Source organism: Copadichromis virginalis, linkage group LG12 (assembly GCF_057382275.1).
Source record: "Copadichromis virginalis isolate Kocher_CV1m ecotype Utaka linkage group LG12, C_Virginalis_male_GT1.1, whole genome shotgun sequence".
NCBI lineage: Eukaryota > Metazoa > Chordata > Actinopteri > Cichliformes > Cichlidae > Copadichromis > Copadichromis virginalis.
This window is the reverse complement of record NC_140629.1, coordinates 34,136,277-34,208,365: the sequence shown is the minus strand read 5'-3', so window position 1 is coordinate 34,208,365 and position 72,089 is coordinate 34,136,277. Positions and strand designations below refer to the sequence as shown.

General features: G+C 41.6%; 1 protein-coding gene and 1 pseudogene across 1 annotated transcript; both read right to left on the bottom strand.

Moving 5' to 3' along the window:
- Positions 1–26,132: 26,132 nt before the first annotated feature.
- On the bottom strand, positions 26,133–46,931 carry LOC146697465 (uncharacterized). The gene is made up of 3 exons (XM_085474245.1): positions 46,864–46,931; positions 44,069–44,160; positions 26,133–28,042 (listed from the first exon to the last, which is right to left on the bottom strand). The coding sequence occupies exons 1-3, from the start codon at positions 46,929–46,931 to the stop codon at positions 26,949–26,951; spliced, it is 1,254 nt and encodes a 417-aa protein (XP_085330371.1). The 3' UTR covers positions 26,133–26,948.
- A 10,351-nt stretch (positions 46,932–57,282) lies between these two features.
- LOC146697464 (uncharacterized) lies at positions 57,283–67,936 on the bottom strand (annotated as a pseudogene).
- Positions 67,937–72,089: the final 4,153 nt, after the last annotated feature.

The following is a 72,089-nucleotide window of genomic DNA, read 5'->3' as shown; positions in this document are numbered from 1 at the left end:
CTAAGAATGCTCTGCAATGAAAACAGAAAAATAAATACATTTTACATTTTTGAAATTGCAAAGATTGAAGGTTTGTGCGCTATTGGAATTCTTTTGTCTCTGCCAACTTACTAACCATCAGGTCATCAAATGCAGTGTTAAAAAGAACTCAATTCATATCTTTCAGTTATGTGATCGACTCCTTACGCTAGCGGGCTAAACATTACTCCATCATGACTCAGTAGTGCACAGGTGGTAGTACTGCAGGACAAAACTGTTGTTTTTTCAATCTGTCTCAAGACAAGACTACTTGCATCATCTATCCATGGAGGAAAAATGAAGATATGAAGAGAAACTACAAATTGTTGTGATCCATCTTCTGCTCCAGCAGAATATTTATCCTGTAGCTCTATTTGGGTGACATTTTTGGAGAATCCCTCACATAATTTCAATGCTTTCACAGGATGAAAGCATTGAAATTACGGACAGCTACATGTATTTTAGATCTGGGTGAGTAAATAATGCCGCCGTGTGGGAGGGCAAAGGACTGCAGTACGTGTCCCAGTAGCTTTGGCGTCATTTGAAAACTATGAATTAAGGCCCCTGTCAGACGGGGCTAGAAACTAATCAGCAACTCCCTCGAGTCGCTATGAAAAACTGTATTTCCGACCAGCTCACAAGGTTGCTTGCTGTCGTTAGGTAGAATTGGCTACAAAGAGAGTGCTGCAACAAAGCCCACCTTGTGATTTCTTTGGTCGCTAGCAGATTCAATGTAAATATTCACTCACCTACCACAGAGAAGGAGTGAAACTAGAAAAGGCTGCAACACAAACTAGAAATAAAGAACACTGACTTTCAAAGTAAGACTTATACTAAAACTATGTTTATGAAACACAGCAATGTATGTTTTACCTCATCCGGCCAAAGGACTGATGAGCTTATGCAATGACAAGGCGTCCATTGTATGTCCATCCTTGTGTCCCCTCTGAGTTCACAAGAATCACTACTCCTCCTAAAGTGCTGGTTAGCTTTTATTGAAACTTAAACGTACTCACCTAATGGGTCTTCACACAAATTTTACTCAAGGTTAAGGTCATATTTATCGTTTTACAGCCATCTTTCCATTTTCAAAATCCTTACTCCTGCTATAGTATTAGTCAAATTTCAGAGAAACAAGAAATGTTGTCATGCACATGACTGCTTAAAAGCCTCCTTAACTTCTCAGTGGATTTGCATTCTAATTTTATGTTCTAGTCCCTGTTTTCTCTAACTTTATATGCAGGTGCCTTCATCTATTCAACCCCTGGTAAGTGTCATGACATTGTTTTTTCTAATGATGTTGGTAAGTATTACTCTGTTTTCACCATAATTGACAGAAGCTCTAAAAATTAATCACTCAGCTAAATCATGAGTTGACTCATGCTCAATTTGTTCTTGTGAAGGGCAAATTTGATAGGGCCAGTCAACATTAAAATCAATCTGAGGACAGAAACAGATCGATCGAGTCCCATCCCACTCCAGAAGAAACAGTAACTTATATGGGAGCATAGATCAGCTGTCACCAGTGCAATGTGTGGCCTTCTCATTCTGTCTTTTTTGTTGTCGCCATATTTAGTGAAACCTGGAAGACAGTGTATTTTTTCTAAGAACTGCCAAATGGTGACTGGCTTACTTATAAATCCACTCATATTGACTTTGTTCCATATAACCATTTATTGTTCTTTGGGGTTTTTTTCTGCTTTTTCAGTTTAACACTCAAAGATAATATCACACTGAGGGAATATAAAGAACTAACATGAATTTTCTTTGCCAAAAATTAACAAATAGGCAAATCGCTGTTTTCTGACTCTATAGAATTGACCTTAGACAAACTCGCCACTCTTGTCCAATTATTTTTTTGACTGTGTTCTCCGAGTCCATCAGCTGATCTGTCATGGATCTAATTTCGTCATCTGACCCATATTATCCAGCATTTCATCTCCATCAGCCATCTGCGTACTTTGCTCCACAAATGCCAGTATCTACACTCCAGACTACTTGTGTGGTCAGTCACTTTCTGCTGACCACTTGCAATTCTTTGGTCCCCTATAATCAGGCCAAAAACTGTGTGAATGTTGTATTAGTGTAGTTGAACTCTGGAACTGGATTAAAACAGAACAACAGAACAGAAGAACCACCCCGGTTGAAGGAACCAGTCTGTAATGGCCATGTGATTAATTGCAGGTAAAATGTGCACCTGCATTATAACCTGTAGATGAGAATGAACCTGGTACCCCAGAAATCCGGAAAATGAAGCTTTGGAGCTAACATGTGTTTCATGTTTTTTCTTTTTTTTAACATTATCCACTATCCCAAAATTTGCTTTTGTGCTTGGACCTAATATAAAACTTTAAACTTTGAGATATGACACAATTATAGCACACTTGCCTCCTCACGTGAATTTCAGGTATTAATTTAAGGTATGCCTGCATAACTCATTCCAGACAGTCCCAAAAGGTTGATTGTGTTCATTCGGATGTAGAGTTTTTAGTGTGAAACATTTCGTCACTCATCCAAGTGACTTCTTCAGTCTCAGCTGACTGCAGGCTTCCCCAACCTTATAAACAGTTCGTTGCACAATGACTGAAGCTAGCCCACTGAATGAACACTGGGCTGTGAGGTCAATTTCTTGATCATTAATATGCAAATTGTCATTCTGTGGGCTTTGTTCATTGTTCATTCAGTGGGCTAGGCTCAGTTATTGTGCAAATGTACTATTTATAAGGTTATAGAAACCTGCAGTCAGCTGAGACTGAGAAGTCACTTGGATGAGTGACGAAATGTTTCTCCCACTGTAAACGCTGCGTCCAGATGAACAGAATAGACCTTTTGGGATTTACTTACCTGGATGATTGAGCATGCATCAAGACATTCCAGACAGTAGTAACAAACATTCAGCATCATCCTTCATTTGGATGATTTAAAATAACTGACAGCTTAATCAATACTGGAAGTATAATTATAGCATGTCTTTATCAAAATAGCACACTGTGATGCAATTAACTAATTTGATCTCCCTAAATTATATTGTGGGAGTATAACAACTTCATTTGCATAATTTTTACAACCACAAAGGTACAAGTGTTTAGGAAAACATGAAGTGTTTTTGGCATTTTTTCAAATATCTAATTCTACAGTTTTTCTTGGGGGGAAGCATCTCAACAAGCCCATTTCTAATCAAACAATGTGAAGTTTCTCTTTTTAGGCTTAAGGATTTAAAACTGTCATATCTCTTGAGTCATGGGCACTTCAGGAACTCAACAAAACTTAATTTAAGCAACATACCACACAACAGACATTCTTATGAATGCTCCAGCAGTATATAATCTCTGCTCTTTAATCAGAAAACTCTAGTTAAGATGTGATTAAAATAGGAAATTTCTTCTTTTCATGGAAAAATTCAAATTAGGTTTTAAAAAAACAAAAAAAGCAAACTTGGTTTACCTCTGAAAACAAATACTTAACAAATCAATGTATGTTTTACCAATGAAACACATGTAGTTTGGTAATAAATGTGCTGAAAGTCCCAAACTTTGAAGTTGTTTGTGGCTCCTGTGCTGAGTCACGCTGTCTTTTTCCACTGCATATTCTGTTCATTCAAAGATGTCAGTCATAAACCTCGGGCATTGATTCAGCTGCACTGGAATGAAATAAATGACTTTTTTTTTCACACAGTCTCAGAGTTTTTCCTGTGTGCTTCTACTACCCACTGAGAGCTTAAAGGGGTTTAACAGTGTTTGCCATATATAAGAAGATATCGCAAACAAGGAGAAAATAAGATGACAACTTTTTTCACGTAAAAGAAGCACTCCTGGGCCGCAAAAGGCAACAACTGCTCTTGAAATGACTCAGTGCCCTTGTGTGAGAGCAAGTTAGTCATATCTTCATAGGGAGTTCTTCCGAAGGAGATAAGACATCCTGCGCTTTCCTCCACCTCTTCTCCGACAGGACCTCCATATCACTAGAGGAAAATCTCAATCAGCCCTCCTGGCTGCCTGGAAATACCTGGGGAGAGGAAGAAAATCACTGCCTGGCCCCATTCCTTACACACTTTAAAGGTTTTTCATTTGATCTCTATCACTTCTTATTATCTTCAAAATATGTTTCGGGGACTTAATGCTACAGAGGTGCCATCCTCTGGTGTCTCCGCATTAAATGAAGTTGCTTTCCTTTGGATCTGTTGAGGTTTATCGTACTTTTAAAGCTTTTTGTCTGCTTTTCTGCTCAGTGTGAAATACTTTAACATTCTTGATTAATGATCCAAAGGCTGCTGTTGACATACGCAATATGAGCACAATATCACTCATCTTTGCTTTGCGAGCACATCATAAGCATCAGAGAGATACACAACCGTGGGATGAATTCTTTGGTGAAAAGGGGTCGATGATGCTGAACCACAGCACAGATGTTTTCACAGTGTCATCCAGCTGTAACAAGAATGTAAACATGGCTGTGGTAAAGGAAGTATAAGCAAAATGGTATGTGTGCTGGGACATAAACATATATGCACATACAGTAATCCCTCAGCCCTAACCTGTTACAGCAGAAGGCTGCCTCTCCCTGACCGGGCATAAACCAGCCACTGAAATGAATACTCCACCTGTTTTACTTTCATCCTGAATACATCTATTATAGTTTTATCTTTCCTTATCAAGTCAGTTACTCTGCTGTCATGTATGTAACCATGGTTATGAGTGGTCATATTTTTCATGGGTGTTCCCACGGCTATCTAAGTAAACCCTGGGTTGACTTCAGGAAATAGGACACGGGTGAGAGCAAAATATAGAAGGAAACAACAAACAGCAGGTAAAATAATCAGGAAATCAGGGGAAGGCAAAGGAAATAGCACCACACAAAGAAAAGCAATTACTAAAGTAAACAAGGAAGACAACATAGACAAGACAGAGGGAGGCAAAGGCAGGGAAATGCTGGGAAAATGAAAAAACATGAAGATTAATAATATTAAATAAAAACAGAAATCCTGATCTCAGCTATAATAACACGAATCCAAATCTCAACAACACCAAAACTTGGGTCCACAAAAACCCCCCCAAAAAAACCACTTTCTTCCATGTTTGTATGTTAACATAAACAGAAACAACTTTGATTTAAGTTAGTGAATCATGCATGTCTCATTCATGTCCATTCATCTAATCACATTTAGGTCAAAATTTGAACATGCATCAATATTTTACTTGTATCGACTTGTAATAGTTTTCCTTGGAATATTCTTTTCTTGCCCCTCAAGTTCTGGGATTTCATCCCTCTGTAAAGCTACATGTCTTTCCGCCACCTGCTCCTCCACATCATCCCAGCCTCAGACAGGCTCTTTTGCGACCACTTTACTAGTGAAAAGTGTCAGATATCTTCACAGGGACTGTGACAAAAGTTCTGTGTTAAAGAACAAATAAACATGTTTCTTAAATTCCAGGTGCTGGTGTAACTTGGGACTTTCTGCTAGACTCAGATCTACTTCAGTCCCATTTATTTGTCTAGTTTTCTTCCCAGGCGTGCTATGATTACTTCTGGACTGTTCTAATTTGCCTCAATGCTGCAGACGTATTTGTCACCAGTCAGGATTGTTTCCAGCAAAGCCAAAGGAGTTAAATCAATGTGTGGCAGGGAATGTTAATGTGGCATTTACACTTATATGATACAGGGGGTTTTGTTCTTTTTTTTGTGTGTGTGAGTATGTTTTGTTTGTTTGCTTTTTATGCAAATGGCATGTAAACACATGCTCTGGGATCTAATAAAAGTATTAAAAAAAAGGTCTGACCACGGCAAGTGTTTATTTGTGTGAGCATTTGGGGGATGCTTGCATCCTCAGTCACAGGCAAACACACAAACTACAACACATACAAAGCTGCATTAGACTCTATGGTGAAACTAATCCTGTTACAGTGTCTGGAAATGTGTCTGCCCCTGCACGCTGTAACCTTGATTCAGAGTCGCCACGGTTACAAAATCAGTGTTTTTTTAGTCTCCTCTCTATTTTTTGTCTCCCTTTGTTCTGTTATTTTATCTACAAGTGGCATACGGTTCTTGTCACTGGGCTTCCTTATCAATGGCTGACCAGAGCTCCACCCCCTAACCCTCCGTGGCCACCAGAGCGAGTGCCGTGAATGATGGCACATTCATACACTTTAATACAACACACACACAAACACAGGCAGTATGCTTGGAAGATTTTGTGGTCTGAGGTTTTACCTTAATTCTCACCTCGATTCTTCCCCTCATTTAATAATGCACAGCAGTATGGAGGGCCACAGAAACAGTCACAAAAGCTCATGTTTAAATTATCCTCATGCACTGTGCACATCATCAGAAGGCACCTGTGAAAGAAAAACTGTAAAGTGTCAGACAAAGCCTCCCATCGCAACTTCAAGCCAATAGGCAAAGCTCATGGATATAAAGAAAACATCTCTGCCAATTTGATCACACATTTTTTTTTGGCTTTTGGCTTTCCTGAAGTAAATACAAGGAAATCACAAAGAAATTGGAATGACAGCAAATAAATAGAGTGCGGCAGCAAAGCCAAATGAAAAAACATGAAGAAGCACATGAATTAAAGTGTCCTTATGCGGGCTTTTAGTGCATGTATGAAATAAATGCATTTTTGGAGTTACAATTTCAACATCCTCATGTCTATTATTACTATGTTTTGTTGATGATCTCACACATGTCTCTTATCTTTGTCACCATTGGCACAGACTGCTTTGTGCCCCCAATAACTTTCAGTCCTCTGATGGCTTGTATCCGTGGTGAGAGAGATGACGTAATGCATGCATGAAGTGCAACAAATTAAAGGAAGGATAAGACGGCTTGCAAACGGATAAGGATTTCAGGGAAGTGGACACATAATATGACACGGGTGACAACGATCACACATGTGAAAACAGTGGGTGACAATGGCACTGGGTAAAAGACGCAGGAGAAATATGTGAACAAACCAAAAACACAAACAAGTATTTAATATTTTTAAAAAAGGAAGAGAACAGATCGAAGACCCGGACTACTTTTAGCTGCTCGCTTATTCACAAGGGAACTCTGAATCTCTTGTTTGCTAAATGTCAAATAAATACATTTGTAAACCACTGATACTAAGTGCAGCTGCTTAAACAGAATGATACACGTCACAGATTTTTGCACTTAATTTGTTTTATTTTTTAAGACGCTTAATTTAAAATATGTCATTAATAATAATAAAGTAAAATATATAATGGTTACAGAGCTTTACTCAATTTATTAATTGCATTTTTTTTTTATGAGTTGAATAGTCCATAGCTTACAATTCTATTAATATTATAGTAGTTTTGAGAGGGGGGACTCTCAAAGATGATATGGTCCCTGCCAAAATGAAGAATTATTGCATTTCTTCTGTGGGTGTGTGATTTGAGATGTAGAGTTGCAGGTAAATTAATTGAAATCAGGTATGAAATGCTGTTTGCCCTGATACAGCCAATGCTAAGCAGTGAGAGCAATGACTAAGACATTGTGCTGCATATTTTTGTTCAGTGTTACATAATAATATTTGTGAAGTTTAGTCTCGGGCTCTTGCCTGCTTTCTGTTTGAAACGACCTTTACATGACACCCTTGTTAAAAACACGGGTGCTGAAAGATCAACCGGAAGTTGACCAGTAGTATTTGCGAGCACTGTCACCTTGATGTCAAAAAGGCTTTAATGAGAGTGTTACTCCTTGTTCCTGTCAACAACCATCACCTCCAGCTGAACTCCTGGCTCAGAAGTAATGCCATGAAGAAACTGATCAAGATTACAAAGAGCACAGACCAATGAATTTCAAACTGTAAATAGCACTCTTTACTATGTTTTCCTTAAGCATAATATGGAATATTTCTGCTGCCAACCCTTTTGAAAATCTGCGACTTGAGAAAATGATACCAAAGCATAGCAAGAAATCAGAAAACAACAGCCTAGAAATGTGGTATAGGCTGATACCACACAGCCTACACTTTAAGTAAATGTCAAACCCAAATTCAGCAGCGTAAACATCCTGTGCTGTGTGTTTCAAGCAATTAAAGAGAACCATAAAGCAGCGTTTAATTTATATTTTCACACACATATACACACACAGAGTCAAAACCATTTTGCTAGGTAAACCTTGTGAGTATTGAGTTGGACCCTCTTGTGCCTTGAGAAGTGCCTTCCTCAGAGACTTTGGATTATTTTCATATGATAGCATCACACAGTTGCTGCAGATTTGTCAGCTGAAAATCTATGATGAGAAATTCCCATTCCAGCACATCCCAAAGGGGCTTTATTAAATTGAGATCTGATGGCCGTGGAGGCCATTTGAGTGCAGTGAACTTATTTTCATATTCAGTAAACCAGTTTGAAATGATTTGAGCTTTGTGACATGGTGCTTTATTATCATACTGGAAGCAGCCATCAGAAGATGGGTACACTGTGGTCATAAAGTGATGGACATGATCAGCAATAATACTCAGGTAGGCTGTGGCATTTATATGGTGTTCATTTGGTCCTAAAAAACCCAAAGTGTGTCAGTAAATTTCACCATGCCATTACACCACCAGCAACTACTGATAAAAGGCAAGGTGGGTCTATGCTTTCATGTTATTTACACCAAATTATATCCTTATTAGCCAAATGTTGCAGCAGAAATCAAGAAATACATTGCTGTGTAAAATTCTTGAGCCCACTAACAGCCCTCTAACAGACTAGAAGGTCAATATTTGATATGATCACCTTTATTCTCCACCACAGCCTGAACTCTCTTAGGCAAGCATTCTTTAATTTGTTTTTAGAAATAGTTCTCCAGGCTTCTTGAATTATATTCAAAAATCCTTGGATGTTGGCTACCTTTTGTTCTGTTTGTCTGTCAAAATGATCCCATGCAGCTTCAATAAAGCTGAGGTCCGGACTCTGCGGACGCTGGTCCATGACGGTAGCATTCCACTGTGTGTTTCTATCCAGACATCCCTGGTCTCTCTATCCTGACCTCCTCCAAAGAAATGGACAATTTTTTTTTTTGATTTGGAGACATTACTGAGCAGTTTTTGTGTAATTTGACACATTTCAGCCTTTTCTTCCCAATTCCCTTCCTTAAGAATGCCCTGTTGATGCCCGCCCATGCTGACAATTTCTGATGACACTTCAGCAAACAGTAAATTGCTGCAGATGCCTCTCTCAGGTCCTGTGCAAGATCGCTGGTGTATCTGACATGACTTTCAGATACTGTTCATCTGCTGCAGACAGTTTTTTAGGTCTGTTGCGTTGTTTCTTTCCTTCACTTGTTAATTTTCCTCAGATCCTCTGTAAATGTTTAGGGACAAGGACTGGACTGAAAATGAGTGGGAAAAAAAGACGAAGTATAAAGAACTTTCAAAAGGCTTGAGAACTGAGAACTATTGCTCAGGACCACTTTTTTAAAAATAACAGGAAAGTCAAAATACAAAGATATGAGTGGCTCAAGATATTTGATATTGTAAATCTCAAGAGGTGTGAAAACTTCAAGGAATGAAAGGTTAAATTGCTTATGATGAGTGTTTAGTTTAAGCATCCAGTTTTCAACGTCAAAGGCAGCAACCTGAAGCACACAGTTATAGGTTCTCCAAGGGTGAAACGGTCAGCACAGAGCTCCTGAGGCCTCTGTAGAGGAAATTTAGCAGAAATGACCTGATCTGGTTGACATCAGTGACCCACACAAACATAAATTGCATAAATTGCATAAATTAGTATTTTGACACTGCAGAAGATCCTGTGTGTGTTCCAGAGGTACAAATATGTAAGCTGAAAATGTTCCAGAATTTGAAAAAAGATCAGTCATATTAAAGTGACTTAAGTTTGTCTAAAGTGCTCTGCACCTGTAAGCCGCTTTGGAAGCCATCTCCACCCAAGCATTTCCTTGTTATATTGTGTTTAACAACCTCAGTGCGATATCTATTACCACTGATACCTGCTCTGTTCTGAAGAATACAGGTCCCTTGCTGATATGCTTTTCTCACTTCCAGCTTCCCATGTACAACAAACATTGAAATAATAGGGAGGTATCTTCTTGACCTTTATGTTCATCTTTGGCATGTGGAAGAGTGGCCACATTCCTGAACTGAGCCAAATTTTAACTAAATACAAACCTTCTTTTTGACTCTGGTGATTCTGAATCAAACATGTAAAAATATAATGAAGTGCAGTAAAGGATCTGTGATATTAAAGAAAGAGATGTAAATCTGTCTTTTTCACCAACATATTGTTATGAGCCAAACATAAAAAAAATGTTGTAAAAAAACATGAGCCCATGCAATTCTGACATTTCCAGCAGTAAAGCCTCCAGGTCAATGAGGAGATGCAACTGTTTGCATTTTTTTTATAGCTTTAGAGTGTGTCGAAGAAAAAACACGTACATTTTTCCTGGTTCTCTTAAATAAAATCTCACGCTCACTCAAAATTAGTCAGTGCTGATGAGGCAGGTACCCATCTCCATTAAAGATATCAGTAAACTGCACATGGTAATATCAGCCCAGAAAAGAATGCCTGTTTCCAGTAGATTCCAAATTGAAATCAAGTGAAGCAGACAGGAGGGATGTTAGAGCCATATACCCTCAACCTTCCCTCTCCTTATCTTCCTATCCCAGCGTGACATTGTCAGAGAAAGCTGTGCAGGTGAAAACAAAAACTCAGCTTGCTTAAATATCTGACAGCCGAAAGGGGTCAAGAATCAGTGTGAAAACACTTTCATTCCTGCAGAGATTAAAAGGAGACATTTGCATTGGTTCCGACAATGAAGAGACACTATTTCCTTTCCAGTGTCATTGTGTAGAGGTCCTTGAAAATGATGGAGGAAAACACTGCCATCCAACTAAAGAGCTTTTCAGGTAGAGAGAAGTGCAAAGATAAAATACAAAAACTGAGAAGGCAAAGTGGTATTACATAGATTTATATAATGGCCACTAAGTTGGGAGTTCAACAGTCCTTTTTTATGAATCCAAGCCCCTTTACATTTTAGATTGCATCTATTAAGTGTAGTTTTAAACAAAATTAGACAGTCATAAATGTTTCTACATCCAAGAAATCCACAGTTGGAACAAATAATAAAACTAATATGCCTATCTTATAAAGTAAAAGGTCTTTTTTTTCCCAGTGGAAAGTGATGAGCTGTTTTTGATTTAGTTTCGTTTTTTTTAATAAGACCATATTTGGATAATATGGAAGATCTAAAAAACTAATGGTTGGTTAGTAAGGTGTATCAGCAAGTTATTATTTGCCGTAAGTCCTTAAAAACAGGTTTTAAAAAATTAACTTGGAAAAGTAAATGTAGTCTGCTTTTCTGGGGCCCTAATGTTTAAATTGAATGTCACGCTGCAGTAAGAGAAGCAAGTATATAAGCAGAAGGAGTTTACTGTGGTAATAGATCAGGAGTATGGTTATTTTCATATATACTTTGATACATTTTTTTCAACATGGTATCTTTTTAAAATAAGAAGAGTCAAACCTAGAACCGTAGAACCTGTGTTTTTTGTGGTGTGATGTTTAGAATTTTGTATTTTTCTCATAAAAGTTATTCCCTGCTTGGTTTGAGTTCTCATCCTATTCATGATTATAGCTGTGCTTATATTTATTTGAGGATTTTCTTTGTTTTTTTGTTGTTTACCCCTCCACGAATCGCTGCCTTATTGTGGTGGAGGGGTCTGGAATCCTAAGGATCCCACAGGCTATGCTGTCAGGGGACTTTTGCCTCCTGGTAGAGTCTCCCATGCCAAATTGGTCCTGGGTAAAGGACCAGGAAAAGATTCAGACAACCCTTTTGAGTGCAAGAGCAAGCAAATAGTTACCCTGCTTAGGATAAGGTTACCCAGGCTACACCCTGGAGCCAGGGAGACATGGGCCCGCCCTCCTGTAAGCTCCACTGCCGGCAGGGGTCAGGTGCAGTGTGTGTTGGGTGACAGTCCAGGACAGAGACCCTGGCGGACCAATACCTAATACCTACTAAGACTGACGATTATGACATGGAACGTCACGTCTTTGGTGGGGAAAGAACCTGTTGCTGTGTGCGAGTTTGAGAGATACTGGCTAACTATAGTTGGGGTCATCTCAGCCCACAGGTTAGGCTTTAAAACCAGTCTCCTGGAGAGGGGCTGCACTCTGTTTTTACCCGTGGAAGAGAGGGTTGGTTCCCTATGCCTTTAGGTTGGAGAATGGGTTATCTGTTATGCACCAAACAACAGTTCAGAATACCCAGCCTTCTTAGAGTTTCTGGGTAGGGTGATCAAAATGTGCTCAACCTGAAGACTGGCATCTTATTGGGAGGCTCCAACACTCATGATGCCAATAACAGTGACACCTGAAGAGGTGTAATTGGGAGGAATAGCCTCACTGATCTGAACCCGAGAGGTGTTTTGTTCCTGAACCTTGCGCAAACCACAATTTGTCCCTAACGAACACTTTCAAACATAAGGGTGTTCATAACTGCACATGACAACAAGCAGAAGGCTTGCATCTTCGTGGCCTCAGATTCTGATCTCTGCTTATTCCAGACAGTGTGGCTCTGTTAGCTTCATTAGGCAGTGGCCTCCAGCTCACACTGGAGCAGTTCACAGACAAGTGTGAAATGGCAGGTATGAGAATTAGTACCACGCAGGTTGCTGTACCTGGCCCCAAATAAGCAGAAGAAAATGGATGGATGGATGGACTTTTTGTTTATCCAGCCTCTACTGTGTCCCTGTGTCTTCCTGTTTAGTCTCCATCTATGTGTTATGTCATTTTTCTTATTTTTATTTTGGTAGTCTTTTGTCCCTTGTCTTGCATTTGGTCGTTCTTCTTTATCTTGTTATCCCTTGATTGCTTGCACCTATATGTTTACCCACCTGGTTCCCATTTCCCTAATCTTCCTTTTGTGTATATAAAGCCTCCCTTTGTCCTTGTTATGTTGCACTAATGTTTTCTGTGTGTGCTCTCAATCAGTTCTAATATTTGGATTGCTGCTTTTCTTATAGATTCTGAGATTTGGACTTTGTCTTCAGCTTGAATAAAGGTTTGCTTTTTATTAGCATCTATCTGTCTAGCTGTAGCATCTGCATCTGGATTTTTATGGTTTGGCTAATGGGTCTAAATTGGTAAAACTGACCATCCCACGCAGATTCATTTCAAATCAGCAGACAATATACTATTCCCAGTATATATGTGTGCATGTGTGTAAATCTCTCTCTCTCTCTCTCTCTCTCTCACATATATATATTTCTTTTTCCGGGAGATGGAAAATTGGCTACAAAAAAAGTTCATTTGAAAAACAGCTTGAAAGAACCTAGAAGGAATGCTTTTCATCCTGTTAATGATGCGTGATAAGGAAAAATTGAACTGTAGGTAACCATAACAACAGTGCTTATACTCGTCATGCTATGCAACCATTCCACTGGTAAAACTGATTTACTACACTGACTATTTCAAAATTAGTGTGTGACTTATAAACACACCTTCTCTTGTTCCCTCTGGTTCAGGCCTTGGCATAAGGGCAATACTTCCTTAAATATGACTGCTGTGAAGGTTGTGCATGTCAAAGTAGAAGCATGACCATCAGCACAATAAACAAAAGAAAGTGTTAGTCTCCCAGAAAGTCAGCCTTGTTGTTTATCACCTAGGAAAGTGAACACAAAGACTTCTTCCCTGTGTGTGAAGTGATTGATGTTAGTCCACTATTATTTCTTTTGCATGTGCTTCCGTCAGATGAATTTCGCTCTAGGTAAGTGGAGATGAATGTTGATGAATGTTGGAGGGAATGGTGGATGACAGCCGGAGTGGCCCTTGCGGGAGATGAGTCAGGGAACCTGCCAGTCTCTTCCCAAATGATGACATTTCATTTTGTCTGGTACTTTTTCCTTTCAGTATGGCAGGTGCAGAGGCGACAATCAATAGTACTTTTTTGTTCTCACTTTCTCCCCTCACTATCTCTTCACCCCTGTGTCTCCTCCCAAGCTATGTATGTGTCTGCGCCTTTTCTTTTCAATCTAGCTTGCTCTATTGAACTCTCTTTTCCCACTCTGTTGTGTCTTGCCTAGCTTGTCTCCATCTCACCCCCTCTTGCCTTTTCCTCCTCGGCATCCCCTCCTTCCATCATCCGTGACTCTCAGCAGCACATATCGGTGGATAACTAATGGTAATGGACTTTGCTCCCTGATGTGGGAATTCTGCAATCAGCCACTCTGCATGACACATGCGTTGATGGCCTTAATTTTCTCAGACTTTAATGCCCCTCAACATCATCAGCAGCAAGAAGACAGCACACAAATAAGCACTGCTAACAGCAGAAGAGTGATTAATCCTGTCAGTGAAAGTGTTCTTCATTGATGTGCAGGTAACTCAATCAACATTGGCAAATAGTCTGTATAAAGTATGCCATGACATCCAGCTTATGACCTTACTGTCTTGATTTATCTTTCTTACTTTTGCTGGTGTTAACTAAGAAAAATAAATAAGACTTTATCACCCAGACCTGACTAGATGATGACACATTTCTGTGTGATGTTCTCTGTAAATATCAGCCATTAATGTGTCTAATGCAGATAACGTGTGATTACTCATGCTGTCCTACAGCAAGAGAGAATGAATTTATCAACTACTGATATTTCAGAAGCAGAATTCATCTTCGGTGCTTGTGTAGATGCATTTATTGATCTTCTAAACTAAAGATGACTTAAAAATAAACACAAACTAAATAAATTGGTCAACTTGTCATGTAGAAAGATTTCCCTTTTCTACTAAAAGTGTTCTTAAAAATCAAGGCACACTATGCCCCTGAGGTTTATTAATCAGAATCAGAATCAGAATCAGAATGGGTTTATTGCCAGATGTTGAGGTTTACAACATTAGGAAATTGCTGCGGTGCTTCAGTGCAGACAATAAGAATTAAAGTGCTATGTAGAAAGAAAGATATGTGCATGAGATATACATGAGATATATACATGAGAATAAGAATTATGAGTGCTACGTAGAAAGATATATACATGAGTGCAGGTGGTGATCAGTGCCAAACATATATACATGAGAATAAGAATTAAGAGTGCTACGTTGAAAGATATATACATGAGTGCAGGTGGTGATCAGTGCCAGACATGAAATGATGCAGTGACACAGCGTAGGGTCATGTGTTAGTGGCGGGGACAGTCATGTGGTTATTGTTCATGTGTCCAACAGCAGAGGGGAAGAAACTGTTCTTGTGGCGAGAGGTTCTGGTGCGAATGGACCGGAGCCTCCTGCCTGAGGGGAGCAGGTCAAACAGACTGTGTCCAGGGTGAGAAGGGTCAGCTGAGATCCGAGCTGCACGCCCCAGTGTCCTGGAGGTGTACAGGTCCTGCAGAGATGGGAGTCTGCAGCCAATCACCTTCTCAGCAGAGCGCACAACACGCTGCAGTCTCTGTTTGTCCCTGATAGTGGCTCCAGCGTACCACACGGTGATGGAGGAGGTGAGGATGGACTCGATGATTGCAGTGTAGAATTGCATCATCGTCCGTGTTGGCAGGTTGAATTTCTTCAGCTGCCTCAGGAAGTACATCCTCTGCTGGGCTTTCTTGATGACGGAGGTGATGGTGGGCTCCCACTTCAGGTCCTGGGTGATGGTGGTACCCAGGAAGCGGAATGAGTCCACAGAGGTGATGGGGGTGTCAGTCAGGATGATGGGGGGGAGTGGGGCTGTGTGCTTCCTGAAGTCCACAATAATCTCCACTGTCTTCTGGGCATTCAGCACCAGGTTGTTGTGGCTGCACCAAGACACCAGACGTTCAACCTCCCTCCTGTAGGCAGACTCATCCCCGTCAGAGATGAGCCCAATGACGGTGGTGTCATCTGCGAACTTGATTAGCTTGACAGACTGGTGGGTGGAGGTGCAGCAGTTGGTGTACAGGGAGAAGAGCAGAGGAGAAAGAACACAGCCCTGAGGGGAGCCGGTGCTGATGGTCCGGGAGTCCGAGACATTCTTCCCCAGCCTCACGTGCTGCTTCCTGTCCGTCAGGAAGTCAGTGATCCACCGGCAGATGGGATCAGGCACATTCATCTGGGAAAGCTTGCCTCGGAGATGGTCTGGAAGGATGGTGTTGAAGGCAGAGCTGAAGTCCACAAACAGGATCCTGGCGTAGGTTCCTGGGGAGTCCAGATGCTGCAGGATGAAGTGTAGGGCCATGTTGATGGCGTCGTCTACAGACCTGTTGGCTCTATATGCAAACTGCAGGGGGTCCAGGAGGGGGGCCGTGAGGGTCTTGAGATGGGAGAGAACTAGGCGCTCAAAAGACTTCATGACCACAGATGTCAGAGCCACGGGTCTGTAGTCATTTAGTCCAGTGATCCTAGGTTTCTTGGGGACAGGGATTATGGTAGAGGACTTGAAGCAGGCAGGCACATGACATGCCTGCAGTGAGGAGTTGAAGATGCCAGAAAACACTGGGGCCAGCTCGTTTGCACAGTGTCTGAGGGTGGCAGGAGACACACCGTCTGGGCCGGGAGCTTTCCGAGCATTCAGACTCCTAAACTGCTTCCTCACATCTGCTTCATGAATATGAAGAGTTGTGGTCGGAGGAGGTGGTGTGAAATCCTCTTTTGTGTGGGGTGAGGGGGCGGGTGTTGCAGGTGAACAGTTTGAAGGTGGTGATGGCTCTATGGAGGGGGGAGAGGTGGGGGAATGAGTGTCCAAAGTGCCTCTATTGTTGGGGTCGTTGGAGGTGTGAAGGCTGCCTGATGGCTCGTCAAAACGACAGTAGAAGTCGTTAAGGGTGTTGGCTAAGAGCAAGTCATCAGTGGAGTGGGGGGTTTTAGGCTTGTAGTTTGTGATATTCCTAAAACCTTTCCACACAGAGGCCGAGTCATTCTCTGAGATCTGCTGCTGCATCTTCTCAGAGTGCTGATGTTTGGCAATGTCCACTTCCTTAGTGAACCTGTACTTGGCCTCTCTGTAGCAGTCCCTGTCTCCGCTTCTGAATGCCTTACTCTTTTCCAGCCACAGCTTTTTGAGTTTAGGGGTAAACCAGGGTTTGTCATTGTTATAACTCACCCTGGTGCGTGATGGCACAATGCTGTCCTCACAGAAGTGGATATAGGAGGTGACAGTGTCCGTAAACTCGTCCAAGCTGTTAGAAGCAGCCTTCATTGTGTCCCAGTCTGTAGACTCCAAACACGTGCGAAGCTCCTCCACAGCCTCGTTGCTCCACAGTTTTTTGGTCCTCACGACAGGTTTGGAGAGCTTCAGCCTCTGTCTGTACGCGGGGATTAGGTGGATCATGACGTGATCAGAAAGTCCGAGTGAAGCGCGCGGCACCGCGCGATAGGCCCCGCTGATCGTGCTGTAGCAGTGGTCCAATGTCCTCTCCTCTCTGGTCGGGCATTTAATATACTGCTTGTATTTCGGAAGCTCATGGCTCAGATTGGCTTTGTTAAAGTCCCCAAGAGCAATGATGAGAGAGTCCGGGTATGTCCGCTCCGTGTGGAGAATCTGCTCTGCGAGTGCGCACTGAGCTGCTTGCGCATCCGCGTCTGGCGGGATGTAAACAGCGGCCAGGATGAATGAAGCAAACTCCCGCGGAGAATAAAACGGTTTGCAGTGAATAAAAAGATATTCCAGAGAGGGAGAGCAGTGCTGAGCAATCACTGTTACATCTGTGCACCAGCCACTATTGATGTAGAAGCAGACACCTCCACCTTTGGTTTTACCGGAGAGAGCGGCCTGCCGGTCCGCGCGCAGCAGATGAAAGCCCTCCAGCTTGAGCGCGCAGTCCGGGATGTCCTCACTGAGCCACAACTCCGTAAAACATAAGACACAGGAGGAGGCAAAGTCTCTGTTCATGCTTCTCATCAGGGCCAGTTCGTCTATCTTATTCCAGAGTGAGCGTACATTAGAAAGGAAGATCCCAGGAAGGGCCGTTCTCAGTCCGCGTTTCCTCAAACGCACGAGTACGCCGGCTCGCTTACCTCTCTTTCGACGTCTCACTTTCCTGATCAGAGTCAGCAGTAAATCTGCCGCAGATGCGACAAATATTGGAAATAAATCCACAGGCGTTGTAGTCCTGCAGTTAAGGAGCTCTTCTCTGGTGTAAGAATATCCAGAGGAGTGCCCAGACACAGAAGAAATGCACAAAAACAAGACAAAAGTAACGCACTGAAGCACCAGGGCATCCATACACGGCGCCATCTTGGTAAATGTGGTAAATGTGATAAGATACATTATTTCTGAATCATTTTTAATACAACCATGAAAGCACTTCATTTACAACATGCAGGCACTGGCTCTTAATGTCTGTTTTATTTCTTACATTTATTTTCCATTATAGATGATAGAAAATCACCTGAAGGCTGCTTTCAAAAATTATTTGAAACTTTCAACTTTTCTAAAAAAAAAAAATAATAATAATAATTACTCTGCTGCAGGCAGTTCATTTTGCTATGTAAATATACTTTATCATATCTACACAAGAACAAATTTTATTATTTAAAGTCTTCCTTCTTTGTTAATACATAAGAAGTCAGGGATCAAACCTACAACAACACATTATAGGCTACTGACTTTTCCGTTTGATATATGTGAATTTTTTAGTGAAGAGCACTTTTATTTTCATTATCACTGGGGTGTTTTTTTTTCTACTGTTTTCATCCATCCATCCATTTTATACCACTTATCTGGGTTCAGCTTGCAGAGGGCAGCATAGACAAAGAGGAAAACTAAAACTAGCTGAGAGATAGAATCTCTCTTTTATGTCCTCCTCTGTCCCTGGGGCTCCTCCCAGTCTCACATGCCCAAAACACCTAATCTAAGAGGCATTCTAGTCAGATGCCCCAACAATCTCAAATGTTTCCTTTTAATGTAGAGAAGTACTGACTCTGCTCTGAACCCCTCGTGAATCAACCTAGCTCTTAATCCAATCTCTGGTGGGCATTCAGACACCCTTTTGACCAAAAGAAAGCTTTCTTTTGGTTTATACACACAGCTTTTGGATATAGGTGAGGGTAGGAATGTAGATCAACCAGTAAACAGAAAAGCTTTGTTTTCATAACAGTTATTTCTTTACGACAACAGACAGGTGCTGCAACACTTCCTCTGTCAATCTTTTACTTCCCTCACAGGATACTTTAAGAAATTAAATTTGGGGCAGCAGCTCATTCCCAACACCAACTGGGCACTGGTAGTTCTTTTCCCAGCCACTTCATACTCATCTGCAAACTGTCCAAACTGGAGGTTGTCATTCAGTGAAGGTTGCAGAATCACATCATCCACAAAAATCAGAGACGAAATCTGAAGAAGAAGATTAAAATAAAATAATTATAATATAAATATAAATATAAAAAATATTTTATTTTACTCCTGTTATAATTAAAGCTTTTAAAGGTTCTTAGACGACCATGGGTTTAACATAGTTACATTTTCATTCATTTCATTTATTTATTCATTTTCAGGCACAACAAATACCTATATTGAACATAAAATACACAAAACAAAAAACAAAACTTGCCTGAAAAAGGAGTGGGACGAAGAAAACTTATTAAATCCCACCCCTATACTCACTCATCAACAAAAAAAAACAATAAACTTCCCGCAGCTACGCCCATCATTGCATACAGACCCATCAACAGCCCCGGGCAGATACAAGCATCTAAGCGGCAGCTCGCAACCAACAATTAGAGCCTTCATAACTGAATACAGAATATATAAATTATAAATTGCATTACCACAGGTAACAGGCAGTAATAACTACAAGTAACAGACACACATACATATACATACATATATATCTACACACACAAGTACATATATGTACATACATACGCACACTTTATTTTTTATTTTGGAATCCATACCAGCAATGGTAAGAGGACAGACATTACAGAGCACACTAAAACCCATCATTGAGTATACTGTGACCAGACCAACTGTTTGTAGAGAAATTTAAATCTATGAATATTTTTGCATTGTTTCAATTGTAAACTCAGACTGTTCCAGTTTTTCACACCACATACAGACACACAAAAGCCTTTACGGGTTGTTCGAGTTCTGGGTAATTTGAATTCTCCAAAGCCTCTCACATTATAAACCTTTTCTCGAATTTCAAATCTAGTTTGTAAATTTGCCGGTAAAAGTTTAGTAAAAGCTTTATACAAAATTATGGATGTATTGTAATTAACCAGATCCTGGAATTTAAGTAACTTTGCCTGAAGAAAGAATTTGTGAGTATGATCTAGATAACCAGCCTTGTGAATAATACGCAGTGCTCGTTTCTGTACTGTGACTAATGGATTAGTTGTATTTTTATATGTATTTCCCCACACTTCCACACAATATGTAAGATATGGAAGAACCAGGGTACAGTACAGAGTACGAAGTGCATCTTTATCAAGGAATTGTTTCACTTTGTTCAAAACTGCGAGGCTTCTGGAAATTTTGGTTTTTATGTGTTAATTCAATATCAAACGTTTGCTGTTTTTGCTGTGCCATTCAGACACAGAACAGTGTGGGGAAAATGTATTTTAGTTAACGCAAGTAACACATTTTGCAAAGACTCAGTCTGTCTTTCTTGAAATTGAAAACTGCTAGTTTCAAAGTTTTAGCAGCCTGATTTCCATAGCCTAGACCTCAAATCTATGCAAATGAGTTGCTGGCAACTTGACAACCTGTCCCTCAAAAAGCAATGTGACACCACAAGAATGCACTTGTTGCACACTTGGACAAATGACACTTCCAGGCGTGCATGAGTTCAGAATCGTTCTCTTTACTTGCTCTTTTGCAACTGCAAATACAAAACACAAGCACTTCAGTTCAGCGTAGCTGCGCTCTGCAGGCTATCTGTGCAGTAGAACACACGCGACCATTTTACATATAACTACTGAACACGTGTTAACAAAGTACTCATTTACTCAGTATTTTCCCACCAATGTTCATATTACAATATTCTGCACACTCGTATGCTCCTCCAACTAGTATTGTTGCGCATGGAGACTACCCTCTCGATCCCCTCATTACATCATTTGCGATGTGACATCCCGTTTAACACCAGTTCAGGTACATCATGTAAATCACAAACTCCAACATTAGCGTTGTGTTCCATTAATGACAGTACCATACTCTAATACATTTCTCATACGTCAACATCATTCCGTTTATCAACACATAACTTGTGCTCACCTGCAAATACAAAACACAAGCACTTCAGTTCAGCGTAGCTGCGCTCTGCAGGCTATCTGTGCAGTAGAACACACAGGACCCCAAGGCTGCCCGATTCAGTGCCTGCGTGAGCCCGAAGCTGCCCGTTTCAGTGCCTGCGTGAGCACCACCCGTGGGAATCATCATTGATCAGAGTATCCTAGCTATATTGCCAGTTATCACAGTATGTGTCAGAAATAGTAATACAGAACTGAACGCATAACATAACAATGATAAGAATGCATGAGATTATGGAGGGGGGGGCGATATCTATTACAATACTTCCATCTGTGCCCACCCATTACATGAGTCCCACACTCTCCCCTCCAAAAATGAATGTCATCCTGACATTAGAGATTTTTTCCAGAATGCATGTCTTCAACAGAAGGTTACAGCAGTAGCTTCACTGGGAGTCAGCCTCTCAAGATACGTTCTGTCCGGTAACAGTCTTTGGCATGACATACATCTCCCCCTTCATGTCATGTACCAGCAACAGACACTACTGGCCAGGCAATGTCTGTAAAGTCTCTCCGCCACTCAGGCGTGCTCTGTATCCGGCTGAAGGTGTAGACCTATCACTCTACCATGTAACCTTTTACACAGACACACATTTACTGCTGTATATCTCACATACAAGCCAGTATCTCTCTATGTGTAGCTAGTCTGGTTCTGGTATTCCCTGTTTAACTCATGTGAACTATTAAACAAATACATGCAGTTGTTGCTCTGTCAAATTTGCTCTTTTTAACATTTGCTACTGTGAACACTTCTCTTTCTGTTTAAACTGTCACCACAGTAAACTCAACATGTGACAATGAACTTAGTTTTTTCCTCTTAGCTGTGGACATCACTTGTGTCTGTTTATGACTGATGGCTGACCAAAGGTGTCATACGTGAATGTCTTGGGTGGATTTCTGCATCGGAAAGGATACTTTCTTGTGGGAACTGGCTGTAAGTTGGGCTCTCCCTCGTCTTCTTCATCAGATGACGACACCTGTCCTTGACTTCTTCTGTTCTCCTCCCCAGACAGCTCACTTCACCCTGCCTCTTCCTCCTCTGCACTTGACTCCAGTCCACCTTTTCCACCCTCGTCTAGGCACTCGCTGCTGACACCACCACTTGACAGTTCTCCGTTAGCTTCTTCTGGCTGGAACTCCTCTGCCTCTGCCCTCAGCTGACTCCTGATCTGGGTGGGTGATTCCGCAGCTTGTGTGGTGATAATTCCCCAGTCACCCTCATCCTCTGAACCGCTGTCGTGGTCACTCTCCTGCTGCTTTTCTTGGGTCTTTCCTTTTCTTTGTTGTTTGGCATCCTCCTTCCCATTCTTGTTTTTCTCCAGCTTCTCCTCCTGGACGGGGAGAAAGTCACAGGGCAGTAGGAGGTTCCTGTGCAGAACTCTCACTTTCCCTGGTCCTCTCTCTGGCTGTACGGCATAGACAGGGCTATCTTTGTGCTTTCTTTCTAACACGACATGTACTCGCTCCTCCCAGTAAGACCTTAGCTTTCCGGGCCCACCCCGATCTCTGAAGTTCCGTACTAGCACCCGACATCCCGGTTGCAGTTCCACTCCATGAGCCTTCCGATCATACTGCTTTTTCGCTCTGTTCCTCTCTTTCTGGGCTGTTTCTGATGCCAGTCTGTATGCCTCTTGCATCCTACTTCTCCACTTACGGACGTAATCACTGTGAGAAGTACTCTGGTCACCTGGAACCAGGCCAAACATGATGTCCACTGGTAGGCGGGGGTTTCTGCCATAGAGAAGATAACATGGGGCATATCCTGTTGCTTCACTGCGTGTGCAGTTATACGCATGCACCACTTTGCTCAAGGAGTTTTTCCAGTCCGCCTTGGCTTCCTCTGTCAGGCTCCTCAACATGGAAAGGAGTGTCCGATTAAATCTCTCCACCTGGCCGTTCCCCGCTGCATGGTAAGGTGTTGTGCGTGACCCCTGGATTCCACAGTACTTTTCCAGGGTGGCAAACAGCTGGTTCTCAAACTCCCTTCCCTGATCATGGTGTAACTGGGCAGGGAATCCAAATTTGAGCACAAAATCTCCAAAGATCTTTTCTGCCGCTGTTCTTGCTGACTTGTTGGTGCATGCATATGCCTGTGCAAACCGGGTGAAATGATCCATCACGACTAGGATGTACTCATATCCTCCTTTACAACTCTCCAGATGCAGGAAGTCTATTGAGACCATCTCAAAAGGGTATGTAGTGACAATGTTGACCAGCGGTGCTCTGTCTGGTTTGCCGGGACGTTTCCGTTTCAAGCAACTGCACACCTTAGTCACATAATGTTCCACATGTCTTTGCATATGTGGCCAATAGAATCGATCACGGACCAAGGCGAGTGTCCGCTCCACTCCGAGATGTCCCATTTCCTCATGGAGCTCCTTGTACACCAGCTGATGGAATTTTGTGGGTAACACTAGCTGAGCTCGAGCAGCTGATTTCCTGTACAGGATGTCATCTTTGTCGAGGTACAGCTTACTCTTTTCCCGGCTTAGAACGGAAGTGTCTTCCCCCCTGTCTCTTCCTCTCCAAGGGGGCCATTTTCCTGTCATAACACATTCTCGCACCCTGCCAATGACTGGATCATCCTCCTGTGCTTTCTTTAGTGTCTCTTTGGAGATCTGTGTCACTGGGGCCATTACTCGTTCAAGCTTTAAATCAGCACATGCTGTGGTTATGGTAGCTGGACACATCCATGGCTCATCTTCATGGGCTTTCAACTGAAGCACCTCTGTCGCAGGGGTGATTACCTCTGGTTTCATTTCCTGCGAGCATGTGCGCATGTACTCCTCCATGTCTAGCGGCATTCGTGATAAACCATCAGCATCGCCATTATCCCTTCCCGGCCGATACTTGATTGAGAAGTTAAAATCGGCTAGCTCAGCAACCCACCGGTGTGTTGTAGCATTTAGCTTCGCTGTAGTCAGGACATAGGTCAACGGATTGTTATCTGTATACACTGTGAACGAAGGTGCGTAGTACAGATACTCCCGAAACCTCTCACAGATTGCCCACTTCATTGCTAGAAACTCTAGCTTTCCAGAGTGGAGGTGGTAGTTGGTTTCTGGAGCTGTTAGAGTTCTCGACCCATACCCAATGGCCCTGCTGTCTCTGGTACAGGACTGCACCAAGCCCTTCTTGAGAGGCATCACAGTGCAGCACAAATGGCCTTTCGAAGTCAGGGTATGCCAGGAGTGGTGGACTCAGCAGGTGTTCTATCAGTTGGCATAGCACTGCCTGGTGTTGTTCTGTCCATGTGATTGGCTGGCTTGAGTGGCGTTGGTCTGCTTTTTTCCGCTGTCCTTTGTGCTTTGTTACCGTTGATCTTCTGTCAGTAATCACTTGACTCTTTCCGATCGATAGCAGCTGGTATAGTGGCTTGGCAGTGCGTGAGAAGTTTGGAATGTAGGGGCGGTAGTATGACAGGAAACCTAGCATTTTCCTTAGGTCTCCCACAGTCTCAGGTTTGCGGTTTTTTAGTGCTTGCACTGGTGCCAATTCAGCAGGGTCCATGCAGTAGCCATCTTTGGATACAATTTTTCCCAAGAATTTCACCTTGTCCTTGAACACTTCACACTTTTTGGGGGTTAGCTTCACCCCGTGCTCTTGGTAGCGGCGCAGGACCTCCCTCAGATCACGCAGGTGGTCCTCAAATGATCTGCTGTGGACCAAATTGTCATCCAGATATGGCTGAGATATTTCATCCCTCAAGCCTGCCAGGCACTCTTCCATACTGCGCTGGAACTCTGCTGGAGCCGAGGACAAACCAAAAGGAATCCTTACCCACTCATATAAGCCCCAAGGTGTGATGAAGGCTGTGAGGGGTCTGCTACTCTCCTCCAGGAAACCCTGGTGGTACGCCTTGCCCTGGTCCAACACTGAGAACCATGCACTCCCAGTCAGGCTGTTTAGCATGTCTTGAACACGAGGGATGGGGTGACGGTCAGGAATGGATTTCCGGTTTAACTCACGGTAATCCACGCAGAGACGCAGACTTCCATCCTTCTTGCGCACACAGACGATGGGCGATGAGTAGGGGGAACGGGATTTCTGAATCCATCCTCTATTCAACAGGTCCTCCAAATACTCCTTCACCTCCTTGTGGAGTGGCTTGGGGACTGAGATGTATGTGCGTCTTACTGGGGTTGTGTCATTCAATCTGATCTTTAACTGCAGGGAGGGGATGCATCCCACATCGCTCTCATCTTTTGAAAATGCAGCACACTCATCACGCAGGACTTTTCTCACCTGCTCCTGCTGGTCTGGGGTCAGGTGATCAACTGACACCGGTGGGTCCCATAAATCTTGGCTGCATCTGCCCACCTCTTCATACTCCCCTTTGTGCTGTTCTGGGGCGCTGATGGTGCTCCCTGTGTTTTCACTAGCACACGTCAACTTGCCCATGTTTTCAGCACTTACTGGTCTTACGTCTACTGGGTAAATAGCCTTCACTTGCTGTAGCCGTCCCAACACTGCATGAGGGAGGAGGGTGATGTCATGGCTGCTGCCATTCGTGACTGGAATAACCACCCTGGACCGGGTTCCCCTCTGCAGTCCAATGACAGTTTCATTCAGGTTAACCCCCTCTGGTAGTTTTGAAATGTCCTCTGGTTCGAAAAGAACCTCCTGTTTCAGGCGAAGGGGACCTGTCCTCACACTGCACTTAACCTCCCTGCTTTGTCCCGCTGGAATCACTATCTTTTGCCTCCCAACTTTCACCACACCCTCCTCGTCGCTTTTGTGGCAGCGCTGCACGATGTTAATTAGCACTTCCGCTTTCTTACAATCAATCGAGAAGGCTTCCCTTACCACCGCAGGTGTAACGTCTGGATGCTGCTCCATTCCATCCTTCACAAAATGCTCAATCACATTATAGCCAATGATGGGTGGCTCTGCTACTCCTGGTTCTTTTGAGACAAGCACAGGGACAACTAGCTCTGGCTGTGGATCTCTAGTTGACCCCAGTCTAAATTTTAGCTCAACCCAACCTGCGAAGGGTATGGGTGTTTGGTTCGCTGCTTTGCCCACCAGAGCCTCATCCTCACCTAGGAGTTCACTTGTGCTTCTCAGTTGGATATGTGGAAAGCAGGACTTCCTCCAGTTCTCATTAATGATAGTCACCTGTGAGCCTGTATCCCACAATGCTTGTGTTTCTACACCTTCAAAGAAACAATCCACCATACACTTCTTCCCGATCAGGGCTCTCAGCTTAGCCTGACAGCGTAGTGAGAGATGACTGGCATACGTGGCACCCACAGTCTCTTTAGCCTTGCCACTCTGCTCTAATTCTGCCTCCAACTGTCTTATCCGATTCCAAAGCAGTTCATGCAACTTGTCATCTGCTTCAGCATGGATGGGAATTAATGATTTGGGAGGGGCGATGGTCTGGATTCCCACTTGAGTGCTCTCCGATCTTTCTGTTGCCCCCCTTCGCCCTCTACAGCCTCTGGAGAGGTGTCCTGGCTGGCCACACTTGAAGCAGTGTTCACACCCTTCATTGGTTCCCTGCTCCTGGCATGCCTTACATCCCCTCCTCCCACTGGTTCTTAGTGGGCGAGTGGGGCCTTGAGGGGTGGTGATGCTCCTCCTTAATTCAGCCATCTCCTCTCTCAGCAGCCTGACCGCTTCATGCAGCTCTGACTCTCGGGAAGCAGCTACAACAGGTGTTCTGCGGTTCTTGGATTTCACCACTTCAGCTGATTGCTCTTGAGTCCCCAACCTAGTTTCGGCTACACCCAGACCCAATTGACTGGCTGGCCTTTCCGTCTGGAGTTAATTTACTTTCACAGATTTGCTGCCTGTAGTTTTCTTTTGCTTCAATTGTCTTTCTGATTCAACACTAGCTGCTTCATTCATCTTATCAATGAGGATTTCATCTGTCACCCGAGGGTCATCCAGATAGGGCTTGAGCTGAAACTTGATAGGGTCACTCAGTAGCCCAGTACTGACCGACCTCAAGAATTTCTTCTGGATGAGCTCAGGGCTGTATTGTTCATCGGACCCCGTGTCTTCCGATGCAAGCAGCAGCCTCTCTTTTAACTCAATTGCTCTGAAGAGGAAGTTTTGGGGAGACTCACGGCTGTCTTGTGTGACGTTCACTAGTCTGTGATACAAATCTGTGGCGCTATCTTCTTTAAAATGCCCCTTTAATATGGCCTTCAATTGGGGGAGGGTGAGGTCACGTTTTATCTCAAGCATGTCTCTAAGACTCAAACCTGGGCTGACAGACTTCACCACAGCCTCTATAACCTCCGCTTCACTGTGTCCTTTGTTCAGACCTCTGTCAATCTGATGCATCAGGTTGGTGTATGAGAGTCTGTCCTTTTGGCCCTTCTCCCCAATTTGACCACAGATTTTGAATTCCCTCCTTATCGTCACTTCCGAAAGGCGGTTGGCTGCGACAAGAAACACATTTTGTGGGGTGGTTGGTTGATTTGGTGGTGTCCTCTCCACCCTTCCACTCAGCCTCCTAATTTCTTCCTGCAGTGCTTCGCTGTTTCTCTGGAGCTGTGTGTATCTCTCTGCTAAATCAACTTCTTCCCTTATTTCCTGAGCCCCCTGTGGCGAGCTCGTTGGATTTGATCCACTTTCTGTGCTTCTGGAGCTCCCTATCGCTGGGTCGACACTTTCTAACATTTTCTTTAGATAGCAGAGCGCAACATCCTGCTCTTCATCATTAATAACCTTGTCTATCGATTCTGTAATTAATCTTATTAACGCTCGTCTTGTTGTGACATTTCCACTAGGGATTTTAGCTTCAGCACATACCCCTTTGAGTTGGTCGAGTTGTAGGTTCCAGAGTGTCTGGGACACAGTCTCTGCCAGCTCCTCGAGGTCCATCGTGGTTGCTGTAGCCACGCCCCTTCCTTATTTTCATCACGCTGGACACGGCGTTAATAATCCCAGCGGTGCCTCCAATATTTGTTGCACACTTGGACAAATGACACTTCCAGGCGTGCATGAGTTCAGAATCATTCTCTTTACTTGCTCTTTTGCAACTGCAAATACAAAACACAAGCACTTCAGTTCAGCGTAGCTGCGCTCTGCAGGCTATCTGTGCAGTAGAACACACGCGACCATTTTACATATAACTACTGAACACGTGTTAACAAAGTACTCATTTACTCAGTATTTTCCCACCAATGTTCATATTACAATATTCTGCACACTCGTATGCTCCTCCAACTAGTATTGTTGCGCATGGAGACTACCCTCTCGATCCCCTCATTACATCATTTGCGATGTGACATCCCGTTTAACACCAGTTCAGGTACATCATGTAAATCACAAACTCCGACATTAGCGTTGTGTTCCATTAATGACAGTACCATACTCTAATACATTTCTCATACGTCAACATCATTCCGTTTATCAACACATAACTTGTGCTCACCTGCAAATACAAAACACAAGCACTTCAGTTCAGCGTAGCTGCGCTCTGCAGGCTATCTGTGCAGTAGAACACACAGGACCCCAAGGCTGCCCGATTCAGTGCCTGCGTGAGCCCGAAGCTGCCCGTTTCAGTGCCTGCGTGAGCACCACCCGTGGGAATCATCATTGATCAGAGTATCCTAGCTATATTGCCAGTTATCACAGTATGTGTCAGAAATAGTAATACAGAACTGAACGCATAACATAACAATGATAAGAATGCATGAGATTATGGAGGGGGGGCAATATCTATTACAATACTTCCATCTGTGCCCACCCATTACATGAGTCCCACACACTGCATGCACATAGATATATACCATCAATCCTGAAGGTCCTGATACCACAGCCTTATGTAAAACATGACTGTAAGATGACCCCTGGTTCCGCATCCAAAGCGTGGAAGAGCTATTACTTCTATATCCAGGGATGAGAGGACACTTGAGCACTGGGCAAAACAACAATCCAGCTTAACCATCCGGCTCCACTTCAGTCACCATAGAGCAGAAGAAGCATCAAAGCCAGATGTCTTGCTTTAATCTACTGGACCGGTCTGCCTGACCAGCACAGTCCCATCTAACCTGAATTTTTATTCCTGCGAGTAAGTATAAAACCTTTTTTTTTTTTAGATAAGGTCTCTTCCTCCTGGAACAGAAATCTTTCACTTTTCCCCTGTCATGCATCCTCAATTTCATTGTCCTATTTTGTGTTTAATCTCCCTGTTTATCATTCTCTGTCACACACACTGTGCACATCACTGGCAAAAAAAACAAAAAACATTGGACCTGCAATCACCCATGGGAGGAAGCAGGAATATGTTTGTATGATGTCACAGAGGAGAAATGGCAGCTAATCAAAGGCATCTGTTTCTTCGGAGTGCCAGCATCATCTCAACTCAACACAAGCCAAACTTATGGACAAGTGGAAAAACTAAATGTATTTTCTCATCCCCAGAAAACAACACATGTTCATTTTTGGCTTTTCAACAGCAGTATCTTTAGTCCATTTTGTCCTCAAGTAGAACATGAATCTTCCCTCTCAGCCATCAGATCTTAAAAGAAAACAATAAGCCTTGGAGAGGATGTTATTTTTCTCTGTGACACTGAAAACACATGTCCAGCCACTGACAACTTATGTTTTGTGAATACACTTGTCACTGTGGTGTTTGTGACTTAGCTCCCCTTTGTGAAAGGTACTATCCTCCCACTCAGTTCTCTCCCTGTGAAGAAAAACATATCTGTCATCAAGGTTGAGAAGTGGAAATGTAGGATGAAGGGAAAGGGCACTGGGAAAACAAGTGGTAATTTGGTTGCCTCCCCAAGTCAAATTAGAAAAAGGTGAGATAAATGTTTGCATAAATTTTCTGGAGCAGATGCTTTTTTCAGTTGGAACAAGAGATTCTCAAATGTGTAAACACATTTTGAAACAGCTTACCAAAACCACAGTGAATTAGGATGCAAGTAGACATAAATGAACATTATCAGTCAGCTGAAAGCCACACAAGGCAATAATATAAACAAGAAGTAATATCCTTGTTCTCCAGCACATATTTGTCTTTATTTACCATTTTATTTTTGGATGCCAACACTGTGTGATGCTCCTCCCATTGTCTCCAAAAAAGGTCTGGGCTATTCTGCAGTGATCATTTTGTGGCATTGAAACATCATCAGCTGGTGCAACCTATCTGAGCCTTTTAGGCTATAAAAACTTACCCAGATATACTATTCAGGTCTCTGACTCATATTGTCAAGATCAACATCCATTGGTGTTTTTGTTTTATTAGTTGTTGGGGGTTTTTTTTTTAGCTTATAATAAATCGTGTTATATGGACTACTTGTCATATTCCTTGAGTCACTTTATTATGAACGGAGTCTTATGGTAAGGTAAGAGCTTTCATAACTGTTAATGGTCAAACTAAGTTGCCTTTTAAAGAAGGTTAATGTTAAGGGGCCCAGGGGCCAGTATGCATATGTGGACCCAGATGTGGAAGCAGGTACAAAAAGCAACGATAAAGGTTCAAAACTCTTTATTATATTAACACAAAAGCAAACACAGGGAGGGTCTCGCTAGCAGTCCCTCAGGGCACAGTGGTAAACAGAGTGGTATGGCGCAAGCGGAGGTCTAGAAGGCCGGGTGAGTGTCCAGTGACAGGTCAGTACAGAGAGTCCAACTTGATGAATCCAATGGTCCAGAGAAATGGGTGGCAGGAGGGCAGGCAGGTGAGGGATGGTTAGCCTGTGAGCTTGGAGCAGCGTGAGGAGTTACAGAGGGTGACCAGTGTCCAGGTAGGTATACAACTGTACTTAGAGTTAATGGTGAATCCAAGGTAATTGGTTAGCTGACAAACTGGCGAAGAGATGTGAATGCTGGTTTTAAATACTGGCTGCAGATTTGCCCAGATCTTGCACAGGTGACAGTGGCAGGTGTACTGACTGAATGCTCCTCCCAAGGGAAGGAACAGTTGGTGTAAAAACACTGGTGACTCACCCGGACTGTGACAGCTAAACTGAATTCCATTGCTTCCATTGTGGCCAAGATTTTTTGGAATTCACTACAAGAAAGTATACTGTTCAGATTGCTATAATTACTGTTTTTGTTGATTCTCTGTCATAGCTTGCACTGGTCAGTCTCGTTTCTCGTGATTCCTTACATTTTATGTGGGTCAGACACCTAGTCCAGTGTTTCCCATGCAGCTGAAGAGTATCTACAAAACCAGATTCCCTTACCAGTCTCCATTGAGCTGGTGTGCTTTTTCCTGAAGATTTCGGCCAAATACTTACCTTCCCGACCCACCTGCCTGCTCACGCTCGTTTGGATTCGGTTAGATTCGGTTTCCTCTCATGACGTGGTTCAGTGGCTTCTTTCTGCCCCTATCTACAAATCAGTGACTTTTCCCACAATAGCTGTGCAATGTGGGTTCCTTTTCAAGGCTATGTGTAAACTTACCCAAAAATCAAAATGGAAAACAATGATTTATTACAGTCCTAAAGAAGCAAAATATGTTTATGTTTAATACACAGACCTGCAGCAACATTTAAACAACTTTATAGCTAAGAACCTTTGTTTGCGCATGGTTTGTTCACTAGGTTAGATCTTTCCAATAAAACAATGAATGACTAACAGTTACCTTGAAGGCCAATTTGAAAATCTTGAGATTTCAGTCACTGACACCAGCCCATGATCGTAATGTTGAAAGTTATAGCGATCACACCTTAAGCGTGCCCCTATCCACATATTCAGCAACTAAATATGAATGAAAACAACACCCTTGCCATTTCCTCAGCAGAAGAAAAAATGTCTTGAAGCTTGGATCACTAGCACGTATGCATCATGCAGGGGACTTCTGTCTCTATAACTGAGCAGTGTTTGAAGTGTGCTTTGGGGATCCTGCCAGCCTTTGGCTGTAACTGGGAAACACAGCTGTCCTGTGGCTGATAGCTCGAGAGGAACAGTAACCAGATGATCATTTGTTTGTGTATTATTTACGGGAAATGTGCAGGCAAAAGAGTGACAGGTATCACAGGTCAATTACGGTGCAGAATAGGAAGTGAATGGAGTTAACACATCAAAAGTTAAAAGGTGGTAGATTACGAATTATCTTAATGACCTAATAATTCATTAGGTCTTGGTGCAATGACACATCACAGAGCACAGATGGTGGTGAGCAGGGAACAGTGTCTTCCCTGCAGTTTTATGTTTTAATCTGGTAGGAAACCAATTATGCCTGACGGATTTAATATTATGAGATTGAGTCCAAGTGAGGCACAATATAGCTGCTCCCTGTGAATTCTGATATGCAACATTCATCATTGCATACATACCATTCCTTGCTCAACAATCAACATTTTTCCTACATTCGGAAAACAGGTTTGCATTATGAAACAAGATGAGCTATCACTTGGTTTTAATTATAGAAAGGTTGTTTTTTAAAATTAATCTATGGAATTAAACATACTGAGATTATTTAATGTGTTCTGCTCTCATGAGATTTGTTTTACTGCTCAGACAATTAATTTAGAAAATTACTATCAGGTTAACTGATGAAATGAAAATAATGATTAGCTGCATTCCTCCATGCATTCCTCCATCAAACACAACCTTCACTTCTTTCTAGTTTGCAGGTTTGACTTTCACTTCCTAAACCTGCAGACGCAAGTGCAGAAAAAAGCTAGATCCCGCACCTTGTGAACAGAACATGGATATGCTATACTTTAACTGTGATTCAAAAGGTTCCCAGCTGTAGCATAGCATTTGTTTAACCATAACAAATCTAACAAGCCTGCAATCAATCAGTCTTGATAGGCTGGAAGCCTTGCATGGCAATATCTAAAGTTACAAATGCAAAAGGAGCCAGCAGTTATACAGTTGTGGTAAATGAACCACTTCATGTCATGAGAGGCAAGCTTTGTGTTACAGGAAAGCAGCTGAAGATAAATGATGAATTACATTAAGAACTGCTTACCTGGCTGGAAACAAACCTGAAAGGCACCACGTGGTAACAACAAGATAGGATCTGTGTTCCTCGTCAGAATAGAAGCATCATTTTAGTATATTTAGTTGGCTAATGAAAAAATTAATTCCCACAAAATAACACAATAATGCAGAAAAATGTTGCATCATTTGCACTGTTTTGAGAGCAAATAATAGCTCTTATACATTACATGGTTCCCTACATGGTGTAAGCAATATAGCACCCATGACAGTGTCTAAACTTGTGGCATGCTGTGATTTTTACAGAAAGGCAAACTGAGCTGAATACTTCTTATTCATTTTTTTTGGACAGCATCATATACTGTAATATATTACTAGTGGTTGTCCCGTGTCATTAACCGGACACAGGCATACTTGTGAAATGGAGACAGCTACAGTTTCCCATAAATATGAAACAAGCAGGGCTTTTAGTAACAATACCAACTATGGCCACAAGATGGCAGTGATGAAAATGATGAATGCAAATAGACAATGAGATTTATGATAGCATTGTCTACAATGCAAGGAGAGCGATCGCTTTACTTTGGTACGTTTTCATTTAGTGTAATGTCTTCCAATTTAATTGATAGAAAGAGACCACGACCACTTGCTTTCCAAGGCTAAGAGATTTTCTGAAATTCCAGCATTTGAGGTTTTACTCCCAACTCATAATATCCTTATGCTTAGTCATAACTAAATATTGGCTTCAAATTATAATTATGACAATTTATCATATATTTCCAATATGAGGTGCAGTCCAAAAGAGTTAAAAAGGACTCTGTCAACATCAAAAGTACATGTAGATGCTATGATTGAGCTAAAATTATTTGCTGGCTACATGAGTAACTGTGGTAACCAATGACTCATAAATGTACTAAACATAGGTATGTAGGACAAGTGTGTTGCAGCTGGAAGAAGTTTGTCTTTTAACATACGTCTAACATTATAAAAGGGTTATTTTAAACCAAAGCACCCCTCACCCCATGAACCTATCCACATAATTTTGGTGCTTTAAATCATATACCTTTAATGCTAAAACATAACCAAGCAATTTATTTCCTCAAACCAAACAACCAAATCCAGAAGATGTAAAGGCAAAAATGAGTCCAAGTGTTCTGGCTGTAGGATGTGTGATTGCTGTATTCACTCTGATTCAGATGTTACTGTTTATCCAGTTTTGTCACATAGACTTAGCTGTTAGGCATTGTGGGAAAGCTTCAATTCACATTTACATAGCTTTTAAATTTAGCAGCAGTTTCAAATGTGGGTTAAATGTTCTTTCAGTAATAATTTATGTTACATACTGACCTCCAGAGACCTATTCTTTCTTAAGAATTCTTAAGCCGTTTGCATGCCCAGTTGCTTGATTTTATACACCATGGAATAGCCATGGAAGTGATTGAAACGCCTGAATTTAGTAGTGTGAATGGGGTTTCTGTTTCTGCATGGAATTTCTGCCAATTACCACTTCTACAGATGCTGTAAATTAGTTATGTAATTTGATACCATGAATTGTTGACATAGCTTAACCCTTGAACAAAAGCCCGTTAAACACCCAGGTGACCTGTGGACATTATGACCATAACATAATCTGTCTAAAAAAAAAGTGACTTATCAAAGGATTAAGACAAGCCAGCATCAGTCATTGCTAATAAATTTTAGATCCCAGCAAATTTTTTTTAGATAATAAAATGTAATACAATTATATTTTTCACAGGTGGTTCTCATTTGTATGACGTGCATGAAAATTGGTAAGAACAGACTTGAGTGAAGTAAGAAGCACGCTTTTTGTAATCCATGTTATAGTTTGCATCTAGCGTCACATTATTCATAGTGTTATTGTGGCTCAAGAGTTGGGAGTTCGCCTTGTAATCGGAAGGTTGCCGGTTCGAGCCCCGGCTTGGACAGTCTTGGTCGTTGTGTCCTTGGGCAAGACACTTCACCCGTTGCCTACTGGTGGTGGTCAGAGGGCCCGGTGGCGCCAGTGTCCGGCAGCCTCGCCTCTGTCAGTGCGCCCCAGGGTGGCTGTGGCTACAATGAAGCTGCTATCACCAGTGTGTGAACGTGTGTGTGAATGTGTGGATGACTGGATATGTAAAGCGCTTTGGGGTCCTTAGGGACTAGTAAGGCGCTATATAAATACAGGCCATTTACCATTTATTGCAGTCAGATTCTCTCTGTACCATAGTTCTCCTTTCTTGAGTCCTTATTCTTTCCTTGACCACATTGATTGTTGATTTAAATCAAGGTCAACAAGAAACCATCTATGAAATAAAGGCAGGAATCAAGACTCAACAAATAAGAAAAAAAAATGAATTTCAGACCATAAGAAGATCTTTAGCTTAAATGTAATGGACACAAATAAAAAATACTAAGTTTAAAATGTATTTAAATAAAAACAAATTATTTTTGGAACACTTTTTCCACTTCTGACATTAAACCTCTGCTTTTTGTTTATTTCAAAGTGCATGTTATTTGGAACCACTGTCTGCCACTGACTCGAAAAGTAGCTTTGTTAAACAGCATAGAAGTGATTAGCAACAGTAGTAAATTTCATGGACAGGTAATTAGAGTAATTGCTTAGAAATAATGAGGAGGCAGTTTTCCCCAAAAATAGACTTTAATAAATCCTTATTGATGGATTATGGCCCCATGTGGCCAAGAAATTAACTTAAAATTAAACTAGAAAATGGAATTTGATATACATTTTCATGTAAAACACAAATATTAATTACAGTTTTAACTGTTTAATTTATAGTCTTTTAAAATGTGAGGTCAGACTCAACTGTCATACATTTATTTATAATTTAAGTCTAACAAATTCATCCAAACCATCAAACTCATCTCCGTGGTCACTATCAAGGACAAGTTGGCAGTTATGGTCTTGCCGCCCCTTCACCTCCTCCTCACCACCACTGCTCCTTCGCACCGTGCAGAAGATCATTAATCTGAGTGTGTGCACTTTTGACTGAGCTGCAAATAGGCCCTAACTGCCTCCCTGCAGTTCCTGCCACAGATGATTATCGTTGCGACGATTAAAACACTGACTAATGCATCCCCTCAGGGTACGCCGCTGCCCATCTCCTTCATCACTGCCACTGACCCACTGAATGGCTTGTTAGCCGAAGTCTGCCCAGTGGATAGAGGGATGAGAAGTTACCGCCAGTGCTCTCCTTGCCAAAAGCTCACTGACTCTCGTGCAAGTGTATTAACAAGCCTAAGGTATTTGTTTTGCCTTTGTCAGCTTCAGTGGATGTTTTAGTTTGGCCTCAAATTCGATTACAAATGTTTTTTCTCACTTAATTTAAATAGTGTCATGCATAGGTCAGGGGGAAAATGTACTACACTAAGTAATCAAGTCCTTTATTACTTCTCAAAAGCTTACCCAAAATGTTTTCACAAGCTTCATTCACTGACTAACTTCTCAAACTGTCTCATTAACAGGATACTTGAGAAGTGCATCATTACTCAGCAACACACTTAATCATTTATTTTCCTCCAAATATGCAAGTGTGTTTTTTGGAGTGTGAAATCGCTCAAATGAATTCTCTTTTTTTCTGCAACGTAATCGTTGGATAATGGGCTCAGAGCTGAAGGCGTGTTCACATCAATTAATGCTATTCAGGGAGAACCCAGTAATTGATTGCTGCTACACTAACACAGCCCAACCATACTGCTTTCATTTTCAGTGCAATTAAGGGCTTGCGATTGTAGATCTCATCATAAATCTTAATCAGGATTCTTGCATTTGTAAGTGGAAAATGAAATCCTTAATGTATTTATATACCCCTTTAATTCAGCTTCCTAGAAATAGAGGATGACAGAGCAGGAAAACTAAAAAGGATTGCACTTGAGACCAGACAGGGTGGAACTACAATATTAAAATAGGAGGTGAGCAAGACCTTTTTGTAGATGAAGAAGAGAAAAAAGTTTGAGGGATATTGCAGTTCAATGTGTTTTGTATATCATAGACTTATTGGGAGTCTACATCTTGTATACATTACAGAGTCAGGGGGTGGGTCTATCAGCCAGCATTTTGAGTATTTTTGTATTTTTGATTTCTTATGTTATGCGGTAAAGATGTTAAGTTTTAGTATTATTATTAGTTTGGCTTGAGTTTTAGTCTAGCTTATGGTTTTCTATGTCTCCTTAGTTATGAGTCCTCAGTGTTTTACTTTCAGTTATGCCTGTACGTTTGTCTCTCCGCATGTTCTGTGTTCTAATCATCTAGCTTGTGTTGTCATGGCTACATCTCTCAGTGTTTCATGTTTTATTTTGAAGACTGAGGTGTCTCCATGTTCTCTGTGTTTTGTTTTACCTTCTGTGGCATCATCATTTTCATTTGTGTCAGCTGTGTCTCTGCAGGTGTTTCCACTTCCCTCATTACCCTCCTGTGTATTTAAGTCCTCTATCTCTTGCTGTCTGTTTGGTTTCATGTCTAGCCATGTCACGTCTCAGCGGTCTTCTTACTGGTCAGGTTCATATTCAGTTTATTTCATAGTCCCATGGTCACATGTACCTGTTCAGTTCCATGTCTCTCGTCACAGTTTTAGTTAGCTTATTTAGTCATTTCCCAATTTAGGTTTCTGGTTAGTTTTCATCCTGTTTGCTTTTTGCCTTCTTTTGCATTCATGTTTAATCAGTCATAATAAACGGCTTGCCTTTTGTGAAACCATAGTTCGTTTCTCCAGTGTCTGCCTTTGGGTCCTCTTTTTCCTTCCCACATTTGCGACTTTTTTTTTTTTTTTTTTTTAAATCAGGCACTTAATTTTGGAATTTTGGAACAACATTTAAACTATAACTACTACAAACTACTAGTTTGTTTATTTAGAACCAAATAAGAACATAAAATCATCAAAAAATGTACACTTAAGTACAGTATTCGAATGTACTACAGTAGCACCAGATGGAAGTAGCTGTGGTTACAAAAAGACTTCTATAGAAGTGTCGGAAATTACCTTTTTATCTTTACCTCTTTATACAGTTTTCTGTATAAAGAAAAATGACTGTATTCAGTCAATTTTGTAAATCTTGGCCAAAACCAGTCACTGACATTATAGTAGTTTTTATACTGTCTATTTCGGTCTATTCATACTGCTAAAAAAAAAAAAAAAAAAAAACCTCTTCTTGTGTTTCTTATTGTGAAAATGCTTTACAAACTACCCAAACTTTTAAACTTCTAAATATTTTTACTGTATACATATCACATCCAGACTGATGTGTCACACTGAGTCACAGCTTCTATAAGCAAATAATGAATAACAGTTGAAATGCCAATGCCGAGATTTCTACCTCCTTGAATAAATGATACAGTTCTTAAAGCTCCCAACAGGCTGCAGTCACCCACATGACTTCCATAAGTGTCCTGTTGTCATTCTTATTTGTTAGCATCAACCACTTAAACTAGGAAAATGGTCCTCTTTCACGGTCATGTATGAAGTGCTTGTCATTGAAAACTGGCATTGAATGTGAAACTGTGCAATATGCAAGTTTCACACAGTCATCAACAAAAGGAATTGGTTAAACCGTCCAGACCAAATGCCTTGGACACACAATTGAAATGAAGTGTGCTTTTACTGAGCCTGATAGAGTTGCAATGAATGGAAAACGTGGGTGAGTTGCATTCATCAACAAATGTCTAAGTTTAAAATATATTGAAGAACCTTGGCTGTTTCACTGCATTCATGACATTGATTGATTGATTGATTGATTGATTGATTGGTAATTTATTTCAACATGTGAACAATATACAAGTACATTTAGAAAAGAAATGAGAGAAAAAAAATATATACTATACAAATTACATACAAAAAAACATTCTGATTAATTTACATGTTGAAAGGGAGTGGGAAGAAGTATACACTTATTTAATCCCACCCCTTTGCCATAAATTATCAGTGAATATTTTGTCAGCTTCCTTACTGATATAATTTGTAATAAAAATAGTGAACAGATTTCTGATATACTATATACTATAATATCACATCATGAATTTTTTGTTTGTTTTTAAATAGAGACATTCACTTAATTTAAATATTTTCCTTTTCTTTATAGATCGAGAAGATCATATTTTTATAACTCTTTTTGAACAGTTTTATGTTTGGACATTGCTTTAATTCCATATTGTTGAAAACACGCAGTTCTTTGAATCTTTGGGCTGAAGGAAGGACAATACTCGGTGTATCAATGCTCAATCAACAATCATTTATTTCCATACAAATCAACAATAAGAGCATTACAACGTCCGGACGGGAGAGATGCTACCAGAGGGTCAGGCACATGTCTCAAAATGGTGACGGGTTGCTCAGCTTTTTATAGTCTCTAGTGGCCCCCAGCTAGTCGTAAAAGCCAAAACATCACATTTTTTCTCTGTTACAGCGCCTAAGTTATGACCTCGGCAGTTGTTTCTCTGCTTTCTGTAAGGTGGGGGTGTGGAATGTGGTCTGTCTATCTCCCCTGTCTTTAGACACAGAGTCTCCTGCTTACAACCTTCTCTTCATGATTCAACAATTAAGCATGTCAAGAAAACAGTGTAACACATTCCCAGCAGATGAGAACTAAACTACATACAGATCACACACTCTATTTTAAAGGGTATAATATGATCTACAGCAGTATTCTAATTCAACTACTTTGATTACATATATAAGGTAACATATAATAACAGAATAATATCACAATATTCAGTTTGTTCCATAGTTTCACTCCATGAACAGAAACACAAAAGCCTTTTCTTGTAGTATGTACCTTCATTGTTTTGAAGTTACAAAAACCCCTTAAATTATAACTTCCTTCTTTCAAAAAAAACATACTCTGAATATTACCTGGCAGTTCTTTATTTTTTGCTTTGAATAGAATTTGTGCTGTTTGGAATTTCACTATATCGTCAATTTTCAATATTTCAGACTGCAAAAATAGTGAGTTTGTATGTTCCCTATAACCTGCATTGTGGATGATTCGAATTGCTTTCTTTTGAAGAGTAAAAAGTGAATGTAATGTGGTTTTATAGTTATTGCCCCAGACCTCTGCACAATAGCTTAAGTATGGTGAAACCAGTGAACAGTAGAGAATATGAAGTGATGTTCTGTCGAATACCTGTTTTGCCTTGTTTAGTACTGCAATGCTTCGTGATACTTTGGAATGAATATATCTTACGTGAGCTCTCCAGTTAAGTTTTTCATCTATTATTACCCCCAGAAATTTATTTTCACTGACTCTTTCAATATCAACACCATTTATTTGAATCTTTGCATTTGTATTTAAACTACTATTTCCAAATAACATAAGTTTAGATTTATTCAAATTTAATGATAATTTGTTTTTATCAAGCCAGAACTTCACTTTACTTATTTCATTAGTCATATCCTCCAATAAATTCTGCAGATCATCACCAGAGCAAAAAATGTTTGTATCGTCAGCAAAGAGAACCATTTTTAATACTTTGGACACTTTACAGATGTCGTTAATGTACAAGTTGAAGAATTTTGGACCCAAAACTGACCCTTGGGGTACACCACAAGCAATGTCCATACATAAGGAGCAACCACCATTTATTTTCACAAACTGCTTTCTGTCACTTAAATAACTCCGGACCCAATCTAAAACTACCCCTCTGACACCATAACGTTCCAGTTTTCTTATTAATATATCATGATCTATAGTGTCAAATGCCTTTGTCAAGTCTATGAATAACCCAGCTACATATTGCTTTTTGTCTATGGAATTTGTGATGTATTCTATTGAATCTAATAGTGCCGATGATGTTGATCTGCTTGATCTGAATCCGTACTGACTCTCAGTGAGTAGTTTATGTTTATCTATAAATTTTTCCAGTCTGTTTTTAAACAGTTTTTCAAGAACTTTTGAGAATTGCGGTAGTAAAGAGACAGGCCTGTAGTTTGTGAAATGGTGTTTGTTTCCAGATTTGTATAGAGGTATAACTTTTGCTATTTTCATTCTGTCTGGAAATCGACCAGTTTGAAATGATAAATTACAGATGTATGTAAATGGTTTTATAATAGCCTCAATGACTCTTTTAACCACTATCATATCAATATCATTACAATCCAAAGATTTGTGATTTTTACATTTTTTGACAATTTCAAGAACTTCATTTTCATCAACGGCTGTGAGAAACATAGAATATGGATTTCTGTCAATCAGTGTATCGGGTTTTTCCTGTGCTTTCCCAGGATGAGTGATCGTTCTTGCTAAATTTGGTCCAGCAGTTACAAAGAATTCATTGAGACTATTTGCCACAACATCCATATTGTATTCTTCATGGTCATTACAAATGAAATACTTGGGATAGTTCTTTTGTCCAGTCCCACATTTTATAACACTGTTCAGGATTTCCCATAATCTTTTATTATTATTTCTATTTATATCTAATTGCTTCTTATAGTATTCCTTTTTACTAAATCTAAGTATATTAGTTAACCTATTTTTATATCTTTTGTATCTGATTTCAGCATCTTTAGTTCTCGTTCTTAAGAACTCTCTGTATAGAGCATTTTTCTTTATACATGCATTTTGCAGACCTTTTGTTATCCATGGACAGTCCATATATTTCTGTTTCCTACTATATTGCTTTATTGGACAGTTGGTATTGTACAGTAATGTAAATATTCTAAGGAATTTATTATAAGCACTATTAACGTCCTGTTCCTGATATACTTCACCCCAGTTTTCCTTCAATAAATCTTTTTTAAATGCATTCATTCTTTCTTCTGTTCTTACTCGTCTGTACTCTTTTTTACTGTCCATTTTATTGATCTTGTAATTCCTATCATAGATTGTAAAAATTGGAAGATGGTCACTTATGTCGTTAATCAGGAGTCCACTTACAGTCTTATTTTCAATGTCATTTGCAAAAATGTTGTCTATGAGAGTCGCACATTCATTTTGTTTAAAAAGTAAAACTCTTGAGTGACCAAGCTGAGCACAAAACGGAAGAAAATTTCTTTGTCTGAGGATCTCTGCTCTTCACCAGGGCCTAATGAATGCACAAAGCACTGTACGGAGAATTTTAGTGATAGTTCAGTTGCAGTGATTCCTGCTCAAATGGTCTCCAACTGCCTTAATTTTTGACCCATGTATATATTAATGGACCACATTTCTCACTGCCGTCTGTGTGGGGTGGCACCCACCGACGTAAATATCTTTAGCCTAGCTTTTCCTGAATCCCAGTGCTGATTTACAACAGTTTTTTACAAATTTGGATTGTAAAAAAGAAAATGAAATGCTGTTGTCTGTTTCATGCTAATTGTGAGCTTTTTGCCAGATCAACTGTGATAACCTTTATGGAGTACAATACAGGCACACAATGGCAGACAAATTTGTTGAGGAAATCTTGTTCAGCAGACTGTTTCAAAGTCATGGGCAAAGCCCCTGAAGGACAGATTTAACACCTAGGAAGAAGAATGGGCATATCTGGTGCATTCACTAACTGGGTGATGAATGAATTACAGCACCTAAATTTAGCAGGGCAGTCTACCTTGAAATCGGGCTAGACTTCCATCTTAGGAACACAGACAGGCAGTTTCTTACATCACAAGCCACGACCTCTATTTCTGCAGGAAAAAGAAAGATTGATGTCTGACCAAACATTTCATGGTTGCCAGGAAATATCCTGAGATGGTGTGTTGCTGCATTTGTCTGACTGGTCAGGGCTTACTGGCAGGATCATTTTGTCTAAGGGGAGCTTGAGCATCTGATGCTAATGATGTGTGCAAATGTATTTTTTTTTGCATGCAAACACTTATCAGAGACTGTGCTACTCTAGAAATAATCACAAAAATGACTTTACTTTCTTCTTTTCCTTTATTTAAGGAAACAACATTTACAACTTTATAAGTTACAGATTTTTTTTCATTAGCTAAATAATAGTATAGCTAGTCTTAATTGCACATCATAAGAATACAGCGTTTTCTGCCACAGATGATGTATGTTTAAATTAATAGCTAATGATATTGTAGTTATAGTTTACATGTAAACAATATAAGTTAAATGAACTGCAGTACTCATAAATGTAGTAGCATTCCTTCAGGGCAAGCAAGACAAGGAACTACTTACCCACTGAAATCTAAAAATGAACATAGTTAAAACCAAAGTGAAAATGTTCCCTCTTCTGTTCAGTGAGCTTCTCTCTCTACCTGTTGCCCCCTTAGGGGTGGTGTTTTCTTTTTTTCTTTTTTTTGCCTGTCCCGTTTGGCTCTTTTGCCATCAGAATTATTGTCTAAAGGCGAAGAAAGATGCCCAACGGATTTACTTTACCAAATGGACCATCCCAGCCTTGCTGAAATGGTCTATTTGATTCACCTTTTATTGTTTATTTTATTTTATTTAATTTTCCCTTGCTAAATATGGGACAGACTTGACTGGGGGAAAAGGGGAGAAAGAAAGAGGGAAAGAAAAACAGCAGGGAAGAGGGACCGGGATAAGGAGCAAAAAGCAGACAAAAAATGCATTATATCAATAACCTGGATCACCTGTTGAGAAAGAAAAAAGAGAAAACAAGCAGAAGGGGAAAAGAAGAGCAACATAATAAACAACATCACGATGATATATGGGAATATAACAGTAAATACTAAATATTAAACATTATTGTGCAACATGTAAGATCGACAGCACACAGTGTGCTTTGAGATAGGAGCCAAAAAGGGTGTAGTTTGTGTGTGTGAGTCCTCGTGTGTACACCTGTGAGCATGAGCGCGCTTGTATTTAAAAGGTTCCTTCATGTAATGATCTGCTAGAGGGTGTGGGGAGCCACAGCCCCATCCTCCAGGGCATGAAGCAAGTATGGAGGAGATGTGGTGTGTTTTCTACTTTCCCACTCCCAATCACCTTCACACTCTGTTTCCAGTCTCCTCTGGATAGACTGACTTCTAAGCATGGTAAACAGGCTCCTCTTGGTAACTCTAATTATCCTTGTGCCATTGTCATTTTTCCTCATTCCTAGTGCTTCCCTGCTGGCTGAAGACTGGTCCAACCTGTCTCTATTGAGCTTGTCCATTCCTCTAGCGTCTCCTCTACAGCTATCATCTTCCAGGAAACAAACCAGTAAGCCCCACCCCCAGAGAACCTGTAATCCAAGTGAGCACACTGTATCAGTTCTCATCTCTGTGTCAAAATCTGTGGACTCTCTTGAATTTGAATGATCAGGACTGGCCTCTGTCTCCTTTCCCTCAGTGAACTCACCCCCCCAGACTTGTAAATCAGCATGAACGTGTTGCGTGTCCGCACAGGTGCTACTTCATTCCTTGCTCAAAAATAATGTTGTTCAATTTGGTTCTGTTTGTAACTATTGGCTGAGTCAGCCATAACAGTTTGTGCATGGTCATTGCTGATAAGGGTGACCAGCATGCTAGACCAGCTGCTGTAGGTTCCGCTTTCACATATCTGAGCAGTGTAGTGAAGTGTTTTCATTATGCTTTATTGCTTTTACAAAATAAATGTTCTATAGAATGTCTCCATCACTCATCCCAGTCAACTAATATTTTGATAACTATAAAAGTAATAATTTTTAACATTTTTCAGCTAATGAGTGCAGAAGGGTGACAATATCCATGCAGAGTGTAGAATGCAAAATAAAATGCAAGCACAGAAAATCACCAGGTGCCACTGCTTAAACACCTGGATGTCCACAAATGTGTAATTAATTCAGAACTTTTAATTTTTTCAAAAATAAATCTTTGTTCAAATATGACCAAAAATTTGGTGGGCAAATTAAAATAGCTTTTCATACATTGTACCCACATACAAAGTACAAAAATTACGTTGGTATTTATGAAGTGAGCGCCCTCACAAGATTGTGTGTAACAGATACAGACTCAGATTTGTGCAGCTGATGTTCTTGCAAAATATTTGTAAAATGAAAAAGATGAAGTAATTAAGTTTTTAAAGGATCCTGCTGACATGAAAGAAAATTCAGAAGAAAAATCATCTATCGAGTCATGTTGGTGGAAATGGAAAACAATAATGGCTAAAGCATTTAGCAAGTGACCACTGAGAAGGAGGACAACAGGGAGACTATATCTAGGGTATGTTTTTGCTCCAGGTTACTTTTCACTTGCTAGACTTATGCTTTCTCACATGCCACTTATATTGGTGGATGATGGGGAATTACAAGACAAAGCTGTGAACTGGTCCCTACAGTAAATGACATTGTACAGGTTGTCAGATAGGTCATCATACAGATAATATGACTTCCCTGCTGTAGTGTTAATTTTGTTGACCAGTAATTTTCATCATGGTTTTTGTCAATGACCTTTTGTTCTAACAAAAACAAGATTATAACTAAAAAAAAAAAAAACTAATGCATGGGGACAAACTGTTAATGATCAAATTGACTAATTCTTATATAGCACTTTTCAAACCACGAAACCTTCCAGTTACTGGATGATCTCCTACATTCGCCCTGAAATTAATTATGATGAAATATATTGACACTTTCATCAATGAATTAAAAAGGAGATGAAAATATTCTGGAGAGACAAGATCCAACCAGAACTAATTAAGTAGTGCAGAAAGGTGATGATCAAATCAAAAGTAATTCTCTTGTGCAATAAGCTTAGATGCTCACATTTGGTCTGCTCTTGCGAAATGGTACAGCTTTTTTTTTTTTTTTTTCATCCTGTAACACATTCTGCTCTAATTTAAGCACAACTGAAGTGAAGAAGTATTGTAAATTTAATAGAAAATAAGAGAGAACTCCTTCACTTAGATCCATCATCAGTTGGCTTTGAATCCTATAGTATATACCCTGTTATCCAAGACAGTGTTACACCTGCTATAGCATGTGGATGTAATGCCTTACGTTGATTCATATGAAATTATGTTGTAATAGAGATTTTCCTCATTCATTTTCTTGTCCCCACTCACCATCTAACCCAGTTCAATTTACCAGAAGTGCCCCTGATTGATTGCTACTTTACAAGAAGAAAATTACCTGCATCTTGATAGATGATTGAAACCAAAAACACCTAATCTTTCTGAAATCCATCCCATTTTGGTGTATATCCCTCAGAGAACACAGGCTAGATTACTGATGGCAGAGGAGGAGGCTAATGGGTCATCTTTTGAAGTACCAAAATAGGAAGGGAACCTGATTACAATGGAACAGGTAGGAGACAGAATATAAAATGCTATGCCCAGTGGTGATTAATACCCAAATGGCATGAAATGTGCAATAAAAGCTAGGGGAAAAAGTCATGTACTGTAGATTGTCACACCCAGCATGAGAGGGAGTAGAAATTTCCCTGACACAATTTCACTGTTATCTTTTTAACCAGGTCAAGTCAAATTTAATTAAACCCCAATGTGGCAAATTACAAATTTGTCTTAAGCTGTACACTCTTGGTCCACGATTTAGGTGGGAGGGAAAACTCCCTAGTAAAAGTCCATCATTTGGGTGGGGGTTGGGGACTACTAGAAAAGCAACTAAAGAGGGATCCCTTTCCCAGCAGGAGTGAAAAGATGCTGATAAAGGACCCTTAAGATGCTTTGCTATCCTGCCAATTACCATTAGTTTCCACCATCCTGAAAAGTGTAACTGTTGCATGTGTAATACAGTTTTATATCTTCATTTGAAAACTGATTTGCATAGTGCTTCGGGGATTTTCCGCTCATAAACACATTGTGCTTACCCAGAATAATGAGCAAAACCTGAATAATACAAAGCTAACACCCAACCGTCTGTCATTATGAAGTCTGCCTCCCTCACTACAGTGTATACACTACTTTGCAACCCAGTTGGCATAAAAAAACATTTTGCTGCTATTCTCACCTGTCTTCAACACAGTCACTAAGCTCTTTACCCGAGGCTATAGACATCAGCAAAGGTATGGCAGTCATCTTGACTCTCTCTACATCTCCCTTAGTGTGTCCAAAGGCATGGCATGCAATACTGCAGAATGACATGTGGCTCCACATATCTCAAAAACACAAGCTGCTTGGTGGTCCTGTATTCCCTGATGGGCTGTTTGGGGCACTCCTACAGAGAGCTAGAGCTCAATAGCTCAGTTCCAAGAATTAGCTGAGGAAGCAGAAAGGGTAAGGAGGCTCAGCTTGATATGGTACACTGAATGGTCTATATTTTAATTTTTATTTATTTATTTATTTTTTGGACACATGAGACTTGTTAGAAATGGGTAGTTTAATGCTCAGCTGATGATGTAATGGGAGGATGTGCAATACAGAAAATAAAATTGCTGTGATTTTATAGGCAGCTACAAACATTTTAAGAATTTATATTTTATATTATTGTTGCATAAGAACTAAAAAAAAATGTGAACAAGTGATTTGGAACTAGCGCATGAACCCTTATTTAGAAAATCCAACTTAATACTCTGAGCTTATCTCTCTTTTTCCTAAAGCAAAAACATTGAGGCCATCCAGTCAATGAATGAAGCTTTGTGTCCACTACATCAGCTCTAGAGAGAATTAAGAAAAACATTTAGAGCAGATTACTGACAGTGTTCTTAATCTGGATCCATTATCTATCATGTCAATCACTGATGTCTTAAGTCACAACCACAATCTCATGACAAGGTTTTGAATTAGCTCTGTTACAGTTTAAGAGGAAATTTGATGCATTAATAGTGAAAACTGATTTTCTAACTTGACAACAGTTTAGAAAGACTCACATTTAGGCTGTCAGCTCCTCATCTTAGGAATCTAAGAGTCAGTTCAGTTTTATCTCCTAACATCTTAGCGCTGATGGAATAATCTTTTGTTTAAAAATCTCGAGTGTGACAAATGACATGTAAATGAGCATGTTTCAACCACTGAAAACCACATGGAGGATTATGAATGTATGTTTAAATCAACTGTCAAGACTGACTGACAGATTAATAGTCTTTAGTCTAACTGTTCTGAGGCTGTATTTGATTTACACGAGTAACAACAGCATCCAGACATGGTTTTAAAAAAAATATCCACAAAGCTGATGTTTATCTGGAAGATGTTTTTGTTGTAATTATCCCCATCTAATCTAAGTGTCAAATGAAGGCAACTGGACTTAACTTTTTTGGAGAAGTTTCTTGTCCTCCATTTAGGGACTTGCATGCACGAGTCACACTCAGACACAATGAAAAATTACAGACACACTTAAGAACAACAATTAAGCCTTCTTGCCTTTTTAGTACAATATCCAGTGTGACTGAGTTGGATATTTGCACTCTTACACACATCTTTGTCATCTAAATGTCTGCAAAAACTGCAGTGCATGTATGAAAACTGCTCTTCTCTTTCATTTCTCCCTCAAACAACTGGTCTATATGGGGAAACTATTACTCAGCTCATGCCTTGGTGATTTGTTCTAAGAATGGATGAGATTCTGCCTCAGTTTGAGCTTCACAATGATGCAAAAGTGCCTCTGTGACTACGAGTGCTTCAGATTCTCATCCCTTTGTGGTTCAAGTCTAGTAGTATGTTGAGGCAGAACATTTGTTCACCCTAAATGAAAAACAACCAAGCGTAAGGAGAGCATTGTAGCGTATGTAGCTGAATGCAGTGAGGAATGCACAGATCAGTATGTTGGCAAAACAAAAGATCTGCTTCACAACACAAGATCATAAAGCAAAAGAAGTTTGGTTTTTTTTGGTTTTTTTAAATTTAGCACTTAAACAGTCCAGACTCTCTACAGATGTTTTATGTAGCGTGCTAACATGTTATATTATTTGTGGCTTTTCTACATATAAGTCACAAATGTCAGATTTAGTGGTGGTGCAGGAGAGTAGGATTTATTGCTTGAGGTCTATGGAAAAAAGTAGAAAAGACAAATAGTTCTAAAATGTTTGACTATTGAGTGAACATGCAACCAATGCTCTTTTGGGAATACATTTACTAGCTGTTTGAACATTTGAAATGTTATATGCAGTGGCAAAGTTGCTTATGCCACTAGTAGAAACAGACAGGCACAGATGCTCAACTTCACCTCCTCAAGAATCCAATTTGCTGTTTCTCTCACTATAAATGTGTTCTTCTCTGAAATGTCCAAAGAAAAGCAAATACTGAAACAGTCTCTCGCCGTGGATCAATCCAGTTAAAAGAAATGAACCAGACCAGCACCTAAAACCTTTCACACTTTATTTCATCTCTTCTCTTTTTCCTTCATGTCATGAAATGCTAAAAATCCTTTTCTATCTTTTCACTGCTTGTTGGTGTGTCAAGTATTCAAACCTGAAGATTTAAAACAAAAAAAAAATCCATGGCTGTCTATGAATCAGCAATGTGTCAGTATGTGAGTGGACAAGACAGCCTCTTCACGCTTGGTTAGGTTTTCACTCTCATACTCAGTAGGGCAGAAGGTTATGCCCACAGGCTTTAAATCACATTGGAAGGGTCCTTCTTGCTCAGCAAGGTATTGTTTTTGAGCTTCCAATGGATTTTTTTTACTCTCATAAAAGAAACTTACCAACAGAACTGCTGTTAAATCTGGTCCAGGGCCCATGAGCAGTAACAAACAAATACTGATCCACACTTGTAGTTCTTGTTCCTTTTGGTGCTTTGGGAAGTGCCACACTCGATTAGGCCCAACAAGTCTGCCTAGGTATTACAGCTGACATTAAGGAAGCTGTTCTTCGTCTCTATCAGCACTTCCACACAACCGTGACTCACCAGCACCCCCCCACAATGCATTGTGGCCGAGCCCTGAACGCTCCCAAGAAAATCTCCACTGGCCCGGAGCGACAGCAAGTACAGAGACAGGATTTATCCAGTTTGTGTCCTCAAAGCTCCACTCGCAGTGTTTAGAGGATGTGCACTGTCAGTTGGAACAGTGGGTTAGAGGATAGTTTCTCTTGTGTTTGGCAAGCGTTCTAAGAGGGGAATGGGCTTTGCTATGACACATTTACACTTGATTAAACTACTGTGTTTTCTACTGATGTGTTCTTAGTCCTGATTTAGTGTTGAAGCCTCTACAGGAAGCCTTTCATAAGCTCTTTATATATTGCCAGAAAGATGTAAAGACACAGATGTGTAAAACCTGCTTTGGTAGAAGAACCCTTCTTATTGCTGAGCAGCAGCTCAGAATGAAAAAGTGCACGTGGTTAAAAGTGTTTGGTAATGTTGATTAAGTGATGGGATTATCTCTGCTGAGCGCTTGTTTGAAATTCAGGCAAGCTAGATGCTGAGGAAATGTTTCAGTGTGCAAAACACAGAATGTGAAATTGTAAATCAAAGTGAGTGATGCAGGGATTCATGCTGAGTACATAGATGATGTTTACTAGACGTGAACCCAATGCTTAGCACACACACAAACAGGTTTAGAGTATTTCTGCCTCTCATATTGATCCTATGAATTTCTGTTGTATGTGCTAAATGTAGAAGCATTCTGATGAATTGACATGAATAGCGAAAATTCAAATTGGTAAAGGGTCATTAGAAAAGCAGGGTATAACAGTTTGAAGCTCATAGCATGTAATTCATGTTGTTTGTATTCATCCAGTATCCAGATATCAGTATGGTTTTGAACAGTCTTTATCTTTGCTGTCGCTGGTCTGATATTCAGGCTGAATTTCCATCCATTTATTGTAGTTTGCAGGCTGTGTAGACTGCATATAAACATTCACTGTAGTGTATGGTTAATACCAAGACACATCTGGCCCCATCTAAAGGCTAATGTGTTTTCAGTTGTTTTGAATGGTCAGTGAAAGCGAGGATGAAAAGGTTTGAATCACAAAGAATAGAGGGAGGCACTGAGTGCTTGAACCAGTAATTGGTTACCATTTTGCACTTATCCTTTCTTGAAGTAAACAGGGTTTCTGAATGGGTTTTAAGTTAAATGTCTGAAATAAGGCTTCCAACATGGGGCTTGATGAAACAACAGAAGCTCACACTTTGGTTCACAGAACCCCAATGACTTACATGATGACAAGGTGGGTCAGCGACTCTCAGGAACACCTCCGATGTGATAACCCCACGCTGCGCCAAATGCCTCAATCCCCATCACCTTTCAGAACTGAAGAAATAGATTTGATTTTAGGCGCCTTTCAAAACGCTCAAGGTCACCTTACAGAGAAGAGTCTAAAACAATAAGAAAATATCTGTCAATTTGATTAAACAAATTTAGAATATGTAAAATTACTAAGAACAAAGGAAGTTTTTTTTTTTTAATGTAGAATTTTCTGTTTGTTCAGGATTAATGTTTGAGTGATAGTACGCAAACTTTAATATATTTAAAGCTCCGTACAACCAATGCTATTAATGAAACACACAGCTATTGACTGTATTAACAGCCAAAGAAACACAGCTTGAAAAGAACTGAATAATGTGATCTCCTGGAAATAGCCTCTTTACTGTGCCTTTTTACCAGTTTCATTTTACATTACTATGAGTGAGATTTTATTAATATTTCATGTATCAAAAGCCCTATTTTTCCATTGGACAAGCCACTGTGATGTCACAAAATGCTTTGAAGACCATTCTCTCACTATCCTGTCAGAGATTATGTTGCTAATGATTTGTACACTAGGTATCAAACCTGATAATTTAAATTAAGGGACATGACTTTTTAAGCTGTGTAGGTGCATGGACACCAACAAATGCCATTCTACAATCTCAGTCCATGGCTATCATATGACCAATGCTTGTTCGCAAGATTGCAGGCATGTCCTTAAAAGTCCCTGGTGAAAATAATTTCTGGAAAGAGCTTTTTCTTCTCCTGGGTATAAGCCTAGAACTCGAAAGTGAGCAGACAACTTTGTGAAAGTGTTGTGCTCTCATAGTTTGATGAACCCACTGTGTTCGTTTGTCAGTCTCTTTAAAGGCTTAACATCTTCCAAAAATCCAAAATCCAATTTATTTATATAGCACATTTAAAAACAAAAGGTTTGCCCAAAGTGCTGTACAAAAGCATTTTAAAAACAGGAAACGAAGATGCCTGTCTAATATTTAAAGGCAGCGTATTCCAAAGTTTTGGGGCCATAATTGAAAAGGCTCGTCCTCCTCTACGTTTCAGCCTTGATTTTAGGACAACCAACAGCAGCTGGTCAGCTGATCTGAGGGTCCGTGAAGGAATATAAGGCTGATGTAACTCAGAAAGGTATGGGGGAGCAAGACCATTAAGGCATTTATAAACCAGTGTTAGGACTTTGAAATTAATTCTGTGATGAACAGGAAGCCAATGAAGAGAAGACAGGATAGGTGTTACATGTCCATGCCTTTGGGTACCAGTTAAGAGGCGGGCAGCAGCTCATCTTGCTCATCTTCAGCACGAGCTGAAGATGAGCAAGAGACCCTTGGCTGACTCCAACATAAAGTGCATTACAGTAGTCAAGCCGTGTTGAAATAAAGGCATGTAATACCTTCTCCATGTCCGGTCTTGACAAAACTGGCTTCAGCTTTGCTATTTGCCTCAGCTGCAAAAAGCTTTTTTGCAACACCGAACTAATATGTTTGTTCAATTTAAAATCTGAGTCCATAATGACTCCCAAGTTTGTCACATGCTGTTTGATACAAGACCCTAGCCAACCACAATTTACGAGCAGGTTGCATGAAATATTATTAGGTCTAAATACAATCGCCTCCGTTTTACTCTCATTGAAACTCAAAAAGTTCAGAGCCATCCAAGCTTTGACATCTTCAAGGCAGTTCAAAAGGATATGGATGGAGTCTGGGCCATTTGGTGCAAAAGGCAAATAAATTTGTCAGTCGTCTGCGTAGCAGTGAAAGGATATTTCATGTTTTCTAAAAATAGACCCCAAAAGGAGCAGGTATAATGAAATAAGAAGAGGGCCAAGGGTTGAGCCCTGGGGCACCCCACAAGAAAGGGGGGCTGAGGTGGACTCAAAATTTTCAACTTTAACACTAAACATTCTTCCACTCAAATATGAGCAAAGCCAATCGAGTGCTGCACCTTTGATGCCAACCAGGTGTGTCAAATGGGCATATAAGATGCCTCAGTATTTCACTATTAGTCATAAAACCACTGAATATATGGCTTTTCCCATCAAGCCTGCATGTGCTTTAGAGTTCCTTTAATGGTTTGACATCCTTTCAAATTGCCATTATCAACTTTTCAAAGTTGCAGTCATTATTTCCAGCAGCACCCAGAAAGACGTGACAGGATGAATGCACAGACTAGACAATTTTCCTCCCCTTATGTTTATTCATCCAGCCAAATGAAAATTTCAGAGAAGAAAAGTAAAAGATGATCAAACATGACGAGAGCACTCTGCTGTCTCCCTTTATGTTTGAAATGTATCTTCCCTGATATTGCTTCTTTCTGGGATGAGAATTTAAGATCCAAGTGGGTTCCATCTTGCATCCATTTATCAGCACGGAAATGTTCCTGTTTGCTTTGAGTTAAATTATTTCCACTCTGCCTCAGCTACTCTGTTGGAAAGAAACTGCTTCAATGCTTTATCTTTTTCTGAGGAAATACACTATGTAATAAGAGGTGATAGCAATATTTCAAAAACGAGTCTCTTCGGTCTCTGTGATTTCAATCTATTAGGGAAAAACTTGGTTTGTATTTGCTCGTATAAAAGCCAGACTGGAGATGAAGTGAAGGTGCCTTTCTTTTCATTAGAAAAGAATGAAGCTGCTTGTTTTCCTCTTGTACAAATAAAAAAAGCTGACTGAGTTTGTTGTGTGAAGCTTTATTTTTGCTGCACAAGAAACTTAAGGCTGGCTGGCTGGCTTGCTTGCTTGGCTGGATGTATATAAAACAACAAAACAATCACACTAGGCATTTATCTCAAGTGTTCACCTTGACCTGCATTAGTGAAACAGAGTTACAGTCAAATCACGAGGTCAAAAACTGACATCTATGCTGACATGCTAAATACAACAGAAGGGAGCATGCATACTGTATGGGATTTTGTTGATTTAAAAATCCAGTGTCATAGTTCCTATAATTAAAGATCCAAATGTAGGACTCAAAGCACACTAAATTACCAAAATGAGATTATTAATATGTAAACAGAAGAAAAAAATAAATAAATCCAAAACCAGAAGAAAAAGAAACCCAAAAGCTTTCATCAGGTGCCGGGGGGAAGGAGCCCACTGGGTTATAGATACAGATGCTAAGAGAGAAAGACTAAGTAAAAGGACAGGACTAGTTATACACATTTGCTATTAAGTGAAATGGAGACAGTGTCAGTAGTGTCTTGTTTCCCCCAGCTATATTATATTGTTGAATTATGAACGCTGACCTTAATTGAGGCCTGCAGTTATTTAAGTGTTGTTCTGGGTACTTTTGAGCTCTTAGATGAGTCTCTATGTGCTAGGGGAGTAGGTCAGCCACTCCTGGGAAGGTTCACGACTGTTTCAAGATTCCTTCATTTGTGGATAATCTCTCAGCATAGTTCACTGCATTCCAAAGCCTTAGAAATTTCTTTGTAACACTTTCCAGACTTATAGATGTCAGTGAATTTCTTTCTCAGCTGTTTCTGAAATCATGACATGATGTGCTGCTTCTCGAAAGTGAATGTCTTTGGGCTGTGAAAGGAAGTCGGAGTACCCAGAGAGAACTCATGCAAACACAGGGAGAACATGCAAACTTCACACAGAAAGACCCCGGCCTGATGGTGGAATTGAACTCAGGACCTTGCTGTGAGGCAACAGTGCTAACTACTATGCCACTGTGCTATCCGAACATACAATTATAATGGCTCCTGTTGCACGTCATATCATTATTACATTATGATGTGGTGATAAGTAAAGTGAGGCCATGTAATTTCACTAGCTGGGACCACATCCTCAGAACGATAAGCGAAGAGGGATGAGGAAGTATGAACTGGTGCGGCGGTTTGGGGAAGGCCTCAAAGGGGACTGGCGACGGCTCCCGGGCTAGGTAGATCCCCAAAGAAGGCATCCCCTGTGGAAGTGAAGACTGGGCGTTTTCAGAGGTCTTAGCGATTGTTACGAATGTATAACAGTAGGCTTAGGATGATAAGCGGCTGAGGAGCTGGTTATGTGGTCGGGGTTTCCTTGCGAAAGGCAGAAGTCGTGGCGCCGATGCGGAGGGAATGGCTAGAGAAGAGATTTGGAGGAATCCCAGAAGACGAGAGCACTTGACAAATGCGTGAAAGAAACCATGATCTGGTTACAGGGTGGCCGGATTCGGTGAGCAGTTTGGCAAAGAAGTTGATGCAGCTGAGGTATGTCTTTATCGTGGGAATTTTGATGCACGGAAACCGGAAGGCATAAGGTATTAAGCTGTAACGGTTACAATGTCGAATGACGGGAAGGAAATATTGAAGTTACTATGGAACGAACGGGACGCGTTCCAAGCGGTCCCATAGGTGGACGATGTGCTTGCTGCAAGACTATTTATTATTGCTACTTGGAGACACTGCTGGGTTCCGCGATGCTAGGGTTTAGATTTCGAATGTTGTGGCTGAAAGTGGAGGAACCGGAGTCGGAGCGGCCTCTGCATGGAGGCCAAGAATATGGATTTGTGGGTCACCGCATGGAGGGCATAATGGAAGGAGAGTTGCTACGGTCTTGTTGATTATGTCGACTACGGGGAGATGGTCGGAGTGAAAGAGGACTGATCTTCTTGACCATTCGTGGCCCCACAGAAGGCCGCGATGACTGCCGGATAGAAGAAGGCAGGAACCGCTCGTGGATATAATGGTGAAACTCGGGAGGCCCGGCTGAGGAGAAACCACGTTCTGTCTTAATAGCCCCCGAAGCCAGCAGAAAGGGCGACGCCTGTGTAGAGCTGAATGTCACCGGTGTGTGACGGCCGATCGTCGTAAGAGAAGAGATGCCGTTCCAGTTATCAAGCAGGAGTTGCCAGAGACGGGGTTTGGCTCCGGAGCGCTATTGAGCGTGATAGAGTCGAGGAGTGACACTGCGAGTGAAGCAGGTGGGAGATAAAAGGAGCAGGGAGGAATTATGGGATTATGTGTGTAGCACGGTACGAATGACCCGAAGGGGAGAGCAGCTGATGTTTGGAGCACGTGGGACAAGTGATGCAATAGAGCTATTCAATGGGCAGAGAGGCCTGGAAACGTTTGGTGCCGAGGACTCAAGGGACGTTAAAGGTCCCGCTGTTTGCTCTTCCGACGGTGGAGAGCCGTTCTGGAGCAGACGGATGTCGGAGTGGATAGCCCGTGGGCTGGCAGAGACGAGGGAGGGGAGGCGACCAGGAAATCATCTAGAGATGGACCAAAAAGGCAGTTTATGGTTGTTGGAGGATCTAACATGGAGTGTCGGGGAGTGAGTCGAAGAGCTTGGGGCTGCTTTTATAACCGAAGGTCGGCCTGACTGTGAACTAAAAGGCCTCAAGATGACTCTGAATGGGCACCAGAAATCGGGGTGGATTGGCGAGACATTAAGGCACTCGTGATGTCAGCTTAGGAGAGTCACACACCTCTGCTGGCAAGTATAATGAGAAAAATGGCATGGTTCAGTGGGGTTGTGGGGGAATGCAGGGCGGGAATGGCTGCTGCCGCAAAAGCAGCAAGAGTGGAGATAGCAGCATTGAGACATAGAACAGCCGGAGTCGTTAAAGTTATTGCAGATGGAGCGGCCTCCTAGGTGCATGACGGGCCTGCCCCACTTGTCTAAACCTTGTTGCTAAGGCATGAAGGAAGTGGAAGTCGTGGGTTTGGGAATTCCTGGTACTGGAGCCGGGGTCGAACGGGTAAGAATGGAAGGACGGCGTGAGGGCTGACTCTTGTTTTGGGCTGGGACGATGCAGGCGGAAGCAGGATGTGATGGGGCACAGCACGACTTGCAGGAGAGAGAAGAACGAGCGGCAGAGATGCGACGGTAGAGTTCCTGATCGAGACTGCCCCAGAAAGTGTCTTGGTTAAACTGCCAAAGGCGAGCAGCTGCCTGAGAAGCAAACTGGATTTGGTACTGATAGAAGCCGGTGCTGCCGAATCACAATGCGAGATCGAGTACAATGGACGGGTAGGAGTCGAACTCTTGTCTTCGGGAGGGAAAGGCGGTGCAGAGAATGTCTGTGTACAACGAGAAAGCAAAAGCAAACTCAAGTGGAGTGAGCTCTTTCACCACTCGCAAGTGGAGAGTGTTTGCTAGCGCTGTCCGTAGAAAATGCCGTTTTTACCATTCTTCCCGCTGTAAACAACACTGTTTTATTCGGAAAAAAGCATTGCGTGTATTTCTTATCATAACTTTGCTTTTACGTGGCCCATCGACACAATTCAAAAACTGGTATATAGTTTGAAGTCCGCACTTTCGACCTAAGTTTAAATGGAGACTCTGAGTTGTCGTCTTAAATTGGTCATGTGATTTTGACGCAGAGGGTTAAAATGTGCTCCAGGGTTCCTCTCTTCTGCCAGAGAAGACAGCCTGGTGTCTCCACTTTCCCCCAAGTGACTCCATTCAATGGACTTGGTAGCACATCATATACTGCCTGAATCAGGAATTTTATCCGCTGGGGTTCTGCTTTCCACAGTTCATTCTATGTGACCTTGCGCTCTATAGCTTGCTCCCATCTTGTCCAAGCCCCCTGCAGCCTCAATTGTACCATTTGACTGGTTTGCTTCTCCTCAACTCCTGCTCGCACCTCCTCCAGGATCAGCGACCACCTCTCTTTCCCCTGTGCCTTGTCTTTTTTTTTTTTTTTTTTTTTGCCTGCCCCGTTTGGCTCTTTTGCCATCAGAATTGTTGTCTAAAGGCAAAGAAAGATGCCCAACGGATTTACTTTACCAAATTGACCATCCCAGCCTTGCCGTAATGGTCCATTTGATTCACCTTTTAATGTTTATTTTATTTTCACTTACTGAATACGGGACAGACTTGACTGGGGGAAAGAAGGGGAGAAAGAAAGAGGGAAAGAGAAACAGCTGAGAAAAGGGACGGGGGAGAAGGGCAAAAAACAAAAAACAACAGAATGAGCAGGAAAAAAAATGCATATATCAATCACCTGGATCACCTGCTAAGAAAGAAAAAAGAAAACAAGCAGAAGAGAACAAGAGTAATAGAATAAAGAACATCACAATGATATATGGGAATATGACAGTAAATACTAAATATTAAACATTATTGTGCAGCACATAAGATCAACAGAACACAGTGTGCTTTGAGGTAGGAGCCAAAAAGGGTGTAGTTTGTGGGTGTGATCACCCGTGTGTACACCTGTGAGCATGGACGCGCTTGTTTTTTTTTTGTTTTTGTTTTTTTTAAAAGGTTCCTTCATGCAATGATCTGCTAGAGGGTGTGGGGGGGCCACAGCCCCGTCCTCCACGGCATGAAGCAGGTATGGAGGAGATCAAAACTCCAGACATCCAGAGGCCCCCAGAACACAAGAGACCAAGGAAGACCAACAGAGGGGCAGCCGCGCCACTGTCCCAGAAAGAGCTGAGGAGAGTCCCAGATGAGGGGCTCACTCAGCAGCCGCGGAGCAGAAGCCAGGGGGAATTGCAGTGACGCGCCCGTGAGCTCCGCCGGCAGCCAGCCGTGCCTGAGTGACCGAGCCCCAGGCCGAGCGGCCGGGGGCACCCCACCTCCGAAGTGGCCCGAGCGAGCCCCAGGCTCCAGGCCCCGATAAGTGGCCGCCAAGGAGTGAGCCGGTGTGTACCTGGACGCCCATCCCCGGACACAAAGAACCACCAACGCACCGATGTCTGAGGGAGTCCGCCACTGGCAGGGGAAGTGGTGGTAGGGGGAGATAGGCCTCCAAACCTTGGAGGGCCTAAGATGTCCCCAGAGAGGTGGCGCCTAACACCCAACCTGACATATAGACACAGAAATACAGGCACACACATATACAAACATCCATTCCCACCCTCACGCTCTCATATGCACTTACTCCACACTCAACCAACGTGGAGACAGACATAAAGAGACGCTGTACACACGATCACACTCCCCAAGCGTACTCTACAAACCGGGTCTAGGTACCCTTGCCCCTGGAGGGGGGAACTGCACCCAGACCCAGGTGGTGTTACCCTTTTCCCTGCGGTGGGGGGAGGCAGACCGCCCCGACTCCGCAGCAGCAGGGAGGCCCCACACTCCAGACCGCAGTCGGACGGCCAACCCCTCCTCCTAGCCCCCCCGCTCCAGCAGGTCGCAGAGAATGGGGGTGAGAGAAGACTCCAAACCTCCCTCCACCCGCTCATTGTAGTGTTGATGCATGTGTGTTCTAAGGTGCATTTAAAACCCAGGAGGGCATGGAGCTACCTGCCAGAGAGCAGCAGGTAAGCGCATGGTCCCTCCTGCTAGCCCTCAATGTCTATGTGTATTTAACATTGAGAGGTGGGCAACGACGCCAGGGGTGAGGTGTACACCCTGATGGTAATTTGGACTCCGTGTATCGTGCCCACCGCCAAGATCCTATATGTATGTGTAATGTGAGTAATGTGAATGTCTAAGTTGTGGGATAAAATTGAGGCAGAGGCAGCCAGAAGGGGACGGGGGGGGGGGTAGCCTCCTCTGCACCCTGGTGACATACCCCTACTCCAAGGTCCTGCATGTGTGGGTGGTTGTGGTGGAGCGGGAAGAGGGAGGCAGCTGGAGATGGGGAGGGAAGGAAGGGAGGGGCAAGTGACCCCTCCCTGGGGCCAGCTCCCCCGCTGACCCCAGTGCCTTGTCATAGTTAGGTGTTCTACTGCTACCTAAACCCGCTCTTCCCTGGGCCACTGTACCCACTATCACCCTTTGCTGCAGCCTTGATACTGCAATGTCTACAGCCTCAGCAGCCAGGGAAACCTGGGGGTCACTGGACTCCCGATATTGGAGCAGCTCCCTGGACCGGCTCACCATGAACTCCTCGCTTAGGCTGCTAAAGAGGAGCTTCAGCTTGTTGTTATGACCATACAGAGCAATGCTACTCAGGCTTCGTGGCAGTCCCAGCCACCTGCGCAGAAACCTGCTGATCCTCATCTCGAATCCTTCCGCTGTTGAGATGGGAACTTCATAGACTAAGAGGGGCCACAAAATCCGGGGCAGAATTCCATGCAGATAAATCCAGGCCTTAAACTTGCAAGGAAGGCCAAATTTATCCACTGATGAGAGCCAGGTCTCCAGGTCTTCGTTGGAGGCTGCATCTTTCAGGCTGTGGTTAAATACCTTACCTATGCTCTTCACGGGCGCCTCATTAAGTTTCTTCAGCACAAGCGACCTCGACTTGGTGGGCTTGAACCTCATGCGTGCCCAAGAAATCATTTCATCAAGACCCTTCAGTATCCACCTGCACCCTGGAACAGACGTAGTTGTCACCGTCAGGTCGTCCATGAAAGCTCTGATGGGTGGCTGCCTGACTCCAGACTTGGTGAGTGGCCCTCTACACTGGACTTCTGCAGATTTGACCAACATGTTCATAGCAAGAGCGAAAAGGATGGGCGAGATCGTGCATCCAGTGATAATCCCCTTCTCAAGCCAGTCGGAAGTTGTTGTTCCGGAAGAGACTCTCAGGTGGAAGTCGGCGTAGTAATCCAGGATAAGATTCCTGAACTTTTCTGGGATGTAATACCGGTTCAGTGCCTGTTCTACCAGCTTGTGGGGTACAGATCCGTAGGCATTTGCAAGGTCAAGCCAACAGAATCAGAATACTTTATTTATCCCCAAGGGGCAATTAACAAACAACCGAGCAGCATACGTTGAAGATGGTTCATAGTACTGCCAGGTCCCCTCTGTTCTCCCTGGCTTCCCTAATGAGCTGTGTGACCACATCCGTATGCTCCAGGCACCCTGGAACCTTCGGGATCCCTCCTTTCTGGACTGAGTTATCGATGTAAGAGTTCTTCAGAAGATGTTCTGTCAGTCACTTAGCGACGATGCTAAAGAAAAATCTAAAGAAAATCTTCCATTCAACACAGCAACGAGATGGTTCGGAACTGCTCGATGTTCTTCTCCTCCTTTGGGATCCACACCCCCTCCGCTTGTCTTCACTGGTTTGCTACCTTACCCCTCCTCCAAATCACCCTCATGATTCTCCAGAGTCTAGTCCGTAGCCTCGGACAGTTCTTATAAACTTTGCAAGGTACTCCACTGGGCCCTGGAGCAGAGCTTGCTCTCTTTACCGCCTCCTGGATCTCCTTCCAGCTGGGCTCCTCCCCATCGAATTCCTGCTCTGGTGCAGATGGATCGATCAGGGCGTGACAGGGACCAAGATCTTGCTCTCTACTTTCGTTACTGTAGGTCTCCTTAAGGTAGTGGTCGACCTCTGCTTTAGAGCAGACAAGATACCCACTGCACTTCTCTCCTAGCAGCTGTTTTGTAAACCCAAAAGGATTCGCTAGGAATGCGGCTCGCCTCCTGGCCCTCTCCTTCTTTCTCCTCCTGTGCCACTCAGCTCGCCTTAAGGTCATTAACCTCTTGTGGATTATGCTACGTAATTATGCAAGGGGTCCCCTCTCCTTCTCACTCGCCGACTTAGCTGATATATCTTGTTGGCTCTGTTGTTCATGGTGTAGAGGCTTCGCTGTCCGCTTCTCCTCTTGTCCAAACCTATCATTGTTGTCATTGTCTTTAGGCATTGTTCAACTTGTCCTTTGGCAGTTGCTTGCAGGATGGTATCAACGTCTTCGTCGAACTGGAGCCACTCCTTCTCCTTGCTAGCTTGAGGCCACTTTCCGCGACGGTGTTCTGATGACTTGTGAGCTTCGGGGGCCTGCATCACCTGGAGGCTCCGGGCACTGTGGGGTGATTCTGGGCCTGGTTCCTCCTTCGTCTCACCAGGTGTGCTTCCTGCGTGCTGTGATGCCAACACCTTCTGCTCATACTTCATTTTGGCCTGGTGGATCCGCACGCCATGTCGGTTCTTGCATATCTTGCCGCATATGCATTCCGCTGTCGCTGTCATATTACCATTGCCAAATGTCTTATTTCTTTGATCCATCCGGTGCGATTCCCTTCCACCCCCCCTCTCGGGAATCCCTGGGGGTATATTTCCAGTAGGTTGACTTGTAGCTTTAGTGGGATCTTCCTCTCGGAAGATGCAACTTGGGATGCCACCCCTCGCTGCCCCTATGCCGACTTTCCAAGCTGTCCACTGTCATGGAAATGAGAACAACGGGCATTGGAGAAGGGGGCATTTATAGTCTGAGGTAAGAAGGGGCGTGAAGGAGGAGTGGTCCCGCTCCTGAAATTCAGACGATATCTCCACCAGTTAGCCAGATATATTTCCATGATTCATTGTTTTAAACACCAGTTATGCTTAATTTTCTTGCATGCCATTGTTATGGAAATTTTACCAATAACCTGCAACACACTGTACCAGTGAGCATTTTGAAATTGTTTAATAAACACATTGCAATGTGGAAAGAAGCATCCCAGCCAGAATACTAGGATAATCTCTGAATTGTAGCCGCCAACCTTGCACGTCATGTACAGAGACAGACAAAGACATTCCACAAACTCTTACATGTTGGCCGCTCTCACGAGCAGAGATGGGCAGTAACGCGTTACTTGTAACGCGTTACTGTAATCTGATTACTTTGTTCAAGTAACGAGTAAAGTAAGGGATTACTATTGCAAAATCGGTAATTAGATTACCGTTACTTTCCCGTAGGAACACTGCGTTACTAAAACCGTGATTTTTTTTGCGAGAATGTCTCATGACAGTGACCTAAGCAAGTGCGACGTTGGTGACAGCAGCTGTGTGCAGATCAACAATGGATAATATATCGAGTGCGGGAGAGAGTATGAGCGTGCAGCGTTTAAAGTGTGGAAGTACTGACCTTACTTTGAGTTTGATTCCATAAAAAGTGACAAAAACATTAGCGTCCATCGTGCGTGGGAAGAAAACTTCTTTTTACAGCGAAAAAAACCCCTAAACTTCCAAGCAAGCACCGAGTAGCTACGACGTGATGGGAAACTCACAGAGACACTCGCGCGGATTCTTCAACTGACCGCAGCACACCTGCACCAGGGTAACCCTCCGCCTACCCTGCTCCTGCTTTACAGGTGAAAATAGAGCAAAAGGACCGCTGAGTCTTTGACTTTATTTATTTTCTGCTGTGTTTTACTTGCATCTGTTTGAAAGAGTGAGTGAAAACACAAAAAATATTTTATTTTATGTGCTGGAATGTGTAGAAAATAGGTTTAAATGTTAAACTAATTTATTCAAGTCAGAGAATGTTGCATATAATTAAATGTTTTGCTTGATGCATAAAGTTAAAAGATTAAAACTGATAAAACAAGTTTAAAAAAGAGACTTTTCCATTTGATTACATTTTGTATGATGGATTATGTAGAAAAAGTAGAATTGGGCTGAAAGATCTATCACTTTATCACCTCTTCAGGTTGTAAATCGTGTTTTTAAAAAGTAACTAAGTAACTAAGTAACTAAGTAATTAATTACTTTTGAAAATAAGTAATCAGTAAAGTAATGGGATTACTTTTTGGGGGGAGTAATCAGTAATTAGTTACTGATTACTTTTTTCAAGTAACTTGACCAACACTGCTCACGAGGGGGGCTATACCATCAGCCCCATCCTTAAAAAATATAACATTAACATTCTACATGCATGCATACAATTTGTGTCAGGAGTGATCTTTCTATAGTAAAGTGACATGATTAAAATATGTGATTAATACATCAGAAAAGAAATCTGCCACCACGTAGCCATGTACCAAAATGTTCTTGCCCTATCTTGCTCTCTGTAGAAGTCTTTTTTTATCACAACTTTAAGTATGATGCTTAATGTCTCAAAGCGACATGCATTTCAGCAGCTACTTTTTTGTCTCATTTTCATTAAAAAAAAAAAAAAAACAGCTCTGGCTGACGAAATCAACACTTAAATTAACAGACAAAATTAATCCCACAGTCATGCCGTGTTGGTGGTGATTAACAAAGATTCCTTAAAGAGAATCAGCTCATCATAGTCCAACGTGACTGGAGACACAATTAAGGGTAGAGTTGCATCACCGTGATTTTAAAATACAGCTTGTGTAATTCATGTGGAATATATAACTTTTTTCATTAGCAGTTTGCTTCACATTCATGTGTCAGTTGCACAAACTGCATGAGACCAGACTCACTTCTCCTTCAGGTTTCCTTTAATCCTTCACCAGAAATAAAGTATTCTCATTTAGCTTGAGGCAAAAAGTGTCCATCAAAAACAGGTCACAGCTAAGTCTTTTCTCTTCCCTTTTCCCTTGCTCTCTACTTATACTGCAAAACCTAACCTTCATTCAGCCCTCCGCCTTGGTTGGGAGTCTTCATCAGTGAACATTTTTGAAACCTATGTTAGCATATTTCAGAACATGTTTGAATGCTGCAACCAAGGATATGTGGCAGGCTTCTGTACAAATAAAACTCATTTGCGTTCCTGTATGAGTCTGTGGTCATAGACAGTTAACATGTAGTATGACTTTTTACTTCGGATTAACAGTTTGACCTTTAACTTGGTATCTGTAAGTACACCAGTAACCTCGTGGCCTTTTCTCAGTGATGACACACTTTAGGCTCTGTTTTTCTGCGGTCTGCTATTGTTTTCTTTTTTGTGTTACTGAATTAATATATATGGGAGGTAGCTCTGTGTTTATGCTGATTAGATTGCTGCTATGTTAAAACCTGCTTGCACCATCTCTTATTGCAAATGAATCCAGTTTTTCTAAAGATACCTCTAAAGTGATGTGTTTGGAACGATATATAAACTACTTTTTTTACACATTACAACAGTATGGATTTGCAGTTTGATTTCAGGTGCTTACAGTATTTTTCCTATCTGCATTCAGGTCTCAAAAGGTTGCACAGCTGAAATACAGTTTCAGATAAGAAGAAAAAACATCTGGCTTTTAACAGCTGAACATATTGTTACTTCAGGCAGCATACTGTGTTGAGCTCAGCCAGCTACCAGCAGATCAGCTGATCCAAATGGGAGTCCACATCAGATGGTTGGTTCTGCTGATATCCTTCTGAGCGTGTGGTGGATAATCAGCTTACAGTTGCTGCTTCCTCTCCTAGCGACTCTCACACCTTCTCCCTTGACTCTCTGTCATGATATTCCTGCCATTTTTCATGTCATTTGTCTTGTCTGTTCTGTGAGGGGTTCTTGGTGGTCTTCCGATTTTTTTTTTGCCACATTTTTGGGGGATTTTTTTCACCAACACAGGCTTTCTTATGTTAGCAAAGCAATTGTAAGCATGTTGGTATGCTAATAGTAGCTGTAATTGAATCACAGAGTTGTTAGCCTCAGTTGCGTATTGTATCAGGGGGCTTAAATTATCATACCTAAATATCTAACAATTGTTTACTTCTTAAACCATTTCTGTTATTGAAGACTATATTGCAGTTTAGTTCATTCTTTTCCCGACTGTCCCTAACCCTATTTTCTGAATCCTGTCATAGCCTTAAGAACTAACCACCCAGAAACACTAATGCCAAACATTCACAGGTCATGAACTCTAGACGATGAATGATGCTAAAAACCAACAAAGTAAAATATGAACCTCAGTGTTTCGTGGAATGCTTGTTTTCTTTCCATAGTTGTTGGTCACACAATGTGAGCTGAAATTAGGAATTACCTAAGCATCTATCACAGGTTCGCAGCTGGATTGGCGATGTCTTTATTCTAACAAGGTTCACAGCATGGTGGAGGTTCACGTCTGGAGGGGATAGGTTTGTTTGTCAGAGATGTTTGGGAATCCTTTTTGCGCTCTACTTTTAAACCTCTGCTTTGCTTCCGAGACTCGAAGTGTGACCAAAGGAATACGTTTACTCTGGGGGTGTAGCAAAGTGCTGCCTCAGTCACTGTGGTGGGGTTGCAGGATAAAAGAAAATCTATCATTTTGCACTCAGAACTTTTAACTTCTGGAATATATTAACATGTAATCAAGCAGGGAGAAAGAATAGTGCTTTGTGCACAGCATCCACAAGAAGTCATTCAGGGGTGCTGGTGAAGCATAACAAAAAAAATCGTCTCTCAGTGGAAGGTTTGTATAAATATTATTTATGCAAACAATCATGTTTCTTCATGGGGTTCATGTATAATCAGGCAGTTAATGGCACACGTAATCAAAGGACAGCCTGATATATTTGTTAAATTTTTCAGTAGTGAATATTCTCCACCAGATACAGAGATGGCTGTGTGACACACACAGCTCACTCTCAAATCACCCTAAAGGTACCCTTCAGAGTTTGTAGTCTTTTTTTTTTTCAAGGAAACAAAACGATAACAGTATTTCTCGCCACATCACATTGTCTCTATCCTTGAGCCCCAAAACATGCTGAAAACAATTCTGTCCTTGTAAAATAGTTTTGAAACTGAGTTCCTCCTTTTTCAAGCTGTCATGGTGTTGCATACGATGTTCACATGTCAAAGAGCAATTATAAAGAATGGTTGGCATAGTAAAGGTAAGCTACCCAAGGTCTAGTTTAAACAATGGGTCCATGACTCTAAAATCTTAGTAATGATTTATATAGTTATGCAGTACAGTTTTAGAAATGTGGAAAATTGGTTGCAAATTGCAAAAGCATTGAGGTTGCACCAATTGCATCAGGCCAGTTCAGGCAAGAATACCTAAAATACCTATGTACTGGCTGAGTCACACTTTAGTAAAAATGTTAGTGTTAGTTTGTTTTAATAGCTCTGTCTTAAACATGTGAGTTTTTCTTCCTTGTTGTCGTAGAACTGTGAGTTTCATTGTGGAATGGGACTGTGGTGCAGCAGCTACACACTGCATGCATTGCTTACTCTAGGTCAGGGGTCGGGTTGGGAAGGAAGGGTTAACTGATGGCGCGACCATAGCTGGACTAGCCATTGAGCATACGGTGATTTTTCATTTTTATGGGCCGATGGGTTTTGTTTTGTTTTTGTTTGTTTTTTGGGGGGGGAGGGTTTAACAGTATAAACATTAAGCAGTCTATCTGGGTCAGATATAAACCAAGTTTAGGTGTAGTTTATTTTCGTTGTGCTGACATTTTACAGTCAGTTAACTCGTACTGCTTACTAGCTAGCATGGAGTTTATATACAGCTGGGTGGGTGCTATGATGTTACTGATAGTGAACGTTATTTTATTCATAAGGTTAGTTATTAGAGTTACCAACCATCCCATATTCAGAGTAAATATTACACGTTTCGTATTGAGCCGAAAACGAACGCGATTGTCCCGTACTTCAGCTAGAATGAAACAAAGCTGGAGTTATTCTGCGTCTTTACGCTGTCAGCTGCTTCGTCTTCTCTCATTCTCTCCCCCTCCTTCTCCTGTTGCTACTTCAATCATGATCAATGATCAGCTGATCAGCTTTTCTCTCTTGTTTATCGCTCACTTTGCGCCAGAAAGAGGAAACCAGCGGAGGTCACCCTAAACAACAGCAACACTTTTAAGCTTGATCAGCTGTTGTTAGAATTTATTTAATATTAATTATTAGTATCACCTGATGTTTGCTGGAGCCACAGCTGTAAAAGCTGCTGGTCATGTCGGTTTGGATATGTGGTGAGAGGGAAACATGAAGATGAAACCAGGAGATGTCCTTACTGAATCATCATAGTTGAACAGGTGATGAAGAAGCAGGTTTACCTTTTAGGTGACATGAGTTGAAGGGAAGTTATGAACTGTTTCTGAGAGACAAATAACACCAGGATCTTTTCTAAGTAGCTGAGAGCTGGTAACTGTCACAATGGCCTCGATTGCAGATAACCACAAACAGAGACGGCTCAAACGTTTTGCAGTGTTTATTATTTAGTCAACAAGTGAATTCGTGACAAGGAGTTGCTAACGAAGTAGCTGGGGGTCAGTGGGGGGTGAACGGAGCGGTTGCGTCTGGGGAAAAAAAGAGAACAGGGTTAGGAAGGCGGCAGGTGCGGGGTATCCTAGCAGAGGTGGAACTGACTGATATCGCTTACTGGTGACCGGCATGAACCTCGCTTTGAGGGAGAGGCGGTGGTAGTCCAGGGGTGTAGTGGAAAGGCTGGCAGACCTGAGTTCCGCTGTGTCCAAGGTGGTGAGTGAGGCCGGAGGGCAGGCAGGTGAGGTAGCATAGCATAAGCAGCATGAAAGGTGATAGGAAGGCAGCATCTGCAGACCGTTCAAGTTTCTTTTAGGTGTTCTTTATTTTCTGGCGTCGCCTTTCAACAATTCTCTCAAAAACATCAGAAGCTGTGAGTCAAAATCTCACCTGCTTTATATAGAATTCCACTCACACCTGGATCTCATTAACCTCTACCATTGGGAAAACAGGGTAGACTAAATAACACCGTCTAGACAAAGAAACAGGAATAAAATCATTTTTCCACTTAACAAACTCATTCACCCAACGAAACAGTTTGAAAAGTCACTCTTCACCTAATCTGACTCATGAGGTTATTTTAAATGAAATAAACAATTTTACACAAAATAAACACCCCTTCATTTGGTTACACCCAATTGACATGATCAGTGACATCATATCCTGTAGAATCAGGAAGTACTGGGGTGGCCCTTCCCACATACCTGTTTTACACATAGGACCTGTCCAAAGGAACACACAATGGTAAGTATAACCAAACTACATAAACAAATGAAAGATTCAAATCAATTAATGATGAAGTGACATTTAGCTTTAAGTACAATTGCACAGATGACATAAATATAACCAATGCTACCACAAACAGACCCGGGATAGTATGTAGAGCTAAGGTTACATGTGCTGTGTTTACATTAAAGCATTATGATAGACTATAGGATAACAGAACACAGAATAACAATATACGCAAGTGACAAATGGCAAATGAATTCTGTCCTAGCCACTTTGTCACAGAGGGTCCTTGTATTCCTCATGAATATGAAGATCATCCAAGGCGAGCTGGGGTTGAGGGTGATGACAACGAAGGTCCAGGAAATCTGAAGCACATGAAACCAACGTTAACAATGAAAAAGTGGCAATAGCGCAAAAAGCCGTAGAGTCAATACCAACGTGAGGTCGTTGACAAACTGGCGGTGAAGGAGAGTCTGAGGGGGGCCTTAAATCCTCAACCTGATTGCCCCGAATCAGTCTCAGGTGTGCAGGACTGCAGCAGGGAGATGGCTCCGCCCAGGGGTGGAGACCAAGGAACTCAGGTGCCTGATAGCACTTTCCAGTCGAGTCTCCAGATCCTGACAGTAACTGTGCAGGGGTGGGTCTAGCAAAGTTTTGCCAGGGGGCCAGGTAGGGCATTAACAGGGAAAGGGGGGCACAAACAAATACTTTTCTTTCTTATTCTCCTTTAAAATGTCTAGCTTTTAATAAATAATTATCTGAATCTTACAACCAAAGTTTTTGTCTGATGTAAAATGTATAGAAATCATACATATACCGCCAAGACAGTGTACATCACTGTCACAACAGCATTTGTTTTCATTCAAAGGCTTTATGGCTTTAATACGGGGAGTGCAGAATTATTAGGCAAATGAGTATTTTGTCCACATCATCCTCTTCATGCATGTTGTCTAACTCCAAGCTGTATAGGCTCGAAAGCCTACTACCAATTAAGCATATTAGGTGATGTGCATCTCTGTAATGAGAAGGGGTGTGGTCTAATGACATCAACACCCTATATCAGGTGTGCATAATTATTAGGCAACGTCCTTTCCTTTGGCAAAATGGGTCAAAAGAAGGACTTGACAGGCTCAAAAAAGTAAAAAATAGTGAGATATCTTGCAGAGGGATGCAGCAGTCTCAAAATTGCAAAGCTTCTGAAGCGTGATCATCGAACAATCAAGCGTTTCATTCAAAATAGTCAACAGGGTCGCAAGAAGCGTGTGGAAAAACCAAGGCGCAAAATAACTGTCCATGAACTGAGAAAAGTCAAGCGTGCAGCTGCCAAGATGCCACTTGCCACCAGTTTGGCCATATTTCAGAGCTGCAACATCACTGGAGTGCCCAAAAGCACAAGGTGTGCAATACTCAGAGACATGGCCAAGGTAAGAAAGGCTGAAAGACGACCACCACTGAACAAGACACACAAGCTGAAACGTCAAGACTGGGCCAAGAAATATCTCAAGACTGGTTTTTCTAAGGTTTTATGGACTGATGAAATGAGAGTGAGTCTTGATGGGCCAGATGGATGGGCCCGTGGCTGGATTGGTAAAGGGCAGAGAGCTCCAGTCTGACTCAGACGCCAGCAAGGTGGAGGTGGAGTACTGGTTTGGGCTGGTATCATCAAAGATGAGCTTGTGGGGCCTTTTCGGGTTGAGGATGGAGTCAAGCTCAACTCCCAGTCCTACTGCCAGTTTCTGGAAGACACCTTCTTCAAGCAGTGGTACAGGAAGAAGTCTGCATCCTTCAAGAAAAACATGATTTCCATGCAGGACAATGCTCCATCACACGCGTCCAAGTACTCCACAGCGTGGCTGGCAAGAAAGGGTATAAAAGAAGAAAAACTAATGACATGGCCACCTTGTTCACCTGATCTGAACCCCATTGAGAACCTGTGGTCCATCATCAAATGTGAGATTTACAAGGAGGGAAAACAGTACACCTCTCTGAACAGTGTCTGGGAGGCTGTGGTTGCTGCTGCACGCAATGTTGATGGTGAACAGATCAAAACACTGACAGAATCCATGGATGGCAGGCTTTTGAGTGTCCTTGCAAAGAAAGGTGGCTATATTGGTCGCTGATTTGTTTTTGTTTTGTTTTTGAATGTCAGAAATGTATATTTGTGAATGTGGAGATGTTATATTGGTTTCACTGGTAAAAATAAATAATTGAAATGGGTATATATTTGTTTTTTGTTAAGTTGCCTAATAATTATGCACAGTAATAGTCACCTGCACACACAGATATCCCCCTAAAATAGCTAAAACTAAAAACAAACTAAAAACTACTTCCAAAAACATTCAGCTTTGATATTAATGACTCTTTTGGGTTCATTGAGAACATGGTTGTTGTTCAATAATAAGATTATTCCTCAAAAATACAACTTGCCTAATAATTCTGCACTCCCTGTAGAAGCTTTCTGATGGCTCTGTGGTGGTTTAATGCATAAGTGAGGGTGATAAGACAGAGTCCTGGTGGACTCCTTTGTCATGTGGTGTGAGCAGAATCATCTGCAGCTCAACATGAGAAAGACCAAATAATTGATTGTGGACTTTAGGAGGACCAAAAAAAACAGTAACCCCTGTTTCAATCCAGGGGATTGATGTGGACATTGTGGAGGACTATAAATACCTCAGAGTACACATAGACAATAAACTGGCCTGGGTTAAATAACACCACTACACTCTACAGGAAGGGCCAGAGTCATTTGTATTTTGTGTGGTGGCTGAGGTCTTTTAACATCTGTCAGACAGTGCTCAGGATTTTCTATGAGTCTGCTGTGGCCAGTGCCATCCTCTGTGCTGTTGCATGCTGGGGCAGCAGGCAGATGCCAACAGACTCAATAAAATGATCGGCGAGGCCAGTAATGTTGTGTGGATGGAGCTGGACTCCCTTGTCCAAGAAAAGGACAATGCGTGAAATAACCTCCCACCCTCTCCATGACATGCTGGCCAGTCACCATTCAGTGAGTGACTGAGATTATCCAAATGCACCATTGGACAACACAGAAAATGATTCCTGCCTGTACAACTCCTCCAAATAATGCACCAGTACACAATGCAATAGTTTCACCCTTTTTGCACATCCTCTACAGTGAAAATAACAAAGTTTTACAGTTTGCAGAGAAAATCAATTAATTAATCTAATATTCTGGATATTTATATTTGAGCTATTTGTAAATATTAGAGCTATTTCTTATTTTCTTATGATTTTGTACCTTTTTAATATATTGTATTATTTAATTTAGTTCAGTCTGTTACTGTTCATATTGTCTTGGAGCAACTGTAACCACATAATTTCCATAGGGATTAAGGGATTAATTATTCTGATTCTGATTGCAAGAAGTTGTGACAACCAACTTCTTGTCATTCAGAGATGAAGTCTGCAATACCCTCAACTGGACAACAACTTTCAATCACAAGACAACTGCACAGGTAACATGTCTTCAAACAGTTACACTCAACCTTAGACGGACTGCAATCACTCTCGGATTTTGAAAAGCTTTACAAAGTATTGCCATCTAATTTCCAAATGCAGACAGACAGCCAACAATTAGCAATCCATGTGAATAAGTATATTGTCCATGTTAAAATAGTGATGTAGCACTCCATCTGGTTGTCAGGTCTGGTTGTCAAATGATAAA

Coding starts and splice junctions, on each gene's coding strand:
- LOC146697465 (XM_085474245.1), bottom strand. CDS start 46,931: ATGACTGCCATACCTTTGCTGATGTCTATAGCCTCGGGTAAAGAGCTT. Junction 44,161..46,863: donor AGTGACTGTGTTGAAGACAG/GTGAGAATAGCA, acceptor CTTGGATTACAG/GTTCTCTGGGGGTGGGGCTT. Junction 28,043..44,068: donor GACAAGCTCAATAGAGACAG/GTTGGACCAGTC, acceptor GATGAAAATAAG/GAAGGGGCGTGGCTACAGCA.